The sequence below is a fragment of the Primulina eburnea genome, chromosome 9, assembly GCF_022965805.1.
Source record: "Primulina eburnea isolate SZY01 chromosome 9, ASM2296580v1, whole genome shotgun sequence".
Taxonomy (NCBI): Eukaryota; Viridiplantae; Streptophyta; class Magnoliopsida; order Lamiales; family Gesneriaceae; genus Primulina; species Primulina eburnea.
In genome coordinates this window covers 16,404,847-16,465,794 of record NC_133109.1, presented here as the reverse complement: position 1 = coordinate 16,465,794, position 60,948 = coordinate 16,404,847, and the positions used below count along the sequence as shown (strand labels likewise).

General features: G+C 37.9%; 2 long non-coding RNA genes across 2 annotated transcripts; both read right to left on the bottom strand.

The window, feature by feature from the left end:
• Positions 1 to 1,715: 1,715 nt before the first annotated feature.
• Positions 1,716 to 30,537, bottom strand: LOC140840439 (uncharacterized). The gene is made up of 3 exons (XR_012119974.1): positions 30,229 to 30,537; positions 27,998 to 28,149; positions 1,716 to 1,981 (listed from the first exon to the last, which is right to left on the bottom strand). It is a non-coding gene; the product is annotated as an uncharacterized lncRNA (long non-coding RNA).
• A 3,070-nt stretch (positions 30,538 to 33,607) lies between these two features.
• LOC140840438 (uncharacterized) lies at positions 33,608 to 36,079 on the bottom strand. The gene is made up of 2 exons (XR_012119973.1): positions 35,945 to 36,079; positions 33,608 to 33,816 (listed from the first exon to the last, which is right to left on the bottom strand). It is a non-coding gene; the product is annotated as an uncharacterized lncRNA (long non-coding RNA).
• Between the last annotated feature and the right edge of the window lie 24,869 nt (positions 36,080 to 60,948).

The following is a 60,948-nucleotide window of genomic DNA, read 5'->3' as shown; positions in this document are numbered from 1 at the left end:
CCTGACCGCGGGTGCGATCTCACCACCGCGGGTGCGGTCTTGCTTGCACCGCGGGTGCGGTCTTGCTTCGCACAAATCCACTAATTTCCTCTCAATGCACCGCGAGTGCGGTCCTTCCTGTACCGCGGGTGCGGTGTGGCTTCGACCTAGCTTCACAATTCTGATTTAAATGTCATGCATTCTTCCCTTTACATGTCTAACATCAATGCCAGTTAATAATTCTCGAGCCTTACACCATTTTTAGCATCTTCGTCCGTATAATTTTTTTCCCTCCTCCGACCAATTGTCCTATCATCCTCATCATTCACACCACGGTCTGGATATTTCCTTTCCCCACGCTTTTCACCTTTCCCACGCTCCTTCTCCTCACTCCCATTTTGACGCCTCCTACTGCCTCTTTCAGAATCACTACCATGATACAAATCCCCTCTTACGTAGCTCCTACCTTCCTCCCTTCCTCTACCCAATTTTTTAGCATCAACTCCAACCTTCCTCTCTTCCCCATCACGCCTCACTTCTCTTCCCGAACTTTAACTCCCCGAATCTTCCACTCTCTCCCGCCTCTTTCTCCTGTCTTCATCCGAACTCTCTCCGTACCGACCCCAAATTTCCTGTTTCTCATCCTTGCTGCTAGAATCATGTCTCATAGCCATTCTTAAAACGACAAAACGTCAAAACCTAATTTTCGAAAATCAAAAATCTTCAAGCTACGCCCTCATACACATGCACTTACAGATTCATGTAAGTATCTAAATGGATTCGTGTGCATAAAATTCAACTTCAATGGTATCATTCAAGCGCAGCAGAGTCTCAGTCGATTGTTTCAGTGTGTTTCGGCAGAATGAGAATGGTGCCGACCACTAAATATATTTTCCTTTGGGTTCTCCCAAAGTCCAGTACAGTTCTAGGCATTGGCTCAACATTAGTTTCCAAAAATCTATACTATATTATTAAGTAAGAGACCTATAGTATTAATGAAAGTTAAACAAAAAATTTAGATTTTTAAGTTAATAAAAAGTTAAAAATAAATTATATGTCAATTGTTTATCATTATTTTTTTGTTAAAAAAATTTGGATAGTTAAATAACAAAAGAAAAAAAAAAAACTACTATTAATCTATTGATGTTGACCATGTTGTCACAATATATAGTTCTCTACGTAGATCTCTTCAATAATATGTAGCACAACCATGTATTGTTTCTCACCTCAAGGTTTATAATAAAGAAGTTTAGTTTTGAAAATAATACATGAGAGAGACAGTAAATCTTGGTACTTTTATTCAAACATAGAACATATTGTTACAAAGTAATTTTTGTTTAGGAGAATGAACTTTTTTACGTAGCTGAAATTACAATACATATAAAATGAAAAATATTACAAATTTTATTTTGAATGAAAAATGAAGAGGTAGGATGGTATCTTCATAATTCTTTTGTCTTGATATATAAAAAAGTCTTGATGGATTTGAAATACGGACTTTAAACTTGTAAATTGTTTTTCAAGTTGTGACTATTATCATCTTTTAGTTTGTGTACTACTATTTAATGGTATGTCATGTTATGGTGGTTGAGTGGTACATCTTCAACTAATGGAGTGGTTAGATCAGATTTTTTTTTCTTTGTCAGAGAATGTTTTGTTTTTTTATGATCCTCGAAAAAATCATGACTTGTATTATAACGTACCGTACTTTTCATACTCAAAATTTGCGGAAAAATTTAAAATTTTCTTAAACATAAAATAACATTCAAAGTTCGCCATAAAATATCTCAACCAAGTCCCCCATAAGACATGGTTGTTCAAAATAAATACAATATAATTTGCTCACAAAAGGTTTGCTCAAAGTGTTTCCCTCAAAACACGAAATCAGAGTAAATTAACATTTGCATAAAAACATAAACATTGCGGTCCTCGGGTTATCCTCCCGCTCAGTCCAAGCCTGCCCCTTGGTCGCCACCTCATGTCTCCTCATCAACATACTGACCTGCATCGATCAAGTCTAGTGAGTCTAAAGACTTAACACGTATAAACTTGGAAATAGCGAGTAATACATAATAAAACCGCATGCAACTTTAAAATAGAACATACATACTTGAACTTGAATTTGCGTACTAAAACTTGAACATACGTACATAACATAGACGTGTCATAACGTGAAAACTTGTCATACACCTATTGCATACTAGAACATACATAACTTCATCATTTTGCGTAGAGGCATGTTTCAAAGCAAGTGACCCATAACATAATAAATTCCTGATCAGACAAACCACAGTACTGGGCTGACAAGGAAGTATCCACTGCCACATATATGAGATCCCCGTTCATAATTTAATGGGGTGGTTGGTCCCCGTTCATAATTTAACGCTTTCCAACCTCGATCTTACCCGTTCATAATTTAACGGGCGGATTAGTCCCCGTTCATAATTTAACGCTTTCCAATCCTAAACATAATTTGGTCACAAGACATTTAGCATACCTCAAAAACTTAAAATATTTACTTGCACGTCACACATACTTACTTGGCATTGTGGGATTCGTTGGGCCTCGATCGGGGCCCTTGCTGCACATACTGACCATGATTTAACATGCCTAACTCGCATAACCTAGACGTAAGTAATCATGCTCCCTTACGAGTTCAATCAATTCCTTAGGACGTTCTAAAGTTCCCATGACTCGACCTTGTAAATCATTGCAATAAACCTTGACCTCAAATCTCAAAGCATACCATAATTGTTTTCCCAAAATATGAAGTACACGGACCCCGTGCCCAGGTCCGGCTCCGAGTCCGTGTAAGGTACTGTAAAATGTGTGTGTAGAAAAGGGGAGACACGGACCCCGTGCTTTGGTCCGTGTAGGGGTCCGTGTAGACTCTGTAAAATGTGTCGGGCAGAAAGGAAGGGGCACGGACCCCCGTGTCAGGGTCCGTCAAAAGGTCCGTGTAGACTCGGTAAACTGACACTTTGGAAAGAACAAAGGCACGAAACCCCGTGCTTGGGTCCGTGTGAGGGTCCGTGTACCTGCTGTGACCGCGAACTTACGAAGGTTTCTGTACATGTTATGCTTTACACTCTAGACTCGCTTACCCGGACTAAGAATCGACACCACGTGTAATGCCCGAGAATTATAGAATTAATAAATCAAGATTATTAATCTTCATTAACGTAAGACTAGGAAGATATGAGAATACATGACATGCAATGAGGGAAGAAAAGACATGAGAAAATAGGGTTTGCAAGACCGCACCCGCGGTGCAAACATGACCGCACACGCGGTCATAAATTATGAATTTTTGTAAGAAAGGCCAAAGCCACACCGCACCCGCGGTCGTTGGATTTTTGAAAATGAAAAGCTGCCGAAGCATGAGCGCACCCGCGCTCCTGGAATCACCGCACCCGCGATCATGAGTGTAGCTTGAAAAACAAGCCACGTTTCCTGTGTTGCATGATGTATATATATATATATATATGAATGACACGTAATTTTCTCAGAAATTCAGATAAGAGTCGAGGCTTTGAGGGAAAAATCCTTACGCCTTTTAGACTTGCGATTGTGAAAGATCCGTCTATCAGAATTCAAATCCGAACGCAGTATCATGTTTCTCTTGACTCAAGATACACAAGGACGTAAGTTTTGTTACGTTTTGAGATGTTTTGAAAATATGATGTTGCTAGAATCGAATATGATTCAGATATGGTGTTTCTACTACCGTAGACATTGTAGAATTGAAGTCAGATTAAAGAAAAGACTGTTTCTGTAATTGTTATGATTTTTAAAAGATATTGACGGAGATTCGATATCAGATTTGTGTTATCTTTGAGATTATGAGTTATATCAGTATTGATTATGAGTTCTAGTATTATATCTGTGATGTTGAGACTGACGGGGTTATTCAGATTGTATTGTTAGGCCGTCGAAACATCAACAGACTGACATCTGATCAGATTTGATATTGATTGAGATTGCATTGTTATGTCATTGATATTGATATGCTGCCAAGACATCAGTTGAGTTAGATTGATTAGATTCAGATATGATTTTGATTATATTGTGATGCCAATGATATGAATTGAATTGTATCTTGTTCAGATATTGATCAGATTATGTACTGATTTGAGTATTGATCAGAACAGATTGTGTATTGAGTTATTCACTGATACAGCGTATTCGATATTGTCATTTCAGATTTGATATGGACAGATTTGAATACAGGTCATCGTCTTCGTCAGATCAGGAAGACAAAGGTATAATTCATGTGATATCCGGGAAGATACAACTCAATTGAGATCCCATTTGAGTTTCCCAACAAAATCACATACTAGAATTATTGTTGTTTATTTCATGATATGATTATGATGTGTTTATAGATGATATATTCATATCCTTTGATGATGATTATGCTTTGTTTACAGATTGTTATTCATTGCATTTAAGATAGGGAGTCTTGACAGAACAGTCAAACTTCTAGACGTTCGGTGATATCACAGCTTAGGGGAAGATCAGTCTCCTATTGTAGATGTGGATACAGATCAGGCCGAAGTCTAGGAATAAGACGTACAGTCACCCCGATTGGGAGGGTAGGTGATAGATCGTCTTATTCACACCGGGATCCCTAGAGTTATAGTTGAGTCGAGTCTGGACATGATTTGACTAGAACTGCATGCGTTTATGGATGTGGTTTCATAGACTATGAAACCCATTTTTATTGCTTTCAGTCATGATAGCATGTTTTTATGATTTGATTTGAGTAGCATGTTTAGCTGATTTGAGTTGCATGCTTATTTTGATTTAATTTCATAGATTATGAAATCTATTGTTTTCAATTTTATTCATGATAGAATGTTTCATGATTCACTTTATATATAGGCATGTTTACCATGTTTTATACTGGGATTTATTCTCACCGGAGTATCCTGCTGTTGTCTTGTTTTGTATGTGTGCATGACAACAGGTGAAACAAGATCGAGGTCAGAAGATGATGAGAGAAGACGAGTTTAGAGTGGTGATTCCGGACTTATTGTAGACCTGGTTTAATACTTGAATTTAGTAGTTAAACCTTAGATTAATTTGATCTAGAAACATGCTGTACAAGATTTGTATTATTATACTGGTTTGTATAATACATAGATTCCATTACCTTCCGCATTCTAAAAGAAAAATTTTTAGACCCTGTTTTGTTTTAATTGATAATTAAATCCCAAAAAGATGATAAATAAGATGATTAGCGTCCGGATCCCCACAACAGGTGGTATCAGAGCGATAGATCCTTTAGATTGAGATAGTCAGAGCGATAAATCCTTTAGATTGAGATAGTCAGAGCGATAGATCCTTGAGACTGAGATAGAAGAGAATGAGCGGGGTAGATTGAATTTTCTTTCCTTGCATGTGATTGCTAGCATGAGAATTATTTTAATGTTGACTTACATTGTGTGTGCTAGCATGCTTTATTGCTTTTCCTATTACATGTTGTTTGTTATCTGAGTTGACTACAACATGTAATCATCAAGACTAAATCAGAACCGAGTCTGAATCAGAGGTATATGATCAGAGGAGAGCTGAGACAGATTATATAGATTGTGTATTAATTTGTTTATTCAGATATACCGCCTCGGAGAATTCCAGAGAGGGATAGTACTTCGTCTGAACAGATAGATACATCAGAAACTCAGATAGAAGTAAAGCTGGCAGAATTTCAGTTATTTCAGCCGCCGATTCTGAGTGGTTTCGAGACATCCGAAGATTGTCCGAACTGGTTTGATAATATAGAAATATTATTTGATTTACTTGAGTGTACAGATGAACAGAGAGTTAAATTGGTATTCCACCAGTTACGAGAGGCTGCCAGAAGTTGGTGGATTACAATCAAAGGAGTCTTAGCACAACGTGGTACTGTGATCACGTGGGAAGTCTTCAGAATTGAATTCTATCAAAGATTTTTCTCTGTTTCCTACCAGGAGGATAAAAGAGCAGAATTTGAGAATTTGAGACAAGGCCCATTGAATATTGATGAATATATTGCTAAATTCTCTACTTTACTGCGTCTTGCTCCTCATTTAGCTGGAAATGATGAAGATATAGTGAATCAGTTCATCATAGGGTTGAATTCGGAGGTAGTTGCATTAATGAATCTGCAGCGACCTTACCATTTTGCTGATATCTTGAGTAGAGCGAAGAGAGCTGAGGCAAGTCTGATTAGACAGCTAGGGAGGTTGTGTGTGAAGCAACCCCAGACACAGCAATCCCCTCTCAGATTTGATCACGACAGTACGAGTGGGAAGCAAGATTTGCTGAAAGCTCGAAAGAAGTCATTCAAGAAGTTGGTGAGTGGTTCCTCTAGCTCTAGTGGTTCCAGTCCAAGTCATACTGGAGTCTATTGCAGGATTTGCGGAGGGAGACATTCCTTAGAGCAATGCCAAGGAGTACTTGGTAGATGCAATATTTGTAGAAAGCCTGGACATTTTGCGAGAGTCTGTCCACAAAGAGGTTCCCGCAGATTTCAGGGAGCTGGACCATCTGGTGGTAGTGACCGAGAAACAGACCTAAGAGGCACTTGATGATATAGTGACAGGTACTATTCTTTTATGATTAGATTGCATATGTATTGATATATACTAATGCATTCTCTACGTTTATCCTTGATTGAATTGCATTGATATATGTGGTACCTGTTGGGCTTGTGTTTACTGTAGTATTGCTACCCTTAACTTGTGAGAAAGAAAGATTGATCTCAGAGATTTCTGTGACATATTGTATATAGTAAGATGAGTCTGAGATTGAGTTAGATTTTGACGTACTTGTGTTTTCTGATTTGACCGCATTATTGATGTTAATATGCTAAACAAGTACATAACTATTATAGATTCCTTTCAGGAGAGTACAAGATTTAGACCAGATATGGTTGAGGACTAGAGATGTCACAGTAATTATTCTAGATTTAGAATTCCTGTGATATTTAGATTGTCTATGACTCGATTTTTATAGAAAGGAACAGATGGTATCCTTATGTATTCAGTAGATGTACTGAAATCGAGCCTAGCATTGGCAGATTTTCCAATGATGTGCGAATTGGCTAATATTGTCAGATAAGATTTTAGATTTGCTTTATATCAAAAAGATAGATTTCAGAATTGAATTTAGATCAGATACTGAATGTTGTTTTAGAATTCAATACAGAATAATATTGAATGTACAGAATGATACAGAATGAATTGAAAGAATTGAAAGATCAGTAGAAAAGTACCGACACATCTGATTTAGTGTTGCTCTTTGGCGTGTTTCAGTATCTTCAGAGAGGTTCTGATGATCTATGCATTTTATATCTATGAGATTTTGATATAATTGCAGCATTTGATTGATCGAATCGAATATCTGAAGAGTGTATTGAATATTCTGAGAACTGTGATGATTGTATACAGAAATTATTCAGATAAGAACCCTGCTTGAAACAGATTGTATTCAGAGTATGCGATATCTAAAGTTAGTATACCGATTGATTTTGATACAGTTGAGATTGTGATCAGGAGCTGATAATGATACCGATATCAGAAAGTTCAGAAATGTCATAAATGTATTTTGTCTGATTTGGCAGATTATTTTATTTGGCTGTTGCTTTATATCTGCTGAATATTGTTATTGTTCTAAATCAGTATTTGAGATATCTTATATTGTTTTGGGGGGCATATTTGATTTACAGAGGAGATATAACAGTTGATCAGAATGACATGAAGATATTTACCAGGAATCATTGTTTTATGAGTTCACTGTACTCACTAGATCTGTATAGGATATTGATATTTTGTCTTTGATTTGATAGTACTGTTGTTTTGAATCCGTATATGCTACAGATTATTGTAACCGTTGAGATTATATACAGTTCAAACCGAATCAAAGCTGAATTCGAGAATTCCAGCAGTTCAGAAATGTGATCAGAATGTTCAGAACTTGAATGTGATAATCAGAGCAGAACATCGAGCAGAGTAACAGATATGTGATTTTGTGTTGCGTATGAGATTGATTATCTTGTGATGTCAGAATATTTCAGAATTGTATAATAGAATTGATATCGATAGTCAGAACAGAATACCAGGTAGATATATTTTCTGTAATTTATGTTATTAACTGATTTGTTTATGTCAGTAGTTCGGATCTGAAATCACAGATAGGGTCAGAAAGGCACCGTAGCGGATTCAGTTTTCATTCTGATGATTGAGAATGTATTATATTCGAGCAGATAATATTGATATAGACAGATTAGATCAGCTGTGACAGAATTTGTATTGAAATGTTGGCAGAAATGGTACTGATATGTCTGAATCGCTAACAGAAAGACAGAAAGATAGAAATCAGAAGATTTATTATAGAATTTGTATATTTCTGATGAGAAATGGGGAGAATAATTCGATGAATTTTTTACTATAATACTTTCCAGATTATGATATGATATGATTGTGATTAACAGATTGTTCAATCTATATCTATTAGTTTGTACCAGATAACGTACAAACATGACCAAATTACACATATTGATGTCAGGAAAAATGGTCAGAATAATTAGAATACAGAAATAGAGTATATCAGATTGTGATTTCGTGATTTTGTATTTATGATAGAATATACCATGAGCTTTCTCTTAGATTTGTCACAGATTGACAGACAGTCAGAGTATATTTTATCCAGATATTGGAAGATTTTGGTAGAGTTATAGGGTGCTGGGTGTTGGCACTAATTGATATGACTTATTATCACTGCATGACAATAGCTATCAACTTATCAGATGGGTAATGAGATAGTTATAGACAAGACAGTATACGGTGAATACTACAGATTTCTTTTGAAGAAAATTCGAAGGAAGATGAAAATAGTTCAGAATAAACATATTTAAGAAACCAACGTCGGATGATGACGATTGGTATTTGAAGCTGAAGACTGTATATGTCCTTGATTGGGATAAACAAATTGGATAACAACTACTGGTATTGTTTTGCTATGAACTGTGATTGGTTTATACGGATGTTGTATAACCAACATGGCAAGATTGATTCTGTTAGAGTTAGTTTAAGAAGTATTATGATAAGATACTTCATTAAGTCTTATTCCAGAGTGGAAATCAGAGGTTGATACAAGAAAGAGATTTCAGAATGGATTTATTGATATGAGAGTTTGATTTAAACTCTATTATACATCTCTTCTAGTATATCTGAATTGATTACTTATGAGTTCGAGGACGAACTTAGATCTAAGAGGGGGAGAAATGTAATGCCCGAGAATTATAGAATTGATAAATCAAGATTATTAATCTTCATTAACGTAAGACTCGGAAGATATGAGAATACATGACATGCAATGAGGGAAGAAAAGACATGAGAAAATATGGTTTGCAAGACCGTACCCGCGGTGCAAACATGACCGCACCCGCGGTCATAAATTATGAATTTTTGTAAGAAAGGCCGAAGCCACACCGCACCCGCGGTAAGAACAAGACCGCACCCGCGGTCGTTGGATTTTTGAAAATGAAAAGCTGCCGAAGCATGAGCGCACCCGCGCTCCTGGAATCACCGCACCCGCGGTCATGCGTGTGGCTTGAAAAACAAGCCACGTTTCCTGTGTTGCATGCAGTATATATATATATATATATATATATATATATATATATATATATATATATATATATATATATATATATATGAATGACACGCCTTTTAGACTTGCGATTGTGAAAGATCCGTCTATCAGAATTCAAATCCAAACGCAGTATCGTGTTTCTCTTGACTCAAGCTACACAAGGACGTAAGTTTTGTTACGTTTTGAGATGTTTTGAAAATATGATGTTGCTAGAATCGAATATGATTCAGATATGGTGTTTCTACTACCGTAGAAATTGTAGAATTGAAGTCAGATTAAAGAAAAGACTGTTTCTGTAATTGTTATGATTTTTGAAAGATATTGGCGGAGATTCGATATCAGATTTGTGTTATCGTTGAGCTTATGAGTTATATCAGTAATGATTATGAGTTCTAGTATTATATCTGTGATGTTGAGACTGACAGGGTTATTCAGATTGTATTGTTAGGCCGTCGAAACATCAACAGACTGACATCTGATCAGATTTGATATTGATTGAGATTGCATTGTTATGTCATTGATATTGATATGCTGCCAAGACATCAGTTGAGTTAGATTGATTAGATTCAGATATGATTTTGATTATATTGTGATGTCAATGATATGAATTGAATTGTATCTTGTTCAGATATTGATCAGATTATGTACTGATTTGAGTATTGATCAGAACAGATTGTGTATTGAGTTATTCACTGATACATCGTATTCGATATTGTCATTTCAGATTTGATATGGACAGATTTGAATACAGGTCATCGTCTTCGTCAGATCAGGAAGACAAAGGTATAATTCATGTGATATTCGGGAAGATATAACTCAATTGAGATCCCATTTGAGTTTCCCAACAAAATCACATACTAGAATTATTGTTGTTTATTTCATGATATGATTATGATGTGTTTATAGATGATATATTCATATCCTTTGATGATGATTATGCTTTGTTTACAGATTGTTATTCATTGCATTTAAGATAGGGAGTCTTGACAGAACAGTCAAACTTCTAGACGTTCGGTGATATCACAGCTTAGGGGAAGATCAGTCTCCTATTGTAGATGTGGATACAGATCAGGCCGAAGTCTAGGAATAAGACGTACAGTCACCCCGATTGGGAGGGTAGGTGATAGATCGTCTTATTCACACCGGGATCCCTAGAGTTATAGTTGAGTCGAGTCTGGACATGATTTGACTAGAACTGCATGCGTTTATGGATGTGGTTTCATAGACTATGAAACCCATTTTTATTGCTTTCAGCCATGATAGCATGTTTTTATGATTTGATTTGAGTAGCATGTTTAGCTGATTTGAGTTGCATGCTTATTTTGATTTCATTTCATAGATTATGAAATATATTGTTTTCAATTTTATTCATGATAGAATGTTTGATGATTCACTTTATATATAGGCATGTTTACCATGTTTTATACTGGGATTTATTCTCACCGGAGTATCCGGCTGTTGTCTTGTTTTGTATGTGTGCATGACAACAGGTGGGACAAGATCAGTGTCAGAAGATGATGAGAGAAGACGAGTTTAGAGTGGTGATTCCGGACTTATTGTAGACCTGGTTTAATACTTGAATTTAGTAGTTAAACCTTAGATTAATTTGATCTAGAAACATGTTGTACAAGATTTGTATTATTATACTGGATTGTATAATACATAGATTCCATTACCTTCCGCATTTTAAAAGAAAAATTTTTAGACCCTGTTTTATTTTAATTGATAATTAAACCCCAAAAAGATGATAAATAAGATGATTAGCGTCCGGGTCCCCACACCACGAGACCATATTAGGCTACTATGTCTGTAATGCCCGAGAATTTAATTACCGTAATCTGAAATGAATTGAGTATGACTACCGTAATTGATAATTAATCTGGAATGATTATTGAAGTAATTGAGATAATTATAGACGGAACGGATCGGACTAGAACAAATAAGAAAGGTGTAAATTATGTGTGCAAATTTATGTGTTGGCACACATGCCCGATCAAGATTGGCGCACATGCGCGAGAATCACAGTAAGGTTGGCGCACATGCGCGAAGACATGCGCGCATCTGCGCGACACCTCCTGAAGCCTTGGCGCATATGCGCGAGATTAGTGGCGCATATGCGCGGAAGGTCCAGAAGGATTGGCGCATATGCGCGACTTAAATGGCGCATATGCGCGGGTTAGGCAGAATGATTGGCGCATATGCGCGACATAAATGGCGCATATGCGCGAATTGGCAAAATGCTGGTGTGAGCTACCGACGCATATGCGCGACATTGTTGGCTCATAAGCGCGAAACGTGCTGAACATGCACGATGCCACTTGCTCTCTTGCATGTCGTGGATGTATATATATATATATATACACATGCAAACCTTCAGATTTTGGCAGAAGAAAATCGAAAAGGTTAGGGAAAGCTTTGTTCGGCCATTTCGAAATCGATTTATGAGCGAACCGTCTATCTGATTTTGAATCCGACTTTAGTGCTGTGTTCCTATCAACGCAGGCTACAATTGGACATAAGTTTTGTTACGTTTAAACAAGATTTGAGTTTATGATATTGTCAGATTTGAATATGATTCAGATATGGTGTTTCTGCTACCGTAGACATTATAGGATTGAAGTCAGATTAAAGAACAGACCGTTTCTGTAATTGTTATGATTTTTGAAAGTTATTGACTGAGATTCTATATCAGAATTGTGTTAATATTCAGAGTATGAATTATGTGGGCACAGATTATGAGTTCAGTATTATATTTGTGATGTTCAGATTGACGGGGTATTCAGATTGTATTGTTATGTCGTCGAAACATCAGTTGAGTTAGATTGATCAGATTCAGATATGATTTCGATTAGATTGTGATATTATTGATGTGATCAGATTGTATCTTATTCAGACATTGATCAGATTGTATACTGAATTGAGTATTGATCAGAACAGATTGTATATTGAGTTATTCATTGATACAGTGTATTTGATATTGTCATTTCAGATTCGATATGGACAGATTCGACTTCGAGACTTCGTCTTCGTCAGACCGGGACGACAAAGGTATAATTCATGTGATATTCGGGAAGAAACAACTCAATCGAGATCATCCTTGAGTTGCTTGTATCTCCTCACTTGGCTCTTCGGGTGTGGGTTCTATAATTGTGGGTGTCTCTCGAACCTCTTCGAGTTCTCTCATCTCCCTTTTTTCTATCCAATAGAAAATCCTTTTCCAAAAAGGTTGCATTCCTAGAAACAAACACCTTTGTTTCTTGGGGATGATAGAATTGATATCCAACTTAATTCCTTGGATATCTCACAAAGTAACATAAAATGGATCAACTATCCAATTTATCTCCCACTACCTGCTTCATAAGCATGGCACCCCCATATTCTAAGATAAGAATACTTGGGAGGCTTACCCATCCATATCTCATATGGTGTCTGCCTTTGAATGGACATTTAATGGAATATCTTTCAATTTTAAGTTATAGAGATCGTTTTCAAGTTCTCAAGTACCAATTAAACATTCATTCTTGTAAATGTTGCAAACACCTTTGCTAAATAGACAAGAATATCCATCTTTATCACAATAGAAATGGAAACAACGTTTTTCACCAAAATGGTACAAACAAAACATCTCTTAAAAAATAACTTAAAATCATTGTTCAACAATAAGTAAACATTTCTTAAGGTCTTGGCAGCAACTCTTGCTCCATAGCCATTCTCAAGAAGGTCACACCTTCCTTAAGCATTCTACTTCTTCCCATCACCTGTAACCCATTACAGAGATGTGAGTCATAACCGGTATCTAATACCCAAGAAGTAGAGTTAATTGAAATGTTTACTTCAATTTAGAACATACCATTTCCAGAACTCTTCTGGGCCAGATATTTTTTGCAATTTCGCCTCCAATGTCCAGGCTTCTTGCAGTGATGACATTCATCAGCAGTCTTGTCAGCCTTAACTGGTGTGGCTGCCACAACGGGATTCGGAGATTGCCTCATCAAGGGCACGTTCTTCTTGGGATGTTGGAAAGAACACTTCTTTCCCTTCCCATGTGGATCAATCTTCGTACCAGATGAAGAACCCACATAAAGAACCAACTTCTCTTTCTTGATGGTTGATTCAAACGTAACAAGCATATTCACCAACTCCTCAAGGGTCGGCTCCATCTTGTTCATGTTGAAGTTCACCACAAAAGGATCAAATGAGCTAGGCAGCGATAAGAGCAACACGTCGGTGGTCAACTCCGAAGGCAAGATCATATCCATGCCAACGAGCTTGTCCACAAGCCCAATCATCTTCAGGCCATGCTCATGGACCGAGGCCCCATCTCGCATGTGCATAGTGATCAGCTCCTTGACGGTAGCATGCCTAAGAGGCCGAGTCTGCTCACCAAAGAGCTCCTTGAGATGCAAATGAATGTCAGCAGCACTCTTTGCATCCTCAAAACGCCTCTGCAGCTCATCATTCATAGAAGTCAGCATATAACACCTGGCTATCAAGTCATGGTCACACAATTCCTTGTAAGCCTGCAATTCCTCAGGATTGCAGTCAGTCGGAGCCTCAACAGGGGGCGACTGAGTCAGTGTATATTCTACCCTTTCCGAATTCAAGACGATTTTTAGGTTTCTTAGCCAAGTGAGGTAATTAGGTCCAGTTAATATGTGTTTGTCGAGTATTACGGATATCGGATTGCGAATTGAAGACATTGTCAATTTGTACTGAAAAGTAAAAACAGATAAATGTTGATGACTATTTTAAAATATTTAGTAAGATATGAAGTTTGGACTTTTACTTCATAAATATTCGCTCCCACTGTTTTGACATCTTTCACTACCCTCTAGTGAAAACGGGAAACTCCTTTGCTCAGTAGGTACGTAAGGTCCAATTAGCGAATTATGATCCCGAATAATATCAGCCAATCACAATTCCTAAAAGGTAGTTTCCAATTGCATCACAATGCAACCTTCTACGTAAACTTTTGTCTCACGTTTGATTAGGACCCAATAATATGACGTCGTTCATCTTCACGTGTCAAGCCTTACCCATCGATGTTGAACCTTAATGGACGGTCGCCATGAGTTCCCTCAATAATATGAGCCGAAATCATGGGAGTTCCACGTAGTTCACATCACCATGTCAATGGATGTCACAGCTTTCCGGCACCCAAAGCTCCCCCAATAATATGAGCCGAGCCCCGAGTACGGGTAGCGTTCATCATGCACCCATTGTCGATGGAAGACAAGGAAATTATAAACAAATTTATAATTCCCCTTTTCAGGCTTGATATTAATTTTGAATCTTATTCAAAATGAGGGTTTTTAATTTTGAAAGGTCTCATCATTAATTTTATTTTAAAAGCTCGCCATGTTTGATCGTATGTTTGCCGGATTCATGCAACTTTGTTATTATCATAATAATAACGCACATACTCATTATTTATAATATATCATGCATATATTATAAACAGTAAACAAACAAGGATGATCAATCGCCCCAATACTAACGGACCGTGTGAGCTAAACACGGGCCTAGGTCCAATCCTAGGGTAAATGCACGGGATGCAAATGCAACTATTACATTAGCATCCAATATTTACATGTCTTCGATCTTCATAATCATCATGGCCACCATCTTCCAATCTTGATCATCCACTATACTAATATTTACAAATAAATATCCATGGCAAATAGGGATACATCTCATGGGGTGGGAACGGGCCATAAACCAAGCCCACTTTAAATTTGATAATTATTACAATCATTCAACACAAAGTATCCTAGCATTCACCTAGCAAATTGGGCTTGGGCTTTTGATCATCCTTCATGCATAATATCACATATCATACACCATCAATTAATTATCACAATAATTAATTGATCCAATATTATATATCTTGATCCAATCACTAACCGCCACGATTATAAACTAAATTAACAAAGTATACAAACACCTTTGTCTACTTTCAAATTAATTTATTTATAACCGAATTTCTTGTAAATCACCATTTACTATAAATATTTAAAGTCCAACTTAAAATATTTATTTCATGAGAAAATATTTGCAACTTTTGTAATTTTAAACTTAAGGGCCCAAAAATTCATTTTTCACCAAAAACGTTTTGGCCCATTTAAAATTCACAAACATGTTAGCCATCCAATGGCCCAACAACTCAAGGCCCATGACACTTTGATAATCCAAAACACTTTTGGAAACCCTAGTCGTCATCGCCGTCGCCGGAGCTCCGTCGCCGGATTCCGGCCAACTTACCAAATTTTTTTTCATTTAAAAATGTTGGGGCTGTTCGGGCAGCCCCTTGGGCTACCCTAGCTGCCCGTTTCGGGCAGCCCCTCGGGCAGCCCAAGCTGCCCGAATTGGGCAGCAACTTGCTGCCCAAAAGCCGCCCCAAACCCGGCCTTGAATCGTTGCAAAACTTCACCTCATGCGGTTAGAAATCGATCTCAACATAATATCTTGTATTTGCTACACAAAATCGTAACCATAGCTCGGATACCACTTGAAAGGGGATCGGTTACGGTGACCGGAAGCGCAACGGAAGTTCAAAAATTCGATTTTTGTTCAAAAATTTCGGCCACCATGATATCTTGTGCAACAAATACAATAAACACCAAATAATGCATAGGGTGTAAGAAAATCGTTACCTATCAACCTCTTGAGGTTGATGATGGCTCCAACTAAGGTGTAAACACCTTAGCTCTTATATGGCATGAAGAAATCTACAAGCTTCCTCCTACCTTGAATCTTTCCTTCAAATTAGGCCCACCACCAACTAGGTAGATCCCCTCATATTTTGCACTAGAAAAATATGAGGATTTTTCAAAGAGAAGTGAAGTGATTCCTCAACAAATCGAAGACCAAAAATGGGAGAGAAAGAGAGAAGAATTTTCGGCCATTGCATTGTTAGAATGGGGGAAGGGAGACTAGTCTTGGTCTTGCAAAAAGCATAAAGCAAAAACACCTTTTTGCATGCCATGCCTTGATAGCCCAAAAAGTTGTCTCCAACCCTTCACCTCCCATGCATACATATTATATTATATAGTTTTTAATCAAATTAAAAAATTTGGACTAAATTTAATTATCTCAAACATATTTGAGACTAATTAAACATTACTTGAATTTACCCAAGTCCCACTAGTTAAATAATTATTTTAATTGAGCTCTACAAGACTCAATATAATTTAATTAATTCAACACTTGAATTAATTAATTATTTGGACTCTACTAGGTCCACTAGTGTTTAATTAATTCAACACTTGAATTAATTTAATTTAGTCCACAATAATGTTTATGAAAATCACAATTTTCAAATACATTATTCACTTGGCCAAATTTTAATTTAGGAACACTTCCATAAATTAAAATTTACATTTCTCTCATAGAAGTCATACTTCTATTTTTCCTTACACTTATAAACACATTTATAAGTCGTTCAACACATTGAACTATTTTCTCCTTCATAGAAGTCATACTTCTAATTTTCCTTACGCTTATAAACTCCTTTATAAGCCGTTCAACACATTGAACTATTTTTACTTCTCAACGGGATCTAGAAAGCTAGTACTTGTGTGGCCCTCAATGGTTCATTGATACAACTAGCCGTGGGTTCACATCTCCATGTGATTCGGACTAAACATGTCCTTATTCGAGCATACCCCAATTGCTCCATTCTTAGTTATCAACTCCTTGATTATAAGAACGTCAGAACTCAAGTCTGATAGTACCCAACCAATCATGTTAAACGCCTAGCTGCATCGCTTACATGATTCCCTAGGTATCAAATGATAGTGCCTGCAAGAACCATTCAATTATGGTTAGCGTACAGTACGGTCCCTTCAACTCATATATCCCGATCGATTCGACAACCATTGGTTTACCGAGAGTTGTCAATGAATCGATACCATGTGTCATGTCGTAGTTGCATCGATGGTGTAATCTATGAAACCCCTTTCATAATTACCACCATAATCTGGCCAGAGATTTCAACCTACATACACATGATAACACAAAGGATATCCATACCCGAAGGTAAGCGGTGAATCCCCGACTACAATGTATCGACTCCTATATGTTTCGCCATAACACCCAACCTTGCCACCTGATGACCCCATAAGAGTCGGTAAACAAGTCAAAGTGAAACGCTAGCACATAGAGTCTCAATGTTGTCCCGGGTCATAAGGACTAATGGTGTACAACCATAAACTACGACGTTTCCACTCGATAAGTGAGAACCACTTGGAAAGTCCTTTAATGGAGGGTTGTTCAGTGCACTCTACCAGGAGCACCTATCTGCATGCTCGGACATCACAATGTCCCCTACCAATGAAACATGGTACTCACATCGCAGATACTAGTCTCTAACTCGAGCGGCCTATATCCTTCTTAGTGGCGGCTGAATCGACTAGGAACCGTTTAGAATATACAGTATTACAAATATGAGTTTCATGATACTCATCATATGAGCATCTCATATTCTTTCTACTATTTGTATATTCAAGGGCTTTATCTATGCAACTAGCATGGGTATACAGATAAAGATGTGCCAAAATAATAATATCAAATATTACTAAAATAAAGATTGCTTATACATAGAGTTTCATTGTGAACACTCGGCCAACACTCGGCTCGACGGGCACCTACTCTAACAGTCAACTTATCCAAAAAGCTACTAAATATCTCGCCCATACCTCAATAATGCATGACCGCGGGTGCGCTCAAACAAGCACCGCGGGTGCGCCATGCTCACGGCAAAACCACCAAATTCTGAAACACTACTACCGCGGGTGCGGCGCTGCTAATACCGCGGGTGCGGTCTTTACCGCGGGTGCGGTCCCATGACAACGCGGGTGCAGTGATGCTACGGCTCACCAACTCAAAAATCATGAACAGTACACTGCGGGGGCACTCCTACTATGAGCGCGGGTGCACTTTGGTCACGGCCAAGAAACAAAACAATGCAACCAAAATCGATCCGAAACGCTGAAACGAACAACCAACAACAACTACACCTCAAGACAATAATAACCAACAATACTATGGCCCATAATCACAACTCTAAACATCTAATCAAATAACCCAAATAAACATACAAAACTTAAACCGTACCGTACACCGGGCTCGGCTATTACAATCTCCCCTCCTTAAGGGAATTTCGTCCTCGAAATTGACGTCACTGCACGAACAACTCAGGATACTTCTCCCTCATCTCATCCTCTGGTTCCCACGTAGCCTCTTCGATCAAATGGTTCCTCCAAAGGACTTTAACGATGACGATCTCTTTGTTTCTCAATAATCTGACTCTGCGATCCACAATCTGGACCGGAATCTCTTGGTACGTCAAATTCGGCGTCAAGTCCAATGGCTCGTGGCGAAGAACATGGGAAGGATTCGCAATATACTTCCTGAGCATCGATACGTGAAAAACATTGTGGACTCTGTCAAGATCTGGCGGTAGGGCTAACCTGTAGGCTCGATCACCAACTCTGTCCAATATCTCGAATGGACCAATAAACCTCGGACTCAACTTACCCTTCTTGCCAAACCGCATCACACCCTTGAGAGGTGCAATCTTCAAGAACACATGGTCGCCAACCTCAAACTGCGAAGGTCTACGACGAACATCTGCATAGCTCTTCTGTCTCGACTGAGCAGTCTTCATCCTCTCACGGATAACCGCAACAACATCGGCAGTCTGTTGGACCAACTCTGGTCCCAACATCTTTCTCTCACCAACCTCATCCCAATAAAAGGGAGATCTACACTTCCTGCCATAAAGTGCCTCATATGGTGCCATCCCAATCGTCGCTTGGTAGCTATTGTTGTACGTGAACTCCACAAGAGGCAACTTGGAATCCCAGCTACCAGAATAATCGATAGTACAAGCTCTGAGCATATCCTCTAGAATCTGAATGACTCTCTCTGACAAACCGTCGCTCTGAGGGTGATAAGCTGTACTGAACGCTAACCGTGAACCCAAAGCTCTGTGCAAACTCTTCCAAAACTCTGAGATAAATCTAGGGTCACGACCAGACACAATCGACACAGGGACACCGTGAAGTCTAACAATCTCTGCTATGTAATCCTCGGCATACTGGTTCATGGAATACGTCGTCTTGACTGGAAGAAAGTGCGCTGACTTGGTCAATCGATCAACAATAACCCAAATGGAATTGAAATCCTTCTGCGTCCTCGGAAGACCAATCACGAAATCCATCGTAATATGCTCCCACTTCCACTGAGGAATCGGCAATGACAACAATGTCCCAGCAGGTCTCTGGTGCTCAATCTTCACCTGCTGACAAGTTAGGCACTAAGAAATGAACATAGCAATATCTTTCTTCATACCTGGCCACCAATAGAGTCGACGAAGATCCTGATACATCTTGGTGCTGCCTGGATGTATCGAATATGGCGCGGTATGAGCCTCTGTCAAGACGTCTCGCCGAATATCATCACCAACGGGAACACAAATACGGCCTCTGAAAGTCACCAAACCATCACCATTCAACGCAAACTCTGAGTTACCCCTCTCCTCAGCTCTAGCTCTCAACTCTGACAACTGAACGTCATCAGTCTGCTCTCTACGGATCCTATCCGTCAATGTAGCCCGAATGACCAACGCTGAAAAGCGAGCAATGGTCCCCGGAACTACCAAAGAAATCTCCTCTCGCTGCAAGTCCATCAACAATGGTCTCTGAATCAAAGAACACAAAGAAGAACTCGACTTACGGCTCAAAGCATCAGCCACAACGTTCGCATTCCCCGGGTGGTAACTAATAGTCGCATCATAGTCTTTGACAAGCTCTAACCACCTCCTCTGCCGCATGTTGAGCTCTTTCTGGGAAAACAGATACTTCAAACTCTTGTGGTCTGTGAAGATCCCACACTTTTCGCCATACAAATAATGTCTCCAAATCTTCAAGGCGAAAACCACAGCTGCTAGATCCAAATTGTGCGTCGGATAATTCTTCTCATAATCTTTCAACTGGCGAGAAGCATAGGCAATAACCTTACCTCGCTGCATCAACACTGCACCAAGGCCTTTCTTCGATGCATCGGTATAGACAACAAAATCCTCTGAACCACTGGGCGATGAAAGAACAGGAGCTGTCGTCAATCTATCCTTCAACTCTTGAAATGCACTTTGGCAATCAATGGACCACTCGAACTTCACAGTCTTCCTCGTCAAATTGGTCAATGGCAAGGCAATCTTGGAGAAATCTGAAATGAAACGACGATAATAACCCGCCAAACCAAGGAAACTGCGTACCTCTGAAACAGTAGTAGGAATAGGCCACTTCTGAACTGCCTCTATCTTCACTGGATCAACAGCTATGCCATCTTTCGAAACAACATGGCCTAGAAAAGAAATCCGATCCAACCAAAATTCACACTTCTTCAGTTTAGCAAACAGCCTCTTCTCCCTCAACACTCGGAGAACAACTCTGAGATGCTCTGCATGAAGCTCTCTGGTCTTGGAATAGATCAAGATTTCATCGATAAAAACAATGACGAAACTATCCAAATAAGGCTTGAACACACCGTTCATCAGGTCCATGAAAACTGAAGGAGCATTGGTCAGACCAAAAGACATCACAAGAAACTCATAGTGACCATACCTGGTCCGGAACGCTGTCTTAGGGATATCGGACTCCCTAACCTTCAACTGATAGTAGTCAGACCGAAGATCAATCTTCGAAAATACAGTAGCACCATGAAGTTGGTCAAATAGATCGTCAATCCGTGGCAACGGATACTTGTTCTTGATCGTCACTTTGTTGAGCTCCCTATAGTCGATACACAGCCGCAAAGACCCATCTTTCTTCTTAACGAAAAGAACCGGAGCTCCCCAAGGCGAATAACTCGGACGAATAAAACCCTTGTCCAAAAGATCCTGCAACTGTGTCTTCAACTCCTTCATCTCAGTAGGGGCCATTCGGTACGGAGCCTTAGAAATAAGAACCGTACCTGGAGCTAGATCAATAACAAACTCAACATCTCTATCCGGCGGCAAACCCAGCACATCATCCTCAAACACATCAGCAAACTCCCTCACAACATCGATATCATCAATATTCAACTTAATCAATCTATCCACATCCACAATCGAAGCCAGAAACACATCACAACCTCTACACATCAACTTCTCAGCCTCAAGACAAGAAATAAAAGGAAGGACCAGCGAAGTACCTGCACTGGCGAGAACTCCTCCCTTAATGCTATCATCTGCAAAGGTCAATGTCTTAGCAACGCAATCAATAACAGCACGATAGGTCGACAGCCAATCCATGCCAAGAATAACATCAAAGGCAACCATCGGGATAACAATCAAATCAGCAAAAACAACTCGCTCCTCAATATGAACAGGGCATGCATAAACAATAGACGTCGGGCACAACACGTCCCCCGAAGGCAAAACAACATTAAGCTGGAGGGGAAGAATAGAAGGAACTATACCCAACGATCTCAAAAACAATTCAGACATAAAAGAATGAGTAGCACCAGTATCAATCAAAGTCGTAGCTACTTTGCTGAAATCAAAATAGTGCTAGAGATCACAGAAGAATCATGATTAATACCTTCCTTGGTCATCGCAAAGATACGACCCTGCACTTTATCCTTGCTCGCTCCCTTCGGACAATCTCTGGCAATGTGGCCTGCCGTGCCACAACGATAACAAGAATGAGTGCCAAATCTGCACTCTCCTCTATGATGTCTGCTGTACTTGGGACACAGCGGCTTCTCGGGATCAACTGGAACTGACGGTGGTCTAGGACTCGACTCCATCTTGCCCTTCCCTTTGAAACGATCCTTGCCTCTCTGATTCGAGCCCTGGCCTCTCTGAATAACAAGCTGATGTCTCTCTTGCCTCTCCCTGGCAATATCTTTCTCGTCCTGCTCGGCCAACTACGCCTTCGACGCGATCTCTTTGAAAGTCACAGCCTTGGACATGTTAATGTTCCTCCGAATCTTTGCTCTAAGGCCTCGAATGAAGTGAGCGCCTTTGTCCTTGTCGTTTGAAGCAATATACGGAGCAAATAAACAACCCTCCTCAAACTTGAGAATGTACTCGTCAACGTTCAAGCTCCCCTGTCGAAGCTCCAAGAACTCCGTAACCTTCCTCGCTCGAAGTGCGTCTGGAAAGTACTTGTCATAGAAAAGATCAGTGAACTCTGACCACTTCAACACTGAAACATCAACACCAACCTTCGTGGCATTCCACCAGATACGTGCAGCCTTTACCAACATGAATACTGCACAGCTGATCCTGTCTTTACCTTCGTACTGGAGATGATCGAAGATCGCCTCTAGAGCCTTGATCCACTCCACTGCAACTAAAGGATCAGTGCTACCTGCGAATTCCGGTGGATCCATCCTCTTGAAAGCAGAAAAGACGGCATCAGTGCCAACTGCCTGAGCTACTTGGCCTCTCACTTGGCCTCTACCTTGTCCTGTTCCTTGCAATCGAACCAGCTGCTGAATCTGCTCGCTATGGACTTTGGCCTGCTCCTTAAGCAACTTGCCGAACTCGTCGACAACTCTCGAGGAAGAACTATCCTCACCCTCTACTGCTTTCCTCTTAGGTGGCATACTCTACAATGTGATCACAAAACACCAATCAATAGATAACAATGAATAGATGCAAAGAAAACATACCCGGACAGTTGAAAGTAGACGAAGTCATATGCATTGGTCCGAAGAACGGTGCTCTGATACCACTAAATGTGACACCTTGACCCGTTACAATTAAAAATACAGCGGAATTTAAAATTTTCATTCAACTGGAAGGAGTTTCAAAATACATTCCCAAATATCATCAAAAGTATTAACATGATCAACTAAATGATACATCAAAATACAAAACATCATTTTAATGATCATGTCCAAAAATATTGCTTGCAAAACAAACTACTTCCTTCCAATCTTCGTATGCATATGACTTCCATCCACAGTCAACGTCCTGGCCCGTCACTCTTATCTGCATCACATGAAAATAACTGAAATGAGTATAACACTCAGCAAGTGGAACTCTTACATAGCAATGAACATATCATACTGTGTAAAACATGGCTTTAAAACATAAATACCATCAACTCTGAAATAATCATGTGAGCATAAGGGATGAAATTCCACTTACAAACCACAAGAACACCTCAATCTATGCTCTTGATACACCACCTACAACAATAATCCATAAATAACACCAAAATCAACTCCATATCCAAGAACTCAAGCCAATAAATCCATAAATCCAACAAATACATCAAACCTATAACATCTCTTTTCCAAAACCAAGAGATAACACAACCAAAAGCTTACCTTAGCTTCCTAGAGCAACCAAGAACTTCGATCTCTACTCGAAAATCGAACTAGATCCAAGAATCAAATGTAGGAAATGAAAGAAAATGGAGGAAACCCTTGTTCTAAGAGAGAAAAACGAGATTGAGAGGAAAGGGAAAGGTGAAAATGAAGTCAACTCATCCAAAAAGGTACTAAATATCTCGCCCATACCTCAATAATGCATGACCGCGGGTGCGCTCAAACAAGCACCGCGGGTGCGCCATGCTCACGGCAAAACCACCAAATTCTGAAACACTACTACCGCAGGTGCGGCGCTGCTAATACCGCGGGTGCGGTTTTTACCGCGGGTGCGGTCCCATGCCAACGCGGGTGCGGTCCCATGCCAACGCGGGTGCGGTGATGCTACGGCTCACCAACTCAAAAATCATGAACAGTACACCGCGGGGGCACTCCTACTATGAGCGTGGGTGCACTCTGGTCACGGCCAAGAAACAAAACAATGCAACCAAAATCGATCCGAAACGCTGAAACGAACAACCAACAACAACTACACCTCAAGACAATAATAACCAACAATACTATGGCCCATAATCACAACTCTAAACATCTAATCAAATAACCCAAATAAACATACAAAACTTAAACCGTACCGTACACTGGGCTCGGCTATTACATAAGTCGTCTACTGCATTGAATGAGATGCATAATTCACAAAAATCAGTCTCTGACAAAACTGGTTTAGGGTTCAGTAATCAAGGAGAAACATTTTCAAAAGATACACAACCACAGTTGACAGTAAACAAAGGAAAGTACATTCAATTTGTCAGATCAACAGTAGATAAAAAAAAATTTGAGCCTAGCAAAATGAATGAACAATCCATTGAGAATATGTATAAGGCCAAAAGACATGGAGTTGGTTACAGTCCAAAAATCTCTACTGACTCAGTAAGTCAGTCATCAAAAAGGTTTGGAAGGAATCGTTCAAATAACTATTCGAATTATCACAACTGCAAACCAGTCCAGAAAAGATACAGATTAAACAATCAGTCGAACCAAGCCAAAATGAATACTGTGTCATCTGTGCAACACACACCTAACACACAGAAGCCGAGAAAAACAATTTGGAACACAGCTACTGGAAAGTCAGTTAGACTAATCCAAGTGTGGATTCCAAAGGGACTAATAAGTCGTGGACCCAAATAGATATGGGTACCAAATCATATTATGTATGTGCTTGCAGGTAACAGGTACAGATAAAAATTCAATATGGTATTTGGACAGCGGTTGCTCACGACATATGACAGGAGATGCAAGTATGCTATCTCAACTGACCAAATATAGTGGTCCAAACATCAGTTTCAGAGATAATTCCAAAGGTAAAACCGTGGGTAAGGGTAAGATTATCCATGGTAACTTTACTATTAAATATGTTTTATTGGTAGAAAATCTAAAGTATAACTTGATTAGTATAAGTCAGTTATGCGACAATGGATTTTTGGTACAATTTGATAAAAACTCATGCTCAGTTAAAACATCAACTGATGAAATCATACTAACTGGCAAACGATGTGGAAACACATATAAAGTCAGTTGGAATGAACAGCCTCATGCACCAGTTTGCTTCATTGCTTCAAATTCATCTCAAAACTGGTTATGGCATAAAAGATTAAATCATTTAAACTTTAAATCCATTGCTTATCTGAGTAAACATGAACTTGTAACTGGTTTGCCCAAAATAAATTTTTCAAAAGAAAAACTTTGTTCAGCATGTCAGTATGGAAAACAAGTACGATCTTCTTTCAAAAACAAGAGCTGTAAATCTTCATCCCGATGCTTAGAACTATTGCACATGGATCTCTTCGGTCCAATTCCAGTCATGAGCTTAGGGGGAATGAAATACACCCTAGTGGTCGTAGATGATTTTTCAAGATTTACTTGGGTTATATTTCTAAAATCCAAAGACCATACAGCTGCACAACTGATTAAACTCTTCAAAAGAATTTTAAATGAAAAATCAGTTGGGATTGATCGAATCAGATCTGATCGAGGAACTGAATTCATCAATCAAACACTTTCAAGTTTTCTAGAAAATGCTGGAATCAAGCATGAGTTCTCAGCAGCAAGAACTCCTCAGCAAAACGGTGTAGATGAGAGAAGAAATCGGACCCTAAAAGAAGCTGCTAGAACAATGCTTGCTGATTCTGGGATTTCTCAAAGATTTTGGGCAGAGGCAGTAAACACTGCGTGTTATACTCAGAACAGATCGATGATTAATAAGAATCATATGAAAACACCATATGAGATCTGGCATGGAAGAAAAATTATAATCACCTATTTCAAAATATTTGGCTGTAGATGCTTTATTCATGATAATGGTAAAAATTACTTAAAGGCATTTGATGCCAAATCTGCAAAAGGAATTTTCCTTGGATATTCATCAGTTAGTATAGCTTATAGAGTCTTTAATAAGAAAACTTTTAATGTTGAAGAATCTGCGCATGTTAATTTTGATGAAACGGTACTAACTGATAAGCCAACTGATCAAGTTGAGCTAGCTGATCGATTGACAGATATAAGTTTGGACGATGATAATAAAAATGAAAGTCATAACAATCAAGACATCTTCCAAACACCAGAACCAGAGATTTTAGATCAATTAAATGAGCAGGAAATCAATGACAACAATCAGTTATTAAAGGAAATTGATAACATTCAAATACCAGCTGTTGAGACATTAACTGAAGCTGAAAATTGCACTCAGATGCCAACTGAAGAAGTTGCTGATGCAACAAATACAGAATACAAATGGAGAAAGTCACATCCATCTCATCTAGTAATAGGAAATCCATCTGATCCTGTAAGAACTCGCAATCAAATGTTAAATTTATTTATTCACTCAGCCTTCGTCTCACAACTGGAACCAAAGAAAACTGATGAAGCTCTTGCTGATCCTAGCTGGGTAAATGCTATGCAAGAAGAGCTGAATCAGTTCACTCACAATAACGTCTGGAACTTAGTTCCAAGACCAATTTAAAACCATTATAGGAACAAAATGGGTGTCCAGGAATAAGCTAAACGAGGATGGCTCAGTTATACGCAACAAAGCTAGACTAGTAGCACAAGGATATAGGCAAGAAAAAGGAATTGACTACGATGAGACGTATGCTCCAGTTGCAAGATTGGAAGCAATCAGAATATTTCTTGCTTATGCATATCACAAAAACTTCAAAGTTTATCAGATGGATGTGAAAAGTGCATTCCTAAACGGTCAGTTACAAGAAGAAGTATATGTCGAACAACCTCCAGGTTTTGTAAACCACAAACTTCCTGATCATGTGTACTATTTGAACAAAGCATTATATGGTCTTAAACAAGCTCCCAGGGCATGGTACGAAACTCTTTCAAAATTCCTAACTAATCATGACTTTTCAGTTGGATCAGTTGATAAGACCTTGTTCAAATTTACTAAAAATAATCATATCTTATTAGTTCAGATTTATGTTGATGATATAATTTTTGGGTCAACTAACCCCAAATTGTGTGAAAAGTTTGCTAAGTTAATGCAGGATAAGTTTGAAATAAGTATGATGGGTGAACTGACATTTTTTCTTGGACTGCAAGTGAAACAACTGGAAACTGCTATATTCATTAGTCAAACAAAATATACAAAGGAGTTGCTAAAGAAATTTGGTATGGAATCATGTTCAGCCGCAACAACTCCCATGAGCTCAACAGTTAAATTACATACTGACAAAGGGAGAATATCAGTAGAGGCGACATTATACAGAGGGTTAATAGGTTCACTGCTATACCTAACAGCCAGTCGCCCTGATATTGTTTTTGTTGTCTGTATGTGTAACGTCTCACTCATTTTTAAAATTCTACTGGACATTTTTTTTAAGAATAAAAGCTAAAAGTTCGCATTTTCGAAATAACATTTAAAAACGATCTTAAATATTTGACAATAAAAATAGCGCAGTTTAAAATAATCAAACTCGTTCAAAATCATTCGTAAGCATAAACGAGTAAAAATCTTAATTTCATCATCGTAAGAAAATGTTAATCTCACCTCAATTTCATAAATCATAATGCGGAAAACATGTGGTCCTCGGGTCGTGTCGCCCACCAGGTCTGCTGACTCAAAGTCCAGCACCTCCAGTCTCCTCAACATCGAACTCACCTGCATCACACACGCCTAGTGAGTCTAAAGACTCAACACACCTGCACCGTTAATAGCAAATACATATACATAGCACACAGCAGTGAAAAATACCATACTCAACATACCTTTCATGAACTTTAAAAAAACGTAACATAAACGTATCGTGTAAAATCATGACGTGTCAAAACAGCTCATCGTTAATCATCATTCATCGTTTATCATTTATCGTTCATCATTTATCGTGCATCATTCATCATTCATTTATCGTTCATCATTCATCTTTCATCATTTATCATTGGTGAATTCAGTTCATTAGAGGTGACTATCGTACATCATTTACGATGGATCCATCATACATAGAACCGCGGTACCCGGCGGCTGTCGGACATCAATGACAGGATCACCCATCCACTGTGCCTAGGCCTCATCATCAGCATTTACATATACGTCTTAACCATTTACATATACTTCGATAGCCACCACTAATTTCCATCATTCAAAACCTTATCATTTTCATCACTTATAAAAATCTTGAATAAATGCAATTTTTTTTAAATCCAAGCATGCGACGTATATTTTCATAAAATCTTAAAATCGTGATCATGATGCATGAACATTTAAAATATCATAAATTTGTGCTCAGGGCGCTGCCAGGACCAAAATCTCACATCGGGTGCAAAATGACCATTTTGCCCCTGGAAACCCAAAATTTATCGTTTCACCTCTAGACGTACAATTTCACGTTTTTGATCTTTTCATAAATCCATTGACTCTAACATGTCCCAAATAATTATTTAAGCCTACATGAATTTTCTCATATTTTTATTTGGCTTAAATCGATAACTTTTAAATTAATCTTTAAATATAACATCTTAATGCGTTTTAATCCCGAATTAAACCAACCTTTAGCATAAAATTCTCAAATTAAAAACTTAGACTTCTAATAATTATTTGAGCTTAAATATAATTTTTCACAATTTTATTAAGCTTAAATATAGGCATTTCAATTAATTCTTTAATTAACGTTTCGTGCAGCGACTAAACCCGAATAATTCCAAAACTCATTATTTTAATCCGAAGCTTACCAAACTCCTTAAAATGTCCCAAAACATTTTTTAAAATCATCCCTAGACGTAAACTCGAGTCCAATTCATAACTTAACCGAATTGTTTAAAAATTAGACCGGAGTCCCGATTTTGACCCGAATCGAACCGAAACTTAACCAAAAATTTCCCAACTTCATACCACACCCTAAAAACACTTAAAAGGTTCTAAGAACCCCAAAAACCAAGCTCTTACATGTGCGGACCACCCTTAACCGCTGCTAGAAAAATCCAGCAACTTTCTTAACTATAAAGCCTAGTACCTCCCGTCCTTTCTTGCGCTCTAGCCTTCGCCCGGCTGCTCCAGCACTGACTCAACTCTCCTGGGACCATCCTAGGACGACACTACACCTACTGAACCCACACTAATGATCCCATGCATGCTGGAGGTCCCAGCTCCTCGCTAAACGACCCAAGATGATCGACCAAGCTCCTCCTCGTAGCAGCTCCCTTACGCTGCTCTCAAGTCCAGACTAGCAGAGTTCGAGCTCTTCCAGATCGTGACTCAAACCCATCAGAGACCAGCCCATGGCCTGGACATGCCTTCGGCCTCCCTTTAGTTCGAAACCCAACCCGATCGAGACACCCCAAAGCACAACCACTCGGCCCTTCAACCTACAGCAGACCACAACCGATCATAACCTTCAAACAATATCTTTACACATTCAACAGTCCCTTAACAGCCAGTACTCGAAGACCCTTGCACAACCGAGACATAACCGATCCTCGATCTAGCCCTTATACGAGCACTAGCGTCCGAACGAACGGCTTTTCCCTGCATAGATCTGAACCGAGGACCACTCATGTTATTCTAACATAAACCTCGACATTTACAGCCCCTAAGGACCCTAGATCGGCAGCCCCTTGCACCCAAACATCAAACACGTGAGTTAAATGCATAAAATACGGGTTTTTTCACGAACACGACGAAGCATAAACGAAGCAACAATTGGTTTAAACATTTTTCGTATGCGAGCACACATGTAACAGCATATAATGACGTGAATAATGCAGAAATAAGGATACATGGCGTGCCTGATGAAGTTTCCTACGCAAGAAGATGAAGAAATGAGCAACGGGAGCGCCGGAGAAATTCCCACTCAAGAATAAGCTATGGCCGATCTTTTCAGCTGCTGGGTGTGATAAAAATGAGAGGGAGCTCTTGAATAATGGAGGTGTCGGCTGGTGAAATGTATAATAATGGGTGTAGGGTAGGTTTAAGTTTAGTTTAGGATATTATTAAAATAATTGATTAATAGATAATGAGCTATAAATTGTCATTTGAGAGTTTAAAAATATAATTAAACCCAATAAGCTTAAAAGTAGGCTCAATAAATCCAAACACACTCCGGAAAAATATTTCGTGTTGAAAATTATTTTTTTTTAAATATTAGCCGAACCCTTAAAAATTCCCCCGATCCGATAAAAAAATACGTACCGTTGAAGATTAAAATCTTGCGGGTAAAAACCCAATAAATCCCAATTCTTGAAAAATACCTTTAAAACATCTTATATTAATTAATAAAAATTAATCGTGTAATTAAAATAATTTTCCTGGAAATTCTCCGGTCTCCAATCCTCGTTCGTGCGTGAAATGCAACTTAAAAATCTTTAATGCATGAACCATTAAATTTAATGAAATAAATTCTATCATGCAATAATAATACATAAAAATAATTAAACACAATTTAATAAAATAAAAATACATTTTATGCTTTAAAAGAATTTAATAAAATACCAAAAAATTTAATAATTTGCATGTATGTGGTTCACGTGGACTTTCCGATTTTCGGGACGTTACAATCTCCCCCCCTTAAATTGAATTTCGTCCCCGAAATTCGTTTATCCTCGATAAACAAAAAGTTTACTCTTAATTCTAGAATCTCAATATTCCACGCTTCCGCTGTGCTACTCTGATAAAATAAATGTTAAGATGTCCTTACATCTCCTCAATCCTAATAATATTTGCCTACCAAAATTCTCGATTTCGAATCACAAATTAAAATGACTTAGGGTGATTTAGTTCTATTCTACTATGGCCTCAAACTTCAACTTTTCTCAAACTTCCCAATATTAGAAATGATAGTCCGAATTTTTATTGTGTCTCACTTTTCTTATACTATACCCATAATGTTCATTGACTTATTACATTTGTATTTATGCAGTTTGACATAAGAAACCTTAGCACCAAAATTTACTGATCGACTTCTATCCTTGGTATTACACTTAGAAGTTAAACCTTACTTCAACCCCATAATAATATTAACCTAAGATCCTTGAATCAAATCTTGTCTTACGGCACCAAACTTACGTCACTTAATTATTTAATTCATCCCAAATATTAAATTGCTGCAAATCTTAATCCTCGAGTAACGTTAATCCATAACGCCCAAAATATACAATATCAATCTTCTACCTAAATAATAAAATCATTCTAGCACCAATTACATATTTAAACTATTATCTTCCCAATTGCAATAAATTTGAGGCCTTAGACTTTGGACTTCCCTCATTGAAACGAATGTCGCATTCTTATGTATCATCAATGCTTAATTAATTCTAGCATATAAAACTTAATAAGTTCTCTTATGATAATGATAGACTAACTCTAATAAATCAACTTCACCTATAACCCATAAATTCTAGAATCTCCATATCAAAATTGTAGATTTCTTACTCTATAAAAAAAATCTTAATATCCATTCATTGATAACCAATGATGAACACAACTCGTTTCATTTGGTTTTTATTTCACCCAAAATTTTCGTACGAACACTTATTTCATAAACTTAAAATTCAAGCTTACGCGACCCAAATAATATTAGATAACATAATCCAACACATATATTCACTTATTCTCAAGTTCCTTAATGACTTTCAAAAATATCTTAAAACCATGAGTTTACTTCAATTCTTATATGCGTCTATCAGTAATCTAACCATCGATCATACCTAATAATTTTTTTTTTAGAAAAATTAAATTCCAACAACTATATAATTTTAACTCTTAAGATCACGATTAAAAATTATGATACATCAAACTTAAATTCCCAAAATTTTGTTAGTTCTATGTCTAGTGTTATAACTTAACTAATTGATCAACTTTATCTTAAATTGTTATCACTCTAAATTTTTAATTTGTCATAGTATTAATTCACTATCGCTTAAACTTTCAAGCTAAATGTTGATTCATCCTACAATGCCCCTGTTTACCATTCCTTATAATCTTATAACCTAATTGTTTCAAGATTCTAGATATCCCATCAAACCTAAATCATCAAAAAAAATCGTTGTCATTTAAACCATTTGATTCATACTTAATGCTAAACTAGTCCCCAAATTTCTTAAAAATTAAAAAATTAATTCTTACTTTCCTCGAATATTATACGATTTTTCCTAAATTTCAAAAATTTCACAATTACCCATAAATTCATGGCGTTCCAAATTCCATTTTATAGGTTTCTTGTAACATAATGTTCAATAATTTTAAGCTTATTAGACCCAAAATCAATTCCCATAACCTCGAAAAATTACTGATTTAACCCAAGTGTTCCTCCAACTTCGAATTTAATCCTCAAAAATTTCAGAATTTACAATTTGGCCCTACAACCATACGAAATTTGCATTCCTGGTCCCAAAATTTTCGATTTTTCTCATTAAACCTTAAAATTCTCAATTCGTGCAATTCAATCCTTAAATCCAACTATGTAGAGCATTCATCCTAAATAAATTATCATAATCATTCTTACATTTTCATAGATACTTAAAATCCTCAAATTGTACATTTATAATCCTAAAGATTGTCGTAGTCTTCGAATCATTAATCCTTACAAGAAATCTTCAAAAATTAACTCGGCTACCAACCATGAACAATCAGTAATTTCTTAGAAAATCAACAAGTCCCAAAAGCATTCATAATTGTCAAGTTTAACTTATGACCCATTAGGAGGACATCAATACTACTGACCTAAAATCAATATAGTCAAATCATTATCAACCTCTCATAAATCCCAATATTCGAATTCTTAGATACATCCAATTCCAAACGTAACCAACATGCAGTTTAATATAGTTTTTAAAACAGTAGATCCTTAAATCATAAAAGCAGTTAAACATATACGGTAGATATACGGTAGATCATCAGAAAACGTAAATCATGTTAACATGCAGGTGATAAGAGTAAATCATTTAAAACATTTAAATCATAAAAGCTTACAGACTTGAGGCTTGAAGACTGAGCCGCATAAACTGGCGGCGGCACAACCCTATACAGGACATTTGCTCTGATACCAACTGTAACGTCTCACTCATTTTTAAAATTCTACTGGACATTTTTTTTTTTTTAGAATAAAAGCTAAAAGTTCGCATTTTCGAAATAACATTTAAAAACGATCTTAAATATTTGACAATAAAATAGCGCAGTTTAAAATAATCAAACTCGTTCAAAATCATACGTAAGCATAAACGAGTAAAAATCTTAAATTCATCATCGTAAGAAAATGTTCATCTCATCTCAATTTCATAAATCATAATGCGGAAAACATGTGGTCCTCGGGTCGTGTCGCCCACCAGGTCTGCTGACTCAAAGTCCAACACCTCCAGTCTCCTCAACATCGAACTCACCTGCATCACACACGCCTAGTGAGTCTAAAGACTCAACACACCTGCACCGTTAATAGCAAATACATATACATAGCACACAGCAGTGAAAAATACCATACTCAACATACCTTTCATGAACTTTAAAAAAACGTAACATAAACGTATCGTGTAAAATCATGACGTGTCAAAACAGCTCATCGTTAATAATCATTCATCGTTTATCATTTATCGTTCATCGTTTATCATTCATCGTTCATCATTCATCATTCATTTATCGTTCATCATTCATCTTTCATCATTTATCATTAGTGAATTCAGTTCATTAGAGGTGACTATCGTACATCATTTACGATGGATCCATCATACATAGAACCGCGGTACCCGGCGGCTGTCGGACATCAGTGACAGGATCACCCATCCACTGTGCCTAGGCCTCATCATCAGCATTTACATATACGTCTTAACCATTTATGTATACTTCGATAGCCACAACTAATTTCCATCATTCAAAACCTTATCATTTTCATCACTTATAAAAATCTTGAATAAATGCAATTTTTCTTAAATCCAAGCATGCGACGTATATTTTCATAAAATCTTAAAATCGTGATCATGATGCATGAACATTTAAAATATCATAAATTTGTGCTTAGGGCGCTGCCAGGACCAAAATCTCACATCGGATGCAAAATGACCATTTTGCCCCTGGAAACCCAAAATTTATCGTTTCACCTCTAGACGTACAATTTCACGTTTTTGATCTTTTCATAAATCCATTGACTCTAACATGTCCCAAATAATTATTTAAGCCTACATGAATTTTCTCATATTTTTATTTGGCTTAAATCGATAACTTTTAAATTAATCTTTAAATATAACATCTTAATGGGTTTTAATCCCGAATTAAACCAACCTTTAGCATAAAATTCTCAAATTAAAAACTTAGACTTCTAATAATTATTTGAGTTTAAATATAATTTTTCATAATTTTATTAAGCTTAAATATAGGCATTTCAATTAATTCTTTAATTAACGTTTCGTGCAGCGACTAAACCCGAATAATTCCAAAACTTATTATTTTGATCCGAAGCTTACCAAACTCTTTAAAATGTCCCAAAACATTTTTTAAAATCATCCCTAGATGTAAACTCGAGTCTAATTCATAACTTAACCGAATTGTTTTAAAAATTAGACCGGAGTCCCGATTTTAACCCGAATCGAACCGAAACTTAACCAAAAATTTCCCAACTTCATACCACACCCTAAAAACACTTAAAAGGTTCTAAGAACCCCAAAAACCAAGCTCTTACATGTGCGGACCACCCTTAACCGCTGCTAGAAAAATCCAGCAACTTTCTTAACTATAAAGCCTAGTACCTCCCGTCCTTTCTTGCGCTCTAGCCTTCGCCCGGCTGCTCCAGCACTGACTCAACTCTCCTGGGACCATCCTAGGACGACACTACACCTACTGAACCCACACTAATGATCCCATGCATGCTGGAGGTCCCAGCTCCTCGCTAAACGACCCAAGATGATCGACCAAGCTCCTCCTCGTAGCAGCTCCCTTACGCTGCTCTCAAGTCCAGACTAGCAGAGTTCGAGCTCTTCCAGATCGTGACTCAAACCCATCAGAGACCAGCCCATGGCCTGGACATGCCTTCGGCCTCCCTTTAGTTCGAAACCCAACCCGATCGAGACACCCCAAAGCACAACCACTCGGCCCTTCAACCTACAGCAGACCACAACCGATCATAACCTTCAAACAATATCTTTACACATTCAACAGTCCCTTAACAGCCAGTACTCGAAGACCCTTGCACAACCGAGACATAACCGATCCTCGATCTAGCCCTTATACGAGCACTAGCGTCCGAACGAACGGCTTTTCCCTGCATAGATCTGAACCGAGGACCACTCATGTTATTCTAACATAAACCTCGACATTTACAGCCCCTAAGGACCCTAGATCGGCAGCCCCTTGCACCCAAACATCAAACACGTGAGTTAAATGCATAAAATACGGGTTTTTTCACGAACAAGACGAAGCATAAACGAAGCAACAATTGGTTTAAACATTTTTCGTATGCGAGCACACATGTAACAGCATATAATGACGTGAATAATGCAGAAATAAGGATACATGGCGTGCCTGATGAAGTTTCCTACGCAAGAAGATGAAGAAATGAGCAACGGGAGCGCCGGAGAAATTCCCACTCAAGAATAAGCTATGGCCGATCTTTTCAGCTGCTGGGTGTGATAAAAATGAGAGGGAGCTCTTGAATAATGGAGGTGTCGGCTGGTGAAATGTATAATAATGGGTGTAGGGTAGGTTTACGTTTAGTTTAGGATATTATTAAAATAATTGATTAATAGATAATGAGCTATAAATTGTCATTTGAGAGTTTAAAAATATAATTAAACCCAATAAGCTTAAAAGTAGGCTCAATAAATCCAAACACACTCCGGAAAAATATTTCGTGTTGAAAAGTTTTTTTTTTTAAATATTAGCCGAAACCTTAAAAAGTCCCCGATCCGATAAAAAAATACGTACCGTTGAAGATTAAAATCTTGCGGGTAAAAAACCCAATAAATCCCAATTCTTGAAAAATACCTTTAAAACATCTTATATTAATTAATAAAAATTAATCGTGTAATTAAAATAATTTTCCTGGAAATTCTCCGGTCTCCAATCCTCGTTCGTGCGTGAAATGCAACTTAAAAATCTTTAATGCATGAACCTTTAAATTTCATGAAATAAATTCTATCATGCAATAATAATACATAAAAATAATTAAACACAATTTAATAAAATAAAAATACATTTTATGCTTTAAAAGAATTTAATAAAATACCAAAAAATTTAATAATTTGCATGTATGTGGTTCACGTGGACTTTCCGATTTTCGGGACGTTACAGTATGTGTGCCAGATTTCAAGCAAACCCTAAGCAATCACATTTCTCAGCTGCCAAAAAAATTCTGAGATATCTTAAGGATACACAAAATGTTGGACTATGGTATTCCAAAGACTCCACCTTCAATTTAGTTGGATACTGTAGTGACCCATTCCAGAATCACCTACTAATCAAAAACTAAGCATGCAATTAACCTAATTAACAATAATCAGAGATAACAGCGGAAATAGTCAACAAAAATACCGATTATACAACCCAATCGAAGTCTAGAATAACTCAAAATAAAATATCCAATACAACCATATCGAATCAAAAAATATACCGATAAACTAAACCAACCAGATACTCACGTCCTCCTCCTGCTCCTCCTGAGCTGTCCAACCTGAGGCCTGCCCCGTGGGAATGGGGTGTCCAAGAATAAACAAAACCGAGGACGTGAGCGATAAGAACGCCCAGTACAAAAGTATGAGTATACAAACCTATTATGAAATGCACATGCTATGATATGATACCAGGGTAGTCAAGAAACAGGAATCACAAAGGATCTCAAAATGCTCAGTCTAGAGGCGCCAAGTGGATAGTGCCGCGCGGTCCAACCTCTGGGTCACTGCATCCACTACAAGACAGACGTGGACCTAAAATGTCCCGGACCACCGAAGCCCTCCCGACCCGTCGGCCACTGTGTACTCTCGGTGTCCATGCGTCCACAAGACAGGGCTGAGCGGCCCCAAGATATAGCTTATCTCGAAAGAGATACAGCTCAACAGTAAAGGCTATCTCGAAGAAGATACGGCTCAACATGAAATGCAACGTGCAGTAATAAACGTGACATAATAGCATGCATCAAATGACATATATCAATGCACCACATAATCATGCAACACATATAAGAATGTATACTCAACCAGGATATCTCGGATAGTACTTTCGTACCTCTATCACAGCAAGCCTAGCCTTACGCAACACCGCTAATCAGGTCTAGCACAAGCCTACGCATCAAAAGCATACTCAATCAATACTACCATGCTCGACTAGCAAAACCAGTACTCCCTAGTACTACCAAAGGTTTAGGGTTTACCTTCGTCCGTCGACAGCCCTTTGATGTCGATTGCCTCGTAACTCAGGCGCCGCTACGCTACTACTCCTGGCAGCTCTTGGCTATCGCTCGACCAACAACTAACCCTAGAAACCTTCCAAATCCTCTCAACTATGAGGCAAAACTCAAGAAATTGGCAAGTCAAAATGAGGAAATCCGAGCACTATTTATAGGCCATGTTCGGATCCTCCGAACAACACTTCGGAACGTCCGAACGCTACGTGTCCATTGGCTCTTGACAGCTCATGATCGGATCCTCCGATCATACACTTCGGACCGTCCGAACATCCACGTGTCCATCGGCTCTTGACACCTCATGATCGGATCCACCGAACCTACACTTCGGAACGTCCGAACTCCCACGTGTCGATCAACTCTTGACACCTAATGATCGGATCCACCGAACTCACTTCGGACCTTCCGAACTCTTCGGTGCTTCCGAACCATCTTCGGTCCGTCCGATCATGACTCGGTCAAAATTACACATTAAACCTTCTTAATCACCATTACTCCTTAATTACCCAATTTGGAATTCGGGCTACTACATTCTCCCCCCCTTAAAAAGATTTCGTCCTCGAAATCAAGCTTAGAGAATGAACAAAACGAAATAACAACATCGTTACCCTCAAAATCTAAAGGACAACCCATCACTAGACGCTTGGCTAAAACCGAATGACCCATCGGAGTAGAAACAGAAAGAATGACGTCTATGATCGTCCTGGTCACCCCAACGACCTACACTCCCCTGACTACTCCCGTCACCAAAGTGGTTAGCCATCGCTACAAGATAGAATAGGGAAAATGGTAAAATGGTCAACGGAAATCCCAAAACAGAATCTATATCCCAAAATCGTACGCATGCTCTGATACCATAAATGTAGTGACCCATTCCAGAATCACCTACTAATCAAAAACTAAGCATGCAATTAACCTAATTAACAATAATCAGAGATAACAGCGGAAATAGTCAACAAAAATACCGATTATACAACCCAATCGAAGTCTAGAATAACTCAAAATAAAATATCCAATACAACCATATCGAATCAAAAAATATACCGATAAACTAAACCAACCAGATACTCACGTCCTCCTCCTGCTCCTCCTGAGCTGTCCAACCTGAGGCCTGCCCCGTGGGAATGGGGTGTCCAAGAATAAACAAAACCGAGGACGTGAGCGATAAGAACGCCCAGTACAAAAGTATGAGTATACAAACCTATTATGAAATGCACATGCTATGATATGATACCAGGGTAGTCAAGAAACAGGAATCACAAAGGATCTCAAAATGCTCAGTCTAGAGGCGCCAAGTGGATAGTGCCGCGCGGTCCAACCTCTGGGTCACTGCATCCACTACAAGACAGACGTGGACCTAAAATGTCCCGGACCACCGAAGCCCTCCCGACCCGTCGGCCACTGTGTACTCTCGGTGTCCATGCGTCCACAAGACAGGGCTGAGCGGCCCCAAGATATAGCTTATCTCGAAAGAGATACAGCTCAACAGTAAAGGCTATCTCGAAGAAGATACGGCTCAACATGAAATGCAACGTGCAGTAATAAACGTGACATAATAGCATGCATCAAATGACATATATCAATGCACCACATAATCATGCAACACATATAAGAATGTATACTCAACCAGGATATCTCGGATAGTACTTTCGTACCTCTATCACAGCAAGCCTAGCCTTACGCAACACCGCTAATCAGGTCTAGCACAAGCCTACGCATCAAAAGCATACTCAATCAATACTACCATGCTCGACTAGCAAAACCAGTACTCCCTAGTACTACCAAAGGTTTAGGGTTTACCTTCGTCCGTCGACAGCCCTTTGATGTCGATTGCCTCGTAACTCAGGCGCCGCTACGCTACTACTCCTGGCAGCTCTTGGCTATCGCTCGACCAACAACTAACCCTAGAAACCTTCCAAATCCTCTCAACTATGAGGCAAAACTCAAGAAATTGGCAAGTCAAAATGAGGAAATCCGAGCACTATTTATAGGCCATGTTCGGATCCTCCGAACAATACTTCGGAACGTCCGAACGCTACGTGTCCATTGGCTCTTGACAGCTCATGATCGGATCCTCCGATCATACACTTCGGACCGTCCGAACATCCACGTGTCCATCGGCTCTTGACACCTCATGATCGGATCCACCGAACCTACACTTCGGAACGTCCGAACTCCCACGTGTCGATCAACTCTTGACACCTAATGATCGGATCCACCGAACTCACTTCGGACCTTCCGAACTCTTCGGTGCTTCCGAACCATCTTCGGTCCGTCCGATCATGACTCGGTCAAAATTACACATTAAACCTTCTTAATCACCATTACTCCTTAATTACCCAATTTGGAATTCGGGCTACTACAGATACTCAGATGCAGATTATGCAGGATGTAATCTTGATCGTAAAAGTACAAGTGGATCTTGTCAATTCTTAGGAGAAAGAATGATCTCTTGGTTCAGCAAGAAGCAGACATCCATAGCTACCTCAACAACAGAAGCAGAATATCTTGCTGCTGGTAGCTGTGATGCACAACTGATCTGGATTCAGCAACAACTGAAGGATTATGGAGTAACATCAACAGAATCGCCCATATTTTGTGATAATACGAGCACAATTGCCATCACCTACAATCCAGTTCTTCACTCAAGGACCAAACATATAGATGTCAGGCATCACTTCATCAGGGATCATGCATTAAAAAAGGATATTCGGCTAGAATATATCTCAACTGAACAGCAAGCAACTGACATCTTCACAAAACCATTACCTGAGGCTAAATTTTCTTATTTTCGAAATATTCTTGGTTTAATCGACTTATCTTAGAAATTTTTAGTAATATTTTTATACTAACAGAATCATATACAGAAAATAAGAACACAACAAATAGAAAATAACACTTTATTATGAATACCAACGTTCCAATTTTACAGAAGATATCATGGCATCAACTGAATCTAGCTATGCTCTAACCCAATCATTTAACTCATAAATTCGAACTCTAGCAAATGCCCTAGATTTCGAAATCTTATCAACAACATGCCACTCTTTCCGCAGCAATGCCTCCAAAAGACAGTTGTCCTCCACCAAATCTCTAACATGCCTAACTTCAAAACGTTCAAGATACTTCAATGCTCTTGCCTCCTGAGCACGAGTAAGAATAGCATCACTGTCTCTAATCCTCTTCAATTCATGAATTTTCTCCCATGTTGACAACACCTTCTGCAGGACATATTTCTCCATTTTTCTTTTGATATTTATTAAACGAGGGGTTGATTGCTCAGTCACATGGACATGAGTGCTGCTGCATGCATCAGAATCAGACATATTGAAATACTTTTGAACTGATATTAAAACACATCTTTTATCACTATCATCTTATTTATAGGAGAATGACGATGCAGAAGCTGAAGAGTTTCAAGTCAATCAAAGAGTCTTTTGAAAGGGGATCGGTTACGGTGACCGGAAGCGCAACGGAAGTTTAAAAATTTTAATTTTCCATCAAAAATTCGGCCACCTCATGATAATGTGTAGCAAATACAATTAAACACCATTGTCATACATAGGGTGTAAGAAAATCGTTACCTATCAACCTCTTGAGGTTGATGATGGCTCCAACTAAGGTGTAAACACCTTAGCTCTTGTATGGCATGAAGAAATCTACAAGCTTCCTCCTACCTTGAATCTTTCCTTCAAATTAGGCCCACCACCAACTAGGTAGATCCCCTCATATTTTGCACTAAAAAATATGAGGATTTTTCAAAGAGAAGTGAAGTGATTCCTCAACAAATTGAAGACCAAAAATGGGAGAGAAAGAGAGAAGAATTTTCGGCCATTGCATTGTTAGAATGGGGGAAGGGAGACTAGTCTTGGTCTTGCAAAAAGCATAAAGCAAAAACACCTTTTTGCATGCCATGCCTTGATAGCCCAAAAAGTTGTCTCCAACCCTTCACCTCCCATGCATGCATATTATATTATATAGTTTTTAATCAAATTAAAAACTTTGGACTAAATTTAATTATCTCAAACATATTTGATACTAATTAAACATTACTTGAATTTACCCAAGTCCCACTAGTTAAATAATTATTTTAATTGAGCTCTACAAGACTCAATATAATTTAATTAATTCAACACTTGAATTAATTAATTATTTGGACTCTACTAGGTCCACTAGTGTTTAATTAATTCAACACTTGAATTAATTTAATTTAGTCCACAATAATGTTTATGAAAATCACAATTTTCAAATACATTATTCACTTGGCCAAATTTTAATTTAGGAACACTTCCATAAATTAAAATTTACATTTCTCTCATAGAAGTCATACTTCTATTTTTCCTTACACTTATAAACTCATTTATAAGTCGTTCAACACATTGAACTATTTTCTCCTTCATAGAAGTCATACTTCTAATTTTCCTTACGCTTATAAACTCCTTTATAAGCCGTTCAACACATTGAACTATTTTTACTTCTCAACGGGATCTAGAAAGCTAGTACTTGTGTGGCCCTCAATGGTTCATTGATACAACTAGCCGTGGGTTCACATCTCCATGTGATTCGGACTAAACATGTCCTTATTCGAGCATACCCCAATTGCTCCATTCTTAGTTATCAACTCCTTGATAATAAGAACGTCAGAACTCAAGTCTGATAGTACCCAACCAATCATGTTAAACGCCTAGCTGCATCGCTTACATGATTCCCTAGGTATCAAATGATAGTGCCTGCAAGAACCATTCAATTATGGTTAGCGTACAGTACGGTCCCTTCAACTCATATATCCCGATCGATTCGACAACCATTGGTTTACCGAGAGTTGTCAATGAATCGATACTATGTGTCATGTCGTAGTTGCATCGATGGTGTAATCTATGAAACCCCTTTCATAATTACCACCATAATCTGGCCAGAGATTTCAACCTACATACACATGATAACACAAAGGATATCCATACCCGAAGGTAAGCGGTGAATCCCCGACTACAATGTATCGACTCCTATATGTTTCGCCATAACACCCAACCTTGCCACCTGATGACCCCATAAGAGTCGGTAAACAAGTCAAAGTGAAACGCTAACACATAGAGTCTCAATGTTGTCCCGGGTCATAAGGACTAATGGTGTACAACCATAAACTAGGACGTTTCCACTCGATAAGTGAGAACCACTTGGAAAGTCCTTTAATGGAGGGTTGTTCAGTGCACTCTACCAGGAGCACCTATCTGCATGCTCGGACATCACAATGTCCCCTACCAATGAAACATGGTACTCACATCGCAGATACTAGTCTCCAACTCGAGCGGCCTATATCCTTCTTAGTGGCGGCTGAATCGACTAGGAACCGTTTAGAATATACAGTATTACAAATATGAGTTTCATGATACTCATCATATGAGCATCTCATATTCTTTCTACTATTTGTATATTCAAGGGCTTTATCTATGCAACTAGCATGGGCATACAGATAAAGATGTGCCAAAATAATAATATCAAATATTACTAAAATAAAGATTGCTTATACATAGAGTTTCATTGTGAACACTCGGCCAACACTTGGCTCGACGGGCACCTACTCTAACAATCTCCCACTTGCACTAGAGCCAACTACCCATATGCTTTAAACCCATTGATTCGCGATGCTTGTCGAATAATGGTCCAGGTAAAGGCTTAGCTAGTGGATCAACAACATTATCTGCGGAGCCGACTATGTCAAAAGACACTTCTCTACTTTCCACAATCTCTCCGAGGATGTGGTACTTTCTCAATACATGTTTGGACTTCTGATGAGACCTTGGCTCCTTTGCTTGAGCTAAAGCTCCCGTGTTGTCACACAACACTGGGATAGGAGCAACTCAATTAGGAATGACGTCCAACTCTTAGACGAAATTCCTTATCCAAACAGCCTCCTTGCTGCATCTGATGCAGCAATGTATTCGGCCTCTGTGCTGGAATCCGCAGTATTGTCTTGCTTGGAACTCTTCCAAGAGACAGCAGCACCATTGAGCATGAATACAAACCCAGAGGTTGACTTCAAGTCATCGATATCGCTTTGGAAGTTAGAGTCGGTATAGCCTTCCAATTTTAGTTCTCCACCCATAGACCAAGAACAATTTATTGGTCCTTCTCAACTACTTGAGGATGTCTTTCACAGCTTTCAGTGTGGAAGACCAGGGTTCGATTGATATATACTCACTACACTTAGTGCGAAAGCCACGTCAGGACGCGTAGATATCATCTTATACATGATGCTACCAATCGCATATGCATAAAGAATGCTTGTCATCGCCGCTATCTCTGCATCAGTCTTGAAAGACAGACTTGGATAGGGACACGCCATGACACATTGGTAGATGTCCTCTCTTGGACTTATCCATCGAGAACCGCTTCACGATGGTATCAATGTATGTGGACTGGGTAAGACCAAGCAATCTTTTCGATCTATCTCTATAGATCTGTATCCCAATACAAAAGATGCTTCACCCAAGTCCTGCATCGAGAACTTACTCGCTAACCATATCTTAGTTGATTGCAACATTCCTACATCATTCCCAATGAGTAGAATGTCATCAACATAAAGCACCGGGAATGTCACAACACTCCCACTGACCTTCTTATACACAGGGTTTCTCAGGATTCTTAGTAAATCAACTCTTTGATTGTACTATCGAATCTAAGGTTCCAACTCCTAGATGCCTGCTTTAGACCATAAATAGATCTCTGAAGTTTGCATACCATATGCTCACTTCCGATAGATGTAAACCCTCCAGGTTTGAGACATGTAAATCTCTTCCTTAATATCCCCATTAAGAAAGGCTGTATTGACATCCATCTGCCATATCTCATATTCATACCATGCAGCTATGGCTAGCAAAATCCTTATGGACTTGAACATTGCAACTGGTGAAAAGGTTTCCTCAAAGTCAACTCCTTGTCTCTGAGTCTATCCTTTTGCCACCAATCGCGCCTTGAAGGTCAATACCTTCCCATCCGTCCCAAGTCCCTATGGGAACCGTTCCCTCAGGTGGATCTATAAGATCCCACACTTGGTTCGAATGCATGGAATTCATCTCAGATTCCATAGCTTCAAGCCATTTGGATGAACCGGCATCAGATAACGCTTCTTTGAAGGTCCTTGGATCACATCCATGGTTAGGCTCATCATGGCCCTCTTCAAGAAGCTGACCATACCTCATAGGTGGTCTCGAGACTCTCTCGGATCTTCTAGGAGCTTGTATCTCCTCACTTGGCTCTTCGGGTGTGGGTTCTTCAATTGTGGGTGTCTCTCGAACCTCTTCGAGTTCTATCATCTCCCCTTTTCTATCCAATAGAAATTCCTTTTCCAAAAAGGTTGCATTCCTAGAAACAAACACCTTTGTTTCTTGGGGATGATAGAAATAATATCCAACAAAATTCCTTGGATATTCCACAAAGTAACATAAAATGGATCGACTATCCAATTTATCTCCCACTACCTGCTTCACATAAGCAGGGCTCCCATATTCTAAGATAAGAATATTTGGGAGGCTTACCCATCCATATCTCATATGGTGTCTGCCTTTGAATGGACATTTAATGGAATATCTTTCAATTTTAAGTTAAAGAGATCGTTTTCAAGTTCTCAAGTACCAATTAAACATTCATTCTTGTAAATGTTGCAAACACCTTCGCAAAATAAACAAGAATATCCATTTTTATCACCATAGAAATGGAAACAATGTTTTTAACAAAATTAGGTACAAACAAAACATCTCTTAAAAATTAACTTAAAATCATTGTTCAATAATAAGTAAACATCTTCAATAGCCTTGGCAGCAACTCTTGCTCCATTGCCCATCCTCAAGAAGGTCACACCTTCCTTAAGTTTCCTACTTCTTCCCATCACCTGTAACCCATTACAGAGATGTGAGTCACACCCGGTATCTAATACCCAAGAAGTAGAGTTAATTGAAATGTTTACTTCAATTTAGAACATACCGTTTCCAGAACTCTTCTGGGCCAGATATTCCTTGCAATTTCGCCTCCAATGTCCAGGCTTCTTGCAGTGATGACAAACATCACTAGTCTTGTCAGCCTTAACTGGTGTGGCTGCCACAACGGGATTCGGAGATTGCCTCAACAAGGCCACGTTCTTCTTGGGACGTTGGAAAGAACTCTTCTTTCCCTTTCCATGTGGATCAATCTTCGTACCAGATGAAGAACCCACATAAAGAACCAACTTCTTTTCTTGATGGTGGATTCAAACGTAACAAGCATATTCACCAACTCCTCAAGGGTCGGCTCCATCTTGTTCACGTTGAAGTTCACCAAAAAAGGATCAAATGAGCTAGGTAATGATAACAGCAACACGTCGGTGGTCAACTCCGAAGGCAAGATCAGATCCATGCCAACGAGCTTGTCCACGAGCCCGATCACCTTTAGGCCATGCTCATGGACCGAGGCCCCATCTCGCATGCGCAAAGTGATCAGCTCCTTGACGGTAGCATGCCTAAGAGGCCGAGTCTGCTCACCAAAGAGCTCCTTGAGGTGCAAATGAAGGTCAGCAGCATTCTTTGCACCCTAAAAACGCCTCTGCAGCTCATCATTCATAGAAGTCAGCATATAACACTTGGCTATCAAGTCATGGTCACACCATTCCTTGTAAGCCTGAAATTCCTCAGGATTGCAGTCAGTCGGAGCCTCAACAGGGGGCGACTCAGTCAGTGTATATGCTACCCTTTACGAATTCAAGACGATTTTCAGGTTTCTTAGCCAAGTGAGGTAATTAGTTCCAGTTAATATGTGTTTGTCGAGTATTATGGATATCGGATTGCGAATCGAAGACATTGTCAATTTGTACTGAAAAGTAAAAACAGATAAATGTTGATGACTATTTTAAAATATTTAGTAAGATATGAAGTTTGGACTTTTACTTCATAAACATTTGCTCCCACTGTTTTGACATCTTTCACTACCCTCTAGTGAAAACGGGAAACTCCTTTCCTCAGTAGGTACGCAAGGTCCAATTAGCGAATTATGATCCCGAATAATATCAGCCAATCACAATTCCTAAAAGGTAGTTTCCAATTGCATCACAATGCAACCCTCTACGTAAACTTTTGTCTCACGTTTGATTAGGACCCAATAATATGACGTCATTCGTCTTCACGTGTCAAGCCTTACCCATCGATGTTGAACCTTAATGGACGGTCGCCATGAGTTCCCCCAATAATATGAGCCGAAATCATGGGAGTTCCACGTAGTTCACATCACCATGTCAATGGATGTCACAGCTTTCCGGCACCCAAAGCTCCCACAATAATATGAGCCGAGCCCCGAGTACGGGTAGCGTTCATCATGCACCCATTGTCGATGGAAGACAAGGAAATTATAAACAAATTTATAATTCCCCTTTTCGGGCTTGATATTAATTTTGAATCTTATTCGAAATGAGGGTTTTTAATTTTGAAAGGTCTCATCATTAATTTTATTTTAAAAGCTCGCCATGTTTGATCGTATGTTTGCCGGATTCATGCAACTTTGTTATTATCATAATAATAACGCACATACTCATTATTTATAACATATCATGCATATATTATAAACAGTAAACAAACAAGGATGATCAATCGCCCCAATACTAATGGACCGTGTGAGCTAAACACGGGCCTAGGTCCAATCCTAGGGAAATGCACGGGATGCAAATGCAACTATTACATAAGCTTCCAATATTTACATGTCTTCGATCTTCATAATCATCATGGCCACCATCTTCCAATCTTGATCATCCATTATACTAATATTTACAAATAAATATCCATGGCAAATAGGGATACATCTCATGGGGTGGGAACGGGCCATAAACCAAGCCCACTTTAAATTTGATAATTATTACAATCATTCAACACAAAATATCCTAGCATACACCTAGCAAATTGGGCTTGGGCTTTTGATCATCCTTCATGCATAATATCACATATCATACACCATCAATTAATTATCACAATAATTAATTGATCCAATATTATATATCTTGATCCAATCACTAACCGCCACGATTATAAACTAAATTAACAAAGTATACAAACACCTTTGTCTACTTTCAAATTAATTTATTTATAACCGAATTTCTTGTAAATCACCATTTACTATAAATAATTAAAGTCCAACTTAAATTATTTACTTCATGAGAAAATATTTGCAACTTTTGTAATTTTAAACTTAAGGGCCCAAAAACTCATTTTTCACCAAAAATATTTTGGCCCATTTAAAATTCACAAACATGTTAGCCATCTAATGGCCCAACAACTCAAGGCCCATGACACTTTGATAATCCAAAACACTTTTGGAAACCCAAGTTGTCATCACCGTCGCCGGAGCTCCGTCGCCGGATTCCGGCAACAAAATTTTTTTTTTATTTAAAAACATAGGGGCTGTTCGGGCAGCCCCTCGGGCTGCCCTTGCTGCCCGAAACGGGCAGCCCCTCGGGCAGCCCGAGCTGCCCGACACGGGCAGCAACATGCTGCCCGAAATTCCCCACAAAAGCCTTGGTATTTTGTTGCAAAAAATACACTCATGCGGTTAGAAATCGATCTCAACATAATATCTTGTAGTTGCTACACAAAATCGTAACCATAGCTCGGATACCACTTGAAAGGGGATCGGTTACGGTGACCGGAAGCACAACGGAAGTTTAAAAATTTTAATTTTTGATCAAAAATTCGGCCACCTCATGATAATGTGTAGCAAATACAATTAAACACCATTGTCATACATAGGGTGTAAGAAAATCGTTACCTATCAACCTCTTGAGGTTGATGATGGCTCCAACTAAGGTGTAAACACCTTAGCTCTTGTATGGCATGAAGAAATCTACAAGCTTCCTCCTACCTTGAATCTTTCCTTCAAATTAGGCCCACCACCAACTAGGTAGATCCCCTCATATTTTGCACTAGAAAAATATGAGGATTTTTCATTTGAGAAGAGAGTGTTTCTTCAACCATTGAAGAAAGAAAAATTGGAGAGAAAGTGAATAGTATTTTCGGCACTATTCATCCTTGGAGAGAAGGAGAGACATTTTTTGGTTGTGTGAAAAGTAGAGTCAAAAAGGTGCATGCTATGCCTTGAAAACTCAGAAAGTAGTCTCCCAACCTTTCACCTCCCATGCATGCATATTATATGGTTTTTATCAAAATAAAAACCATGGACTAAATTTAATTATCTCAAACATATTTGAGACTAATTAAACATTACTTGAATTTACCCAAGTCCCACTAGTTAAATAATTAATTTAAATTGAGCTCTACAAGACTCAATATAATTTAATTAATTCAACACTTGAATTAATTTAATTATTTGGACTCCACTAGGTCCACTAGTGTATAATTAATTCAACACTTGAATTAATTTAATTTAGTCCATAATAATGTTTATGAAAATCACAATTTTCAAATACATTATTCACTTGGCCAAATTTTAATTTAGGAACACTTCCATAAATTAAAATTTATATTTCTCTCATAGAAGTCATACTTCTATTTTTTTCTTTACACTTATAAGCTCATTTATAAGTCGTTCAACACATTGAACTATTTTCTCCTTTATAGAAGTCATACTTCTAATTTTCCTTATGCTTATAAACTCCTTTATAAGCCGTTCAACACATTGAACTATTTTACTTCTCAACGGGATCTAGAAAGCTAGTACTTGTGTGGCCCTCAATGGTTCATTGATACAACTAGCCGTGGGTTCACATCTCCATGTGATTCGGACTAAACATGTCCTTATATGAGCATACCCCAATTGCTCCATTCTTACTTATCAACTCCTTGATAATAAGAACGTCAGAACTCAAGTCTGATAGTACCCAACCAACCATGTTAAACGTCTAGCAACATCGCTTACATGATTCCCTAGGTATCAAATGATAGTGCCTGCAAGAACCATTCAATTATGGTTAGCGTACAGTACGGTCCCTTGAACTCATATATCCCGACCGATTCGACAACCATTGGTTTATCGAGAGTTGTCAATGAATCGATATTATGTGTCATGTCGTAGTTGCATCGATTGTGTAATCTATGAAACCCCTTTCATAATTACAACCATACTCTGGCCAGAGATTTCAACCTACATACACATGATAACACATAGGATATCCATACCCGAAGGTAAGCGGTGAATCCCCGACTACAATGCATCGACTCCTATGTGTTTCGACAGAACACCCAACCTTGCCACCTGATGATCCCATGAGAGTCGGTAAACAAGTCAAAGTGTAATTCTAGCACATAGAGTCTCAATGTTGTCCCGGGTCATAAGAACTAATGGTGTACAACCATAAACCAGGACTTTTCCACTCGATAAGTGAGAACCACTTGGAAAGTCCTTTTATGGAGGGTTGTTCAGTGCACTCTACCAGGAGCACCTATCTTCATGCTCGGACATCACAATGTCCCCTACCAATGAAACATGGTACTCACATCGCAGATACTAGTCTCCAACTCGAGCGGCCTATATCCTTTTTAGTGGCGGCTGAATCGACTAGGAACCGTTTAGAATATACAGTATTACAAATATGAGTTTCATGATACTCATCATATGAGTATCTCATATTCTTTCTACTATTTGTATATTCAAGGGCTTTATCTATGCAACTAGCATGGGTATACAGATAAAGATGTGCCAAAATAATAATATCAAATATTACTAAAATAAAGATTGCTTATACATAGAGTTTCATTGTGAACACTCGGCCAACACTTGGCTCGACGGGCACCTACTCTAACATCTTTCACATATACCGAGGACTTTTACGTTATCAGTTGTTCATTATCAACTGACACCAGTTTGCTTTCTATTAACAACCGTTTAAACAGTATCAGTTTATAATCAACTTATGATAATTAGTTTCTCAACAGTTCACTTATTTACTTATCACAACTGATGTTTCTTAGCGTTTCATTAGTTCATGAGTTCACAACTGATGAATCTCATACAGGTCATTATGTGCAGAAACGAAGAAAATTGAAGCATTATCAAAATAAACATTTTATTTATCCATAAATTTTGGAAAGAACCACATTTTCATAAGTTTCTTCTACACTAGCTATCCACATCCTCATCCAAACAGCCAGAGCTGAGGAAGAAGTCTTGCAGAAGCTGTGCGAAGAAGCGATGCCATTAAGAATCTCCAGCTCCTTGCGAAGCATCAGCTCATAGAGATGACCCTCCTTGAAAGCATCCACCTCTACAGAAATGTTTAAGTGCCTTCGCACTTCTCTCAGCTGGGCCATCCGCCTGAAGGTGGTAACCCTCCCAGAGTTGTACAGAAACTCCAGTTCCTGTAACTCTTCCCAATAGGGAAGACGGGCATAAAAAACCTTGTCCTCTATAGCAGCCTTTTGAGCTTCAAGCGAAAGTGGAGAGATGTTTTTGAACTACTTGCTCCTTCCATTATTTTTTGCTGATACTTGTGACTAACTCCTCTATTTTTATTTATAGGCCAAGTCGAGAAAATGAAAGGACACTTTCTTAAGTGACGATTACTTTACTAAGCCTCAAGTTATCTTATTTAATCGACTTTATTTTATTTTCTCTAACGCATCTATTTAGGGGGAATGGTGGTTTAAGAGGTTAACTGAGAAGACAGTTGTTAGTGTATTCTCAACTGAAAGGACTTAGCCTCACTAACTGATCGTTCAGTTGATAATTCCACTAATCTTCTCATATAAGTTAACTAATTAAACCTATCATATTCCAAATCAAATGACGTGACAGTCTCCCAAATCATGATGAATTTCAGTTTATAACGTGGACACATTTTTAACCGCTCAAAATTGTACACACGCTTACAGCACACGTACACACATTTTTTTTTTACTCAAAATTTTCCTGGACTGACACGTGTCCGATAATTCAAACAGTCACAAAAAAAGTACTTTACCCGCTTTGATTCAGTTCGTCTTCCTTACAATCACGATTATCCTCACTTTTCAAAGAAAATCTATATTTTTCGTTTCTACAGGAAATCATTCAGCTTTCAATGGCGACTCAAACTCCTGCTCACATATTGAATGCAATGGTCGTCGATTTTAACTCGGCTCTATCGATTCAAGAAGCAGATGTTAAGAATGTATTTCTAAAGCTTGAGTCGGCAGGTCTCAGGATGTTCTTAGGACAATATTCCCAGAAGATATATCTCAAAGAGGTCAATGAATTCTACAGGAAAGGATTTATCACTAATAATGACACTATATCTGTGACTATCAATGATCAGTTGCTACGTCTTTCTGAGGAATATTTCGGAGAAATCTTTTCTTTACCAACTGATGGTTATGTAAATTTTTCTGAAGTAAAAACTCAGGACATTGAAGAAATGCAGTCTCGATTATCTGCTGATGGACGAAAAATCAAGGTTTCCGATCCAAAGAAGAAACTGAAACCAGAAATTCAGTTGCTAGCTGATATCGTAGCAAAGGGAATATTAGCAAAAGCCGGTTCTTATGCTGCTCTTACACTCGAAAAATTCCAGGTAATGACCATAATCATGAGTGAAGAGAAAGTAAATTGGAGATATATTCTGTTTAACATCTTGAAGAATATGCTCAAGTCATCCAAACAATCATGTGGCTTTGCTATCCAAATCAGTTATCTGTTAAAACTGAAGGGTATAGTAGCTGAAAATGCTGAAATATCATCAAAATTCAAAGTCTTTACTGCCAAAAACATCTTGCAATCAAAAACCAAACTGGAAGTTGAGCCGTCACCAATCAAGAAAGTCAAAAAAGCAAAAAAGAAATTGATTCTCAGTGAATCAGACGCAGAGAAAACTCCTTCACCTAGGCTTGTCAAAAGACCAAGGACTAAAAGAACCAAAACAACAACAACAATGGAAGTTATCCAATCAGCTGATCAACAACCCATTCAAGCCATACCTTTGCAGATACTCTCACCTGATGAACCAGTTACCAAAGCCAAGACAACAGCTAAGGTTAAAGCCCCATTAACCCTTGTAAATCACCCTACCATCTTGCCTAGGGCAAGATCTAAAGGTATAATATTAAGGGAACCAATGCAATCAACACACTCAGGAATGGATCTTCTTCACACTCTTTCAACTGACAAAGGAAAAGGACAGCTAGTTGAAGAACCCCGGCCATCCAATGTTATTCAAACACACATTGACCTTGTTTGGGAACAGGTCAATGCATTTGCCACATCACAATTAAAATCTTTTGACTGTTGGAAAAGCTTCAGAAAAGAAATCTTTGCCAAAGAACTGAAGCATAGATCTCAACTGAAAAAGTTCATCAAACTAGAAGCAATCGTGATGAAAGTAGTCAAAGCTGCTACAATTTCACAAGCATTAGAAAGGCAGAAATACTTCTTTGTTCAGATTCGCGTCAAAAAGCTAGCAAGAATGGTAGCACAGCTGAAGTCCAACTACCATCCAACAAGTCCAACTGCATACAATGATAGAGCTGTGTTCACTCAACTGGACGCAGATCTTAGTAGCCTGGAAAGGGAAATAAGATTTTGGGAAGAAGATCATGAACTAGTTATTCATGAAAAACCCTTCAACTCAAATACTGAAAAAGATTTATCCTTATCTCCACAAAAAGAACCATCTCCACAACAGTCAACTGAAAAGCCAGTTCAGGAAATACCTAAATCCTCTCAGACAGAACATCAGTTATATTCTGAAGAAGAACTATCCTTGGCAAACATCGATGAAATCATTCAAGCTGTTGCCTTAGAAGCTCAGTATGACTCAGTTACTCATTCAGCTGAACAACCAGAGCAAGATATTAAGATATCGTCTGAAGCACCAACTGAGTCACTCATTGATGAAAAATTTATATCTGCTCAAACTGAAGACCAAACTGAAGTACGAACCCAAAAATCAGAAAAAGAAATAACTGCAGCGGAAAAAGCTCAAACTAAAGCACCAGTTCAGTCAGAAAGTTCTGCTGAACAAGTTGTTCAAACTGACGAACGAGCAAAACCATCAGACCAAGAAACTGCTTAATATGAAGAAAGTAAGTTGCTCACTAAATCAAAAGAGCAAGAACAAAGTTCAGTTAATCCTCCACAGGAAGCCTCTATGCATGAACCATCCATCTCCATCATTCAGCCAGACAGACAATTATTTGATCAAAATCAACCATCATCATCTCAAATTCAAGAAAACATTCCAGCTCAGTCTACGGTTGGAACAATGGAAACTAATCAAGCATTAGTTCTTTTTGGACAACCATGAAGCATTCAGAAACGCCCAGCCAGCAACCTCCAATTCAATCCACAGAAATGGATACTGTTCTTGAAGAAATTCAGAACATACAGTACAGTATGCAGCAGATGCTAGCTGAAATCAAGAAAATTCAACTCGAACAGCTGTCGCATACTGTCAAATTAGATTCTTCGATTGAATTTGACTCAGCAAAACTAAACAATCTTCAAGCCAACATGGACTCTCTTAGCAGGACTGTGCAAGAATGAAGAATGGGCTAGTCAGCTCATTCTTTACAACTCAGAATGTAATCAGTCAGAGAGTTGAGCGACTGGAAACCTCTGTTTCTAATCGAATAGCATCGCTACAAACTTACTTCACAACTGTCGCCTCAGTTATTCGATCTTAAATCACTTGGTTTTGTCAAACACCATAAAGGGGGAAATTGTTGGAAACTTGATTCTGGAGTTTGACAAAACATAAATCAATCGATTAACAAAATATGAATCAACTGATGCGCACAAGCAAATTCGGCAACTGAAGTAAGTTGATACAATGATATAAAGTAAACTGATCAGTCTCTCAACTGAAGACGTCTCGGGAAAGAACAAAGGAGACATAACAGATTACAAGAACTTCGCACTTCAATCATTACATCATAGAACAATGTGTTTCGGCTATTGCAATTAAGACGGCCTATCACAATCAATGAAGAGAACATTGCCCAAGGAATGATGAAGTGGCAATCAATGGATACCAGCATTCAAATGCATATCAAAGTTACTGTTGAAAAAGAAGTATAAATATAACTGAAGAACAGCAGATAAAGTAGAGACGATCATTCAATCTTAAGCTTGCCGTTACTTTGTCAAAATCTCAGCTCACTCTCATTTGAATTAATCGTAACAATCAAGGCTACAATCTAAGCTTATTAGCACTCTCTAAAAGTTGTTAGACTCAATTGTGCTAATATCAGTTACGTACTGAAAATATTGTGTAGAACTAAGAGTTTCAGTTTTGGCAGTTGTAAGTCCAAACTGAAGTGGGTCTGTACAAGTGTTGTACTTGATCAAAGTATTTTAGTGAATATCCTATCCTTGTGATAGAAGGGGTAACGTAGGAGTAATTAAATTCTCCGAACATCCAGAAACAACTCTTGCATATTTCTTTCAGTTTCGTATTCTATCTTTCATACAGTTACTTTCCGTAACTATTCTAGTTTAACTGATTGTTATTGACCAACAAGATTCCGAGATTCAGTTTGTCACCAAACTGAACTCAAATATTCTTAAAGAACATTTTTAAAGTGTGAGTGTTTATTCAACCCACCTTCTAAACACTCTTATTACGAGAACCGATCCTATCAAATATTCCCATTGTAATTAATTTATTTGTTAGTTTCTATTACTAACCACATCAATTTTATTACTATAAATTTATTTTGGTATTTTTGTTGTTTTGTACTTGTTGAGAAATTATAAGTTTTGAAGTTTGACAAACCAACCAGTAACCGAACTGAAAACCAGAACTGAACAATGACCGAAGCGAAAGCACAAAACTGATCTTAAAACTGAAGAAGAATTATCAGATTGAAATGGATTAAGTAGAACTAAGTTAATAAACTAAAGTTACCAAAATCATAAATAAGTCTCAAAACTCATGAATCAAAAATATTAGGAGATTGGATATAAGAATTAAAGCTTAAAACTGAACGTGATATTCACAGAACTGATATAGCAAAACCGAAACATTCTAACTGAAGCTAACAGAGCTTTCAAACTGAAAGGACATCAGTTATAACTGAATACCAGATATAAGACCAGTTTAACTAATCAGTCGACCAGTTTGACTCCTGATCATTTGACCATATCATCAGTTGTAGTTTTTGAATTCCAGCAGACAAACTGACATTCCTTACCTGGGCAAATCAGTCGGCGCACAATAGTTTGACACCTCGTACTATTACCAAATAAATATCTACAAGGACAAAAAGACGCCTCAACGGATACCATTCTTAAATGCTCAATATTATCATTGGAATCGAAGCATATAAATAACTAAGGAGTTCAATTTTGGACCAGAGACGATTTTGCGAGAATATTAGTTACGCAACAAGAACATTCAATTGTCAAGTGAGTTGCTGTAACGCCCCACATTCGACGACTGTCCTCACTGTATCAACACGAGTCTTTTCAACGTGCTTATGTCCTCACTCACACACACCCTAAGAAATTCTCAAGGGGGTCACCCATCCCAGAATTGCCTCAAGTCAAGCACGCTTAACTTTGGAGTTCTTATGTGATGAGCTATTGAAAAGAAGATGCACATTCTTGATATGAGTAGTACATCTCAAATATTTTTAAGTCCTCTTCAACTGAATAGTTCTATACCTGAACAGTTTCGAAATCCCTCTCATTCTGGTGTATGATCAGTTCATTCATGTTCCCTCCGCCTAGAATACTGCCAGAGCTGCTCATTGTCCGTACAACCTCATGGCACCGGCGATCAACCCCCCCCCCCCCCCCCATCTTCGGCCCCGGACATCACAGTTGCAATTCATTTTAAAGCTAACATCCAGTTTGAAAATAACAAATTAGAGCTCACATTTCGTTGATTTATTCGAAGAAATCAAGCTACAATTTGAGCAATTCAGTTATTAACTGATAAGTTAAGAAAAGCTAAGAGTTTGAATTTTGAAGTGAGCTATTACATCTTGTTGTATTAATCAAAATCTTTTAGTAAAAAACTATTTTCGAGATAAAAAGAGTGACGTAGGAGCATTTAAAATATCCGAACATCTAGAAAATCCTCGTGTTCATTTCTCTTATTTACTATCTCGTAACTATCTTTCAAACCTTCAGTTTTTACAACATTCAAGACACAATATTCAAGTCAATCTCTCAGTTTATTTCCGCACTATTTCTAATTAACTGATTGATATTGACACCGAAGATTTTGAGATCGGTTCCTCAAAGAACTGACTAACATTCAAAAAAGAACTCAAAAAGCTTAAGTGTTTATTCAACCTCTCCCCTTCTAAACACTTTACCTGAGTTAACCGGTCATAACAAGTGGTATCAGAGCGGGTAAACCTTGATTTTGAATACTTCCAAATAAATATATATGATAACCATGACTTCTTTTAACAAAATTTGTATGTCCTCCAAATAAGAATTCGATGATTGGAAGATTATAATACAGGCTAAATTAGTTGAACAAGAGGATGACATATGGTACATCATAACTGATAGACCAATAAAAATCATGAAAGAAAACATTGATGTTGCTATAACGGATAGAGCACCTTATCGCAAGCCCTTTGAAAAAGGGAAACAAGCCCTTTGAGCAAAAAAAGAAATATAAGAATGACAAAAAAATCATCCAAAAAGAAGCATGAAGCCTTAGTGGTTGAAGAAAATAAATCCAAATGGGCAGAATCTGATTGTAACGCATCAGACTCTGAGAGATCAAGCACCTCCTGTAACGTCCCGAAAATTTAAAGGACCACGTGAATCACATGCATACAAGTTATCAAATTTCTTATGTATTTTAATTAAATTATTTTAATTGCATAAATTGATTATGGTATGCATGTTTACATGTTTAATATGTATTTTCTATTAGAATGCATAAAACTGTGTTTTAAAGGTTATTCAAGACGCGATCGAGGAATGGAGAGACCGAGGACAGTAAAAGAAAAAATATTTTTATTAAATGATTGTTTTTAATTATTTAATATGATGTATGTTTTAATGTATAATTTCGAAAATGACAACTTTTAATGTGTTTTTACGCGCCGATTCGTATTTTAAACATATATTCTATATATGACAAAATATGAACTTTTTTGAGGCTCTGTTATTATTTCGAAAAGCAACCTAAACAAAATATTTTAAATATTATATGTTGGAACTTTTCAAGTTCGCAATCTTGATTTTGATGTTTACAAAACATGTTATTGTGTTTCTAACATATTTACTCTAGTGTGAAGTTATTAACACAAGAAGTAAGCTGAAACTGAATTCTGCACAAACTGAATTTCTGGCGAGCTATGGTCTTTGGAAGATATCTCTCAGCTGGACAATCCAAATGACAATCCGCCAATTGGACTGATCAGAAAACTCAATTTGGAACAAGTTGTATATCACATCAGTTGGGAAAAATCGGATGTTATCATGGTCTAACTGATCGATCAATTACCGAACTGATCACACGAAAATAGCAATCAGTTGGGTTTGAGCAGCTGCGGTATTTTGGTCATATCTCTCAGCTCGGTTATTGAAATGAAGCGATTCAGTATGCGTTGAAAAGATAAGACAAAGATCTACAAATCATCTTCAGAAGTCAAAGTCTAAATCGAAGCTTACGATGCTGATAAATGAAGATGAAGCTACTGGTTCTGCACAAACTGAAATCAGTTAGGCTGATTTCAGCACATCGGCCTAAACTGAACCAAATGAACCCAGCTGCTGACCAGCTGACCAACCAACTGAACTAAACCAGCTGCTGACCAACTGAACTGAACCATCTGCTGATTAGATAAACTGAACCAGCTGCTGACCAGCTGAACTGAACTGAACCAGCTGCTGACCAGTTGAGTTGAACAGATTTGACCAGTTGACCAGAGTTGACCAGTCGGGGAAATGCCCAGCAAGCTGAATTTGACCGTTGCAATTTCAGAAATAGTACAGAAACTTTCCAAACGGTCATATTCTTGTGTCTAACGTATATATCATTGTTGGGGCTTATAAATACAAATATTGAAGATCAAACAAGAGCTTTGATCAATCTTTTCGATTTGGATTAACTGTTTTTCTAAAATTTGTTTTATTTTTCTATTTGCAAGTTTAACTCGACTATTACTTTGAGGATGATATGAGGTAGAAACTTTATGTGTAATGCCATATTTTCTTAACAAAGAAGAAAATGATTTGTTTATAAAATGACGTCGACCTGCATGCGCAATTTTTGCAACTTTTCCCATGAGGCCAACTTCTCCACCACCATATACCAAATGAATCTTTTTTTTAGCAAGTGTTATTTCAAGCTTTTCTGCTACTTCTTCATAAATTGAATCTTTTCCTGCACTAGATCCACGAAATACACAAATATTTTTTATTTTACTTACCATGAACGTTGACATGTTGAGATATTTTCTGTAATTGTTAAATCACAGCATATGAGTTTATAAGCGTATTATGCAAAAAGTAAATATATGAATAGGAAATTATTATTATTAAAAGAAAATAAAATGACAAAATCAAAACACATATATATAGCGTAGTTGTGATTGTGGCTCACATCTTCCTCTGATTTTACGTTCAGTAACGGCTTCAACGCCTCCTATGAGTCGAGGATATGCTTCCCATCTAATTTTCTTATAAATTGGCAAACATGGTCCTTTAACGTCATATTCCCAAGATGAAATTGTATATATATTTACTTATCTAAACAGATATGCGTTACTACAGTAGGATCTTTGAAAGGCTGATTTCACCGTCCATTTTGATATTCCTCATGTTGAAATTGCCACCATAGTTTAAGAAGTTCATTTTGGACGTACCCACTAGAATGCGTATCAAGAACCTCTAGAAATTTATCCAAAGGCTATTTACTCAGATAATTCTTAATGAATAAAATTTTATCTTCTCTTTTCATTGATGTCATTCCAACATTTTTTCATTTCCCCTTACAAGTTCACCTTGCACATTTATGACATCCACCTATACATTTAGCTCTTCGCTTTTTAGCATATGTACTTTTACCAAATCCTGACATATGCATTATTATTATTTCACTTGCTTCCCAACCAATCGGACTTTTGCTTCAATTATCAAACAGACATCATTCGGTATGCCATATAACATCATCAACCTTAGTCGCTCACATATAGCTTTATAAATTTTTTTCAACGCATTATCAGGTAAACAAGCAAAATATTTACCAAGATTCACAATATAAGCATCCATATTATTATTATTATTATTATTATTATTATTATTATTATTATTATTATTATTTCAATTATTTTGGGAAAACTGAAGAAACCGACTTAAACAGTCATAGAGTACCGTTATCCGCCACTTAACCGGGAAATGAACTAGAATCTGCAAAAACAAAATGAAAATATCAAACAACTATTGTGAATCATATAAAGGCTTAAACTCATCATTAAGAATTTCATTTTCTCTAAAATGCTTAAGTCTTTGCCCATTAACTTTAAACACATAATTATTTTTAGGATTTTCAATATCAACTTCACCATGATGATAAAAAAATTTAACTATAAATGGTTATGACCATCTCGATCTTAGTTTTCTTGGAAATAAATGCAAACGAGAATTATAAAGTAAAACTTTTTGTCCAATTTCAAATGACTTTCTCATAATATTTTTATCATGAAAGGCTTTAGTTTTGTCTTTATAAATCTTTGAATTTCATATGCATCATTTCTTAATTCTTCAAGTTCATTTAATTGAAATTTTCTTAATTTAGATGCATCATCTAAATTAATATTAAATGCTTTAATTGCCCAATAAGCTTTATATTCAAGTTCAACTGGTAAATGACAATGTTTACTAAAAACTAACCTATATGGTAACATCCATAATGATGTTTTAATTACGGTTCTATATGCCCATAATGCATCAGTTAATCTTAAAGATCAATCTTTTCGATTTAGATTAACTGTTTTTCTAAAATTTGTTTTATTTTTCTATTTGCAAGTTTAACTCGACTATTACTTTGAGGATGATATGAGGTAGAAACTTTATGTGTAATGTCATATTTTCTTAACAAAGAAGAAAATGATTTGTTTATAAAATGACTTCCCCATCAATAATTATTGCTCTAGGTATTCCAAATCGGTTAAAAATATTTTCTTTTAAAAATTTTATACCAGCTTTATGATCATTA